The sequence below is a fragment of the Chiloscyllium plagiosum genome, unplaced genomic scaffold, assembly GCF_037043375.1.
Source record: "Chiloscyllium plagiosum isolate Xiang-an unplaced genomic scaffold, Cpla_swu_hap1 HiC_scaffold_38, whole genome shotgun sequence".
In the NCBI taxonomy this organism is placed as follows: domain Eukaryota; kingdom Metazoa; phylum Chordata; class Chondrichthyes; order Orectolobiformes; family Hemiscylliidae; genus Chiloscyllium; species Chiloscyllium plagiosum.
The window spans coordinates 44,604,420-44,676,508 of NW_028270176.1; the positions used below are offsets into that span (position 1 = coordinate 44,604,420).

Consider the following 72,089-nt stretch of genomic DNA (forward strand, 5'->3'; position numbering starts at 1 on the left):
AATGTCGGGGGTGGGAGAGGAAATGAGGAAGCCATTGAAATTCACATTTTACCCGGGTGGATGCAGTGTCCCAAGACAGAATATGATGTGTTCCTCTTCCAGGCGTCAGGAGGTAACGGTTCGGCGGTGGCTTATGCCTGAACCGTCGGTTGTCCTGTTCTCCAATTCACATGACAGGAGAGATTTGAAAAACCAAAGAATGAAAAAATGGACAAAAACTTCCAGATTCAGAGTTAGAATTAGACACAATGCAGACAGAAATCATTTAGCCAATTGAGTCTGCATTGTGCCACCGACGAGATTCACACTCTCCCCCCCCCCCCCCCCCCCCCCCCCATCTTTCTAAACCCGTATTATTGATGCACTGACAAAAAAACATATTCCAAGCGCTCAGCGGGTCAGGCAGCATCAGTGGAGAGAAATCAGAGTTAACATTGCGAGTCAAAACCAGTTCCGAGGAAGTGCCTGTTGCCCCGAAGTGGTCATTCTGTTTTCCCCGAGCTGCAATTCCTACTTTTGCTTTTTATTCACAGCACTTACAGCTCATTTGTGGGCGGCACGGTGGCACTGCTGCCTCACAGCGCCGGAGACCCGGGTTCAATTCCCGCCTCAGGTGACTGACTGTGTGGAGTTTGGACGTCCTCCCCGTGTCTGTGTGGGTTTCCTCCGGATGCTCAGGTTTCCTCCCACAGTCCACAATGTGCAGGTCAGGTGAATTGGCCATGCTAAATTGCCTGTAGTGTTAGGTAAGGGGTAAATGTATGGGTGGGTTGCGCTTCCGCGGGTCGGTGTGGACTTGTTGGGTCGAAGGGCCTGTTTCCACACTGTAATCTAATCTAATCTAATCTAATCTAATTCAGGTTTGTTTGTCATGAACCTGAATTGGTCTATAGCCTTGTATGCCTTGGCACCACAAATTCACATCTCAATACTTCTGAAACTTATGAGGATTTATGCCTCTCCAAACCTTGCATGCGCTGAGTTCCAGATTTCAACTACCCACTCTTTCAAAACATTTGTCTGCGCATTCACTCAAATCTTTCCTCCTCTGTCCTTAAATCTATACTCACCCCTCCCCCGTGATTGATCTCACCATCAAAGAGAAATATTTATTTCAGTTTACGCCATCCATATCCCTGATTATTTTGCACATCTCAATACTGTATCCTCTCAATCTCTTCTGCTCTGAGAAAAACGATTCCAATCTATCCAATCTCTCTTCATAACTTAAGTTCTTCTTCCCAGACAGCATCCTGTGAAATCTCCGCTGCAGCATTTCCAGTGATATCACATCCCTGTTATAATGTGAGTTGCAGAACTGCACACAATAGCTTAGATAGAGCCGAATAAGCAAGTGAAGCAAATGATGTAGAAATGGGTATTTTAGAATAAAGTTTCTTTTCCTCAGTGCTGCCCTGTTTCCTTTTCCTGAGCCTGATGTTCCAATAATCTCTGACCATATCAGTAAAAGCTGCTACATGAGAATTGATGTCATGACCGTGGTATTGAAATGGATTGACTGGTTTGAAGGTGAGCCCGTGGTTCTTCTGTGACGGCACAGAGGCGCATGAAATGCCAAAGCTGGGAGTGCTCCTGGTCAAAGGCGGGGAGGAAGGACATATTTGTCACCGTTTAGTAGATTATTAAGATACACTAGCAGCATTAACCCGCACTGCAGATTGACTCAGCAGAAGCATGCTGGAGGTCACGAGAGGTCGATGAATTGGAAGCATTCTCTGAAAGTTTCCTTAACAATGCACCCTAAAATAACTTATCATGCCTACCTCTACTACCTCTGCTGGCAACGCATTCCAGCACCTACTACCCTCTGTGTAAAACACTTTCCATGTCTATCTCCCTTAAACGTTTCACGTCTCCCATTGAACGTGTGACCACCTCACCTTGGGAAAAAGCTTATCTCTATCAACCCTGTCTGTACCCTTCATGATTTTGTAGACCTCAATCAGGACCCCTCAATCTCGTGTTTTCTAAAGAAAACAAAAGTAAACTACTCAACCTCTCTTCAGAGCTACCATCTTCCATACCAGGCAATATCCTCGTAAACCATTTCTGCATTCTCTCCTAAACGTCCACTTCCTTTTGGTAATTTGGCGACCAGAAATGAACAGATATTCGAAACGCGGCCGAACCAAAATCTTGCACAATTTTAGCATGACCTGCCAGCTTTTATACTCAATGCTCCTTCCGGTGAAGGCAAGCATGCCATATGCCTTCTTGAGCAATCTATCCACCTGTGCAGTCACCTTCAGGGTACAAAGGACCTTAACTCCCAGATCACTCTGTTCGTCAACTTTACCCAAGGCTCTTCCGTTTACAGTATAGTTGGCTCTAGAATTAGATTTCCTAAAATGCATCGCTGCATATTTGCTTGGATTGAACTCCATCTGCTACTTCTCTGAACAAATCTTCTGTCTATCTATATTCCCCTTCATTCTTTGACAGTCCCTATGATTTCTGGCTACTCCACCAATCTTCATGTCATCTGCAAATGTAGTGACGATATACAGGGCGAGTAATCCTTAAACTCTGCAACATGTCAGCTGCTGCTATTTAAATTCGATGAATAAAGTCTGAAATATCAACCCGATCAGAGGAAAAGAGACAAAATGTTTTAATTTGCTAAAATCCCAATCATTCATGTCCCTTCGAAAGGGAAATCTGCCGTTCTTAATGAGACTTGACAACATATGATGCCAGACCCACAACAGTGGAGTTCACCCATAAATCCCCCCTGACGTAGTTCAAGGTGAATTAAGATTGAACAATAAATTCTGTTCAGACTATGGTGGCTAAACTCTGTGGGGGAATAAGGAAGGATAAAAAAAAAACCTGGATGACGGGGAAAATTGGGAGTTGTCTCTGTGTGGACTCAAATTCAACTGATTATCCAATCTAAACAGCGAAAATGATACCAACATCGCCAAGAAGTCAGGTCCATTGGTTGGGGGGGGGGGGGGTGGAGGGGAGGCGGTGTGGGTGGGGTGGGTGGGGTGGGTGGGGTGGAATGCAGGAAGGTTTTCAATTACCAGCGGAGGTGAAAACTCATTTTCTCAGTCACAATGTGGACAGGTCATTCACCACTCCCATATGTGAGAAGGAATCAGTCACGAGACCAACCTGCAGAGTCGCCATCAGCTTCACAAATGACAGCAAGGGTCCGATTTTGCTGTTATTGCGGGTGTGCATCCCATCCAGCAATGTACCATGTTTGGATGCCTGATTCCAGTGGAGTGTCACTGTTTCCTGATGTAAATCAATAATTCAAACTTCGTTGTCAGAGTCATGATTTAGAAGTTTACTGACGATGCATAGTCGTGTAGTTGATTATGTTGAATAACGTCAGGGACCACAGGGATGTATCCATCAGGTGGAAAGGAAAAACGGCGAATGTAATTGAATCCAGACCAATACGTGGTTATGAATTTGGGGAGTTGTAACAATAACAGTGAGGATTCTGAGTGGTGCACAGAAACAAAGAGATCTTGGAGTGGACATTCACAGATCTCTGAAGATTGTTGGACAGGGACATCAGTTGTTCGAGAGGGTTTTCGGATATTTTCGATTGTTGACCACAGGCTGAGGATGATATTCGATCTTCAGCAACCGCCAGTTTAGGAAACAACGAAAGGAATGAGCACAAGTCTGGTCCATGCAATAGTCAACATATTTGAAAATTGTAAGATAAAAGATAGAAGGCTGAAGTTTAAATCTTTGACCAACAAGACCGCTTCACCACTCAATAAACTTAGCACTGATTCCTCTCCAAGTCATGCTGGCAGGTGCATTGCAGGGTAATTCGCAAATGGTGAATTTTCAGTGCATCTTCAACCTTGTCCTTGTAGTCGGTCCAGTTTTTGAGCTTTGAAGCTTTGTCAACAAAGCCTGGATTACTACCCTAATTATTCTTCTCAGTGGTACCCTCTGCTGCAATTGTGCTTTAGCAGTTAAGGGAATAAATATTCAGGTATTGAACAATGTACAATTAAGTGACCGTATTGTCGTGGAAGGTGTCCAGTTCCTTCAGTGGTATTGAAGCTGCACCCACCTAGGCAAATGGAGAAAGTTCTTTTAAATATCTAATTTGTGCGTTGCGGACAATGTGGCCATCATGGATGCAAGCGTTGAGTTAATAATCAAACAATGTCGACAGATGGACATGTCTTTTGTCGTCAACTTCTTTAAATCTGGAAAGGGTGAAAATAGATAAGTCCCCTGGGCCTGATGGCATTTATCCTAGGATTCTCTGGGAAGCAAGGGGGGAGATTGCGGAGACATTGGCCTTGATCTTTATGCCCTCGTTGTCTACAGGAGCAGTGCCAGTGTGGTTCTCTTGAAGGAGAGTAGGGATAACCCTAGTAACTATAGGCCGGTGAGTCTCACTTCTGTTGTGGGCAAAGTCTTAGAGAGAATTGTAAGGGATAGGATTTAAGAACATCTGGATAGGAATAATGTGATCAAGGATAGTCAGCATGGTTTTGGGAAGGGCAGGTCGTGCCTCACAAACCTTATTGAATTCTTTGAGAAGGTGACTAAGGATTTGGACGAGGGGAAAGCGGTAGATGTGGTATATATGGATTTTAGTAAGGAGTTTGCTAAGGTTCCCCATGGTAGGCTACTTCAAAAAATACGGAGGTATGGCATTGAGGGTGAGTTGGAGGTTTGGATGAGGAATTGGCTGGCTGGAAGAAGACAGAGGTTAGTAGTTGATGGTAAAGGTTCATCATGGAGTTCCGTTACTAGCGGTGTTCTGCAAGGATCAGTTTTGGGACCATTGCTGTTTGCCATTTTTATAAATGACCTGGAGGAGGGGCTAGAAGGTTGGGTGAGCAAGTTTGCGGATGATACGAAAGTCGGAGGAGTTGTTGACAGTGAGGAAGGATGTGGAAGGTTACAGCGGGATATAGATAAGCTGCAGAACTGGGCAGAAAAGTGGCAAATGGAGTTCAATGTAGCTAAGTGTGAGGTGATTCACTTTGGTAAGAGTAACGAAAAGATGGGGTACTGGGCTAATGGTCGGATACTTGGTAGTGTGGATGAGCAGAGGGATCTTGGTGTCCATGTACACAAATCTTTGAAAGTTGGCACCCGGGTAAATAGTGTGGTGAAGAAGGCATATGGCGTACTGGCTTTTATTGGTCGAGGAATTGAGTTCCGGAGTCCTGAGATCATGTTGCAGTTGTATAAGACTCTGGTGTGGCCGCGTCTGGAGTATTGTGTGCAGTTTTGGTCGCCATATTATAGGAAGGATGTGGAGGCACTGGAAGGGGTACAGGGGAGGTTTACCAGGATGTTGCCTGGTATGGTAGGAAGATCGTATGAGGAACGGCTGAGGCACTTGGGGTTGTTTTCATTGGAGAAAAGAAGGTTTAGGGGTGACTTGATAGAGGTGTACAAGATTATTAGGGGTTTAGATAGGGTTGACCGTGAGAACCTTTTTCCACCTATGGAGTCAGCTATTACGAGGGGGCATAGCTTTAAATTAAGGGGAGGTAGGTATAGGACAGATGTTAGGGGTAGGTTCTTTACTCAGCGAGTCGTGAGTTCATGGAATGCCCTGCCAGTAGCAGTGGCGGACTCTCCCTCTTTATGGGCATTTAAGCGGGCATTGGATAGGCATATGGAGGGTAGTGGGCTAGTGTAGGTTCGGTGGGCTTGGATCGGCGCAACATCGAGGGCCAAAGGGCCTGTACTGCGTTGTATTCTCCTATGTTCTATGTTCTATATTCTATGTACACTGGATCTCTCTCTCACTTACACACTCTCTCTGATGTACACTGAGTCTCTCTCCCTCGCGCACTATCTATGATGTACACACTCTCTCTCTCGCGCTCTCTTTCTCACTCACACACTCTATCTGATGTACACTGTCTCTCTGTCTCTCTCTCTCTCACTCTCTCTGACGTACGAAGTCCCGCTCTCTCTCTCACTCACATTCTCTCTGATGTACACTGTCTCTCTCTCTCTCTCTCTCTCTGTCACATACTCTCTCTCATGTGCACTCTCCCTTTCTCTATCTCTTACTCACACACTCTCCGATGTACACTCTCTCTCTCTTTCTCTCTCTCTCTCTCTCTCGCACACTCTCTCGGATGTGCGAGTCGTGAGTTCATGAAATGCCCTGCCAATAGCAGTGGTGGACTCTCCCTCTTTATGGGCATTTAAACGGGCATTGGATAGGCATATGGAGGATAGTGGGCTAGTGTAGGTTAGGTGGGCTTGGATCGGCGCAACATCGAGGGCCAAAGGGCCTGTACTGCGTTGTATTGTTCCATTTCCATGATCTATGCACTTGGTCTCTCTCTCAATCACTCACTGTCTCTGTATACTGCCTCCTTCTCTCTCTATATATATCTCACACACACACAGTCTATCTGACATGCTCTGTCTATCTGGATCTCTCATGCACGCACTCTCTCTGATGTATACTGTCTCTCACTTTCTCACTCACACACACGCTCTGATTTACACTGTCCTCTCTCTCTCACTCACACACTCTCATTTAACTGTCTCTCACTCTCTGTCACTTTACACACTCTCTCTGATGTTGACTGTCTCTCTCTCACTCACTCACATACTCTCTCTGATGTACATTGTCTATCTCTCTCTCTGTCTTACTCACACACTCTCTCTGACCTACGCTGTCTCTCTGTCTCTGTCACTCTCTCTCTCTCTCGCTCTCTCACTCTCTCTGATGTACAAAGTACCCCTCTCTCTCACTCACACACTCTCTCTGATATGCACTGTCACTCTCTCTCTCTTACACACACTGTCTAATGTACACTGTCACTCTCTCTCTCCCTCACGCACTCCCTCTGATGTACACTGTCCCTCTCCCTCCCATTCTCTCTCTCTCTCTCTGATGTACACTCTCTGTCTCTCTCTCTCTCTCTCTTTCTCTCTCTCTGTCACACACACTGTCTGATGTACATTGGATCTCTCTCTCACACAGTCACAAACTCTCTCCGATGTTTACAGTCTCTCTTTCTCTCTCACTCTCGCTCTCTCTCAGTCACACACTCTCTCTGATGTACACTGTCCCTCTCTCCCTCGCGCACTATTTCTGATGAACACTGTCTCTCTCTCTCTCACTCACAGAGTCTATCTGATATGCTCTGTCTATCTGTATCTCTCACTCACACACTCTCTTTGATGTGCACTGTCACTCTCTCTCACACTATATCTAATGTACACTGTCTCTCTCTCACACTCTCTTACTCTCTCAGATGTGCACTGTCTCTCCCCCTCTCATTCACACACTCTCTCTGATGTATGCTCTCTCACACACACACTCTCTCACTCACATACTGTCTCTGATGTACATTCTCTCTCTCACTCTCTTGCTCACTCACTCACTCTCAATGATGTACACAGTCTCTCTGTCTCCCTCACTCTCACACTCTCTCTGATGTGCACTATCACTCTCTCTCATTTACACCGTCTCTCTCTCTGTCTCTCTCTGTCTGTCTCTCACACACTGTGATATGCACTGTTTATCTGACTCTGTCACTCACACTCTCTCTCTGACGTACACTGTCTTTCACTCTCCCACACTCAACCACTCTCTTTCTGAAGTGCTGTCTGTCTGTCTGTCTTTCTCTCTCCCTCATACTCTCACTCTGATGTACATTGTCTGTCTGTCTCTCTCTCTCTTTTTCACACTCTCTCTGATGTACACTGTCTCTCTCTCTTACTCACACTCTCTCTGTGATGTACATTGTCTCTCTCCCTCTCACTCTCTCTCTAATGTACACTGTAGCTCTAACACCCACTCACACACTCTCTGATGTAAATTCTCTCTCTCTCTCTGTCTCCCTTTGTCTGTCTCTCTCTCTGACACACTCTCTCTGTTGTACACTGTCCCTCTCTCTCTCTCACTCTCTCTGACACACGCTCTCTGTTGTACACTATCCTCCTCTCTCTCTCTCCCTCACACTCTCTCTGATGTATACCGTCAGTCTCCCTCTCTCTATCTTACTCACACTCTCACACATTCTCTGATGTGCACTGTCATTCTTTCTCTCACTGACATACTCTCTCTAGCGTAAACTGTCTCTCTCTCTCTTTCACTCACTCACTCTCTCTGATGTACACTGGCTCTCTCTGTCACTCAGACACACTCTTTCATGTACTCCCTCTCTCTCACTAACTCACACACTCTCTCTGATATACACTCTCTCTCGCTCACTCACACACTCTCTCTGATGTGCCCTGTCACTCTCTCACACTCTCTCTGCTGTACACTGTCTCTCTCTCAGTCTCTCACTCTCTCTGATGTACTCTGTCTCTCTGTCTCCGTCTCTCTGTCGCTCACACACTCTCTGTGATGTACACTGTCTGTCTCTCTCTTTCTCTCTCTCTCTCTCTCTCTCACCCACTCACTCACACACACTCACAAAGTCTGTTTGGTTTGCACTGTCTATCTGTCTCTGTCACAGACACACACTCACTCATGTACTCTGTCTCTCACTCAGACACTCTCTCTGATGTACACTGGCTCTCTCTCACTCACTCTCTCTGATGTACTCTGGGTCTCTGTCTCTCTCTCTCTCTCTCTCTTTCACACACACACTCTCTCTGATGTACACTTTCTCTCTCTCTCTTGGTCACTCACACACTCTCTAATGTGCACTGTCTCTCTCTCTCTCTATCGTTCACACACTCTCTGTGATGTACACTCACTCTCTCTCTCTCTCTTGCTCACTCACGCACTCTTTCTGATGTACACTGTGTGTCTCTATCTCTCTTACTCACACACTCTCTCTGATGTGCACTGTCTTCCCTCTCTCTCACTCACACACTCTCTCTGAAGTACACGGTCTCACTCTCTCACTCACTCACTCTGATGTACTCTGTCTCCGTCTCTCTATCGCTCACACACTCTTTGTGATGTACACTGTTTGTCTCTCTTTCTTTCTCTCTCTCTCTCATTCACACACACTCACAACGTGTGTCTGGTTTTCACTGTCTATCTGTCTCTGTCACTCACACACACTCACTCATGTTCTCTGTCTCTCACTCAGGCACTCTCTCTGATGTACACTGGCTCTCTCTCACCTACACACTCTCTCTTGTGTACACTGTGTCTCTCCCTCTCTCTCTCACTAACTCACATACTCTCCCTAATATACACCGTCTCTCTCCCTCTCACTCAGACACTCTATCTGATGTACACTGGCTCTCTCTGACACACTCTCTCTGATGTGGACTGTCTCTCTCCCTCTCACTCTCTCACTCTCTCAGATGTGCACACTATCTCTCCCTCTCATTCACACACTCTCTCTGATGAATACTATCTCTCTATCTCTCTCTCACTCACACATTGTCTCTGATGTACATTGTCTCTCTCTCTCGCTCACTCACACACTCTCTCTGATGCACACAGTTTCTCAGCCTCTCTCACTCTCACACTCTCTCTGATGTGCACTGTCACTCTCTCTGTCACTCACATTCTCTCTCTGACTGTCTCTCTCACACACAGTCTATCAGATATGCACTGTCTATCTGACTCTGTCACTCACACAGTCTCACTGATGTACACTGTCTCTCACTCTCCCACACCCAACCACTCTCTCTCTGATGTGCTGTCTGTCTGTCTGTCTCTCACTCCCTCACACCCTCACTCTGATATAAACTGTCTGTCTCTCTCACTCTTTCTCACACTCTCTCTGATGTACACTGTCTCTCTCTTACATACTATCTGCGATGTACATTGTTTCTCTCCCTCTCACTCTCTTTCTAATGTACACTGTAGCTCTAACACTCACTCACACACTATCTCTGATGTAAATTCTCTCTCTCTCTCTGTCTGTCTCTCTCTCTGACAGAGACAGACAGAGACTGACGCACTCTCTCTGATGTAGATTGTCTCTCTCCCTCTCACTCACTCACACTGTCTGATGTACACTGTCTCTCGCTCACTCACTCTGACTGATGTACACTGTCTCGCTCTCTCTCTCTCTCACTCACGAACACTCATTACGTCTGTCTGATATGCACTGTCTATCTGCCACCGTCACTCACACACTCTCTCTGATGTACACTGTTTCTCTCTCACTCACTCTCTCTGATGTACTCTGTCTCTCTCTCTCTCTTTCACTCACAAACTCTCTGTGATGTACATTTTTTCTCTCTCTCTTGCCCACACTCACTCACACTCTGATGTGCACTGTCTCTGTCGTTCACACACTTTCTGTGATGTACACTCACTCTCTCCCTCTTGCTCACTCGCACACTCTTTCTGATGTACACTGTCTCTCTCTCACTCTCTCTGACATACTCTGTCTCTCGGTCCCTGTCTCTCTCTCACTCACACACTGTCTGATGTGCACTCTCTCTCACACACACTCACACAATCTCTCTCACACTGTCTCTCACTCTCTCTTGCTCACTCACAGATCACTTTGATGTGCACTGTCTCTTTCTCTATCGCTCAAACACTCTCTGTGATGTACATTGTCTGTCTCTCTCTGTCACTCACACACACTCACAAAGTCTGTCTGATATGCAATGTCTATCTGCCACCGTCACTCACACACTCTCTCTGATGTACTCTGTCTCTCTCTCTCTCTTTCACTCACACACTCTCTCTGATGTACATTTTTTCTCACTCTCTTGCTCACACTCACTCACACTCTGATGTGCACTGTCTCTATCGTTCACACACTCTCTGTGATGTACACTCACTCTCTCTCTCTTGCTCACTCACACTCTTTCTGATGTACACTGTGTGTCTCTATCTCTCTTACTCACAAACTCTCTCTGATGTACACTGTCTCTCTCTCACTCTCTCTGACATACTCTGTCTCTCAGTCTCTGTCTCTCTCTCACACACACACTCACACACTCTCTCTGATATACACTGTCTTTCTCTCTCTCTTGCTCACTCACACACTCACTTTGATGTGCACTCTCTCTCTTTCTATCGTTCAAACACTCTCTGTGATGTACATTGTCTGTCTCTCTCTCTCTCACTCACACACACTCACAAAGTCTGTCTGATATGCACTGTTTATCTGCCACTGTCACTCACACACTCTGATGTACACTGTCTCTCTCTCTCTCTCACTCACTCTCTCAGATGTACTCTGCCTCTCTCTCTCTCTCTCTTTCACTCACACACTCTCTCTGATGTATATTTTCTCTCTCTGTCTTGCTCACTCACACACTCTGATGTGCACTGTCTCTATCGTTCACACACTCTCTGTGATGTACGCTCACTCTCTCTCTCTTGCTCACTCACACACTCTTTATGATGTACACTGTGTGTCTCTATCTCTCTTACACACTCTCTCTGATGTGCACTGTCTTCCCTCTCTCTCACTCACACACTCTGATGTACTCTGACTCTCTGTCTCTGTCTCCGTCTCTCAATCGCTCACACACCCTCTGTGATGTACACTGTCTGTCTCTCTCTTTCTGTCTCTCTCTCTTCTCTCACTCTCACACTCACAAAGTCTGTCTGGTTTGCACTGTCTATCTGTCTCTGTCACTCACACACACTCACTCATGTACTCTGTCTGTCACTCAGACACTCTCTCTGATGTACGCTGGCTCTGTCTCACGCACACACTCGCTTTCATGTACACTGTGTCTCTCCCTCTCTCTCACTAACTCACACACTCTTCCTGATATACACTGTCTCTCTCCCTCTCACTCAAACACTCTATCTAATGTACACTGGCTCTCTCTCACACTATCTCTGATGGACACTGTCTCTCTCACTCTCACTCTCTCAGATGTGCACTCTCTCTCTCTCATTCACACACTCTCTCTGATGTGTGCTATCTCTCTATCTCTCTCACTCACACACTGTCTCTGTTGTACATTGTCTCTCTCTCTCTCACTCACACTCTCTCTGCTGTGCACTGTCACTCTCTCCCTCACTCACACTCTCTCTCTATGTCTGCCTCTCTGTCTGTCTCTCTCTCACACACAGTCCGTCAGATATGCACTGTCTATCTGACTCTCTCACTCACACAACCTCTCTGATGTACACTGTCTCTCACTCTCCCACACTCAACCACACTCTCTCATGTGCTGTCTGACTGTCTGTCTCTCTCTCCCTCACACTCTCACTCTGATGTACTCTGTCTGTCTCTCTCTCTCTCTTTCTCACACTCTCTCTGATGACACTGTCTCTCTCTCTCTTACACAGTCTCTGTGATGTACATTGTCTCTCTCCCTCTCACTCTCTCTAATGTACACTGTAGCTCTAACACTCACTCACACACTCTTTCTGATGTAAATTCTCTCTCCCTCTCTCTCTCTGTCTCTCTCTCTGACAACTCTCTCTGATGTAGACTGTCTCTCTCCCTCTCACTCACTCACTCACTCTGTCTGATGTACACTGTCTCTCCCGTTCTCTGTCTCTCTCTCTCTCTCACTCACACTCTCTCTCATATACTCTGTCTCTCTCTCTCCCTCTCTCATTCACAAACAGTCACAACGTCTGTCTGATATGCACTGTCTATTTGCCTCTGTCACTCACACACTCTCTCTGATGTACACTGTCTCACACTCACTCTCTCTGACGTACTCTGTCTCTCTGTCGCTGTCTCTCTCTCTCACTCACACACTGTCTGATGTGCACTCTCCCACACACACACACTCACACACTCTCTCTGATATACGCTGTCTCTCTCTCGCTTGCTCACTCACACACGCACTTTGATGTGCACTGTCGCTCTCTCTATCGCTCAAATACTCTCTGTGATGTACATTGTCTGTCTCTCTCTGTCACTCACAAAGTCTGTCTGATATGCACTGTTTATCTGCCACTGTCACTCACACACTCTCTCTGATGTACACTGTCTCTCTCTCACTCACTCTCTCTGATGTAATCTGTCTCTCTCTTTCACTCACACTCTCTCTGATGTACACTTTCTCTCTCTCTCTTGCTCACTCACACACTCTGATGTGCATTGTCTCTATCGTTCACACACTCTCTGTGATGTACGCTTACTCTCTCTCTCTTGCTCACTCACACACTCTTTCTGATGTACACTATGTGTCTCTATCTCTCTTACTCACACACTCTTTCTGATGTACAATGTGTGTCTCTATCTCTCTTACTCACACACTCTCTCTGATGTTCCATCACGCTCAACCCCACACACTCCACCACCATCAGACAGACCGCCCCACGCCACCCCCACCGTCACACTCACACCAACACACTCCACCACATTCACACACATTGCCCCACACCACCCCCACCGTCACGCGCACCCCCACACACTCCACCACCCTCACACACACTGCCCCACACCACCCCCACCGTCACGCTGACTGCCACACATTCCACGACCGTCTCACACACCTGGCCCAAAACCCCCACCATCACGCTCACCCCTACACACTCCACCATCACACACTCCACCCCACACGACCCCCACATTCACGCTCACCCCTATACACTCCGCCACCCTCACACAAACTGCCCCGCACCATGCCCACCATCACGCTCACCATCACGCACTCCACAACCATCACACAACCTAACACGCACAACCCTCGCAGTCACGCTCATCCCCACAAACTGCCCTACAACACCCTCACTGACACGTTCACCCCCACACACACCAGCACCAACACACACACTGCCCCACACCACCACCATCATCACCCTCACCACCACACACTCCACTAACAATCGACACACTGCCCCCCACCACCCCCGCCGTCAAGCTCACACTCACACACTCCACCACCATCTCACAAACTGCCCCACACCACCCCCATCATCACCACACACTCCACCATACTCACACACATTGCCCCACACCAAGCCCAAGGTCCTGCTCATCCCCACACACGCCACCACCCTCACACACACTACTCCACACCAGCCTCACTGTGACGCACAGCCCCACTCCACCACCGTCACACACACTACCCCACAACTCCCTTGTCATTACGCTTACCTCCACGCACTCCACCACCATCACACACACAGCGCCACACCACCCCACCACCACGCTCACCCCCACACACTCCAACATCATCACATATTCCAACCCACACCTCCCCACCATCACGCTCACCCCCACACATTCCTCCACCATCACACACACTGTCCTGCACCACCTTCAACGTCACGCTCACCACCACACACTCCACCAACCTCACGCACCCTGCCCCACAAAACCCCCTCCATCACGCACACACCCACACACTCCAATACCCTCACACACACTGCCGCATACCACCCTCACCGTCACGCTTACATCCACACCCTCCACCATTATCTCCTACACTGCCCCACACCACCCTCACCGTCACGCACAACACCACACACTCCACCATCATCACACACACTGTCCTACACCACACTCACCGTCACCCTCACCCGCACACACTCCACCACCCTCGCACACACTGCCCCACAACTCCCTCACAATAACGCTTACCTCCACGCATTCCAGCATCATCACACACACTGCGCCACACCACCCCACCATCACACTCACCCCACACACTCCACCACCATCACACACACTGCCCTACACCAGCCTCACCATCATCACAAACAGCGCCCCACAGCACCCTCACCGTCACGCTCACACCCACACACTCCACCACACTCACATCCACTGCCCCACACCACGCCCACCGTCACGCTCAACCCACACACCCCACCAACCTCACACACTGCCCCTCACCAGCCTCACTATTACGCTCAACCCCATACACTCCACCATCATCACACACACCGCTCCACACCACCCTCACCGTCACGCGCACCACCACACACTGCACCACCCTCACACACACTGCCCCACACCACCCCCACTGTCACGATAACACCCACACACTCCACCCCCTCACACACACTGCCCCACACCACCCCCACCGTCACGCTGACCACCACACATTACACCACCGTCTCACACACTGCTCCAAAATCCCCATTATCATGGTCACCACCACACACTCCACCACCCTCACGTACACCACCCCACACTAGCCCACTGTCATGCTGACCGCCACACATTCCACGACCGTCTCACATTCTGGCCAAAAATCCCCACCATCACTCTAACCCCGACATACTCCACCACAACCACACACTCCACCCCACACCACCCCACATTCACGCTCACCCCCACACACTCCACCACCATCACACAACATGCACACCTGCCTCACCATCACGCTTACCTCTACACACTCCACCTCCATCGCATACACTGCCCCACACCACCCCCACATTTACGCTCACCCCACACACTCTGCCATCCTCACACAACCTGCCCCGCACCATGCCCACCATCACGCTCACCCTCACGCACTCCACCACCATCACACAACCTAACCCGCACAACTCTCGCAGTCACACTCATCCCCACAAACTTCCCTACACCACCCTCACCATCACACTCAACGCCACACACTCCACCACCATCAGACACACTGCCTCCCCCCACCCCCCGCCGTCATGGTCACCACCACACACTCCACAAACATCACTCACAATGCCCCACACCACCCCCAGCATCACCCTCACCACCACACACTCTACCACATTCCCTCCACCTGCTCCACACCACCTCACCATCACGCTCACACCCACACACTCCACCACCACACACACAGTCCCACACCACCCTCAGTGTCAGGCTCACAACAATACTCTCGACCACACTCACACACATTGCCCAACACGACACCCACCGTCACGCTCACACCCAACAAACTGCACCACCCTCGCAAACAGTGCCCCACACCACCCTCAGCGTCATGCTCACCTCTACACACTCCACCACCATCACTCACACTTCCTCACACCACACAACCCCAAACATCATGCTCACCCCCCAAACCCCACCACCTCCACGCACACTGCCCCACACTATCCTCAGCGTCACGCTAACAATCACAATCTCCACCACCATCATACACAACCCCACACAACCCTCACCGTCACGTTCACCCCCTCACACTCCACCACCATCACACACTGCTCCACACCACCCTCACCGTCACGCTCATCCCCACACACTCCACCACATCACAAACACTGCCCCACACTTCCCCCACCATCACCCTCACTACTACACATGCCAACACCCTCTCACTCACTGCCACACACCACCCTCACCGTCACACTCACCCCCACACGCTCCACCACCATCACATGCACTGTCCCGCACCACCTCCACCGTCACGCTCACCCACACAAACTCCACCACCATCACACAACATACCCCGCACCACCCTCATCGTCACGCCCATCCTCCATCGTGCACCACACTCACACACACTGCACCACCCCTGCCCCACCATTACGCTCACCCCAACACACTCCACCATCACACACACACTGCCCCACACCACCCTCACCGTCACGCTCACCCCATACATTCCACCACCATCACACACTCCACCCCACACCACCACCACCTTCACGCTCACCCACACTCACACCATCACCGTCACACATACTACCCAACACCACCCTCACCGTCTCTCTCACCCCCACTCACTCCACCACCATCACACGTACTGCTCCACACCATCCCACCGTCACGCACACTGGCCCAAACTCCCCACCATCGCACTCAATCCCACACCTCCTTTGCCAGCATGCTTTCCCCCACGCAGTTTACCACCTTCACACACACTGCCCCATACTATCTCCACCGTTACGCTCACACCAACACACACCACCATCACACACACACTGCCCAAACCACCCCCACCGTCACGCTCACCCCCGCACACACCAACACCCTCACACACATTGCCCCACAACACCCCCACCGGCACGCTCACCCCACACACTCCACCACCATCACACACTCTGTCCCACACCACCCCCACCATCAGGCTCACCCCCACACACTCCACCACCATTACATACTCCACCCCACATTTCCCTCACCATCATGCTCATCCCCACACACTGCTCCACCATCACACACACTGCCCCACACCACCCCCACTGCCACGCTCATCGCCACACACACCACCACCCTCACGCAACCTACCCCGCACCATGCCCACCGTCACTCTCACCCCCACACACTCCAACACCCTCACACACACTGAACAACACCATCACACTCACGCCCACACATTCCACCACTATCACACAGCCTACCACGCACCACACTCGCTGTCACACTCACCACCACACACTCCACTATCATCACATACACAGCCCCACACCACCCCCACCTTCACGCTCACCACCACACACTCCCCCACCCACACAGACACCACCCCGCACCACCCTCCCCCTCACGCTCACCCTCACACACTCCAGCGCTATCACACACACTGCCCCACACCACCCTCACCGTCATGCCCACACCCACACACTCCACCACCATCACACTCTCTGCTCCACACCACCCCCACCATCACATACACCCCCACACACTCCACCACCATCACACACACACTGCCCCACACAACCCTAACCGTCACGCTCATCCCACAAACTCCACCACCCTCACACACACTGCCCCACACCACACCCACCGTCACGCTCACCCCCACACTTCCCCCAGATCAGGCTCACTCCCTCGCACACTCTCCCAGCATTACACTCACACACCCACGCAATCTCCCACCATCACACTCCTCACACACCTTAAACTGAGCTTCTGCCTGTGAACACCGACCCAGATGATCCCCTCTAAATGGCCTTTAACCCCATTCCCATTCTATTCCCTGAGTAACAGACTGTATGTCCCACACAATGTTTGTGATATCCTGTTGTACCAGTCTCAGACACAGTCTATGGTGCCACTCCACCTGTTACCCCCGAGTAACGGCTCCTGTTCTTACACCCACTGTGTCCCCAAGCAATGGCGTTTGGCCCGAGCTCCATACTGTTGCCCTGGCGATGGCCTGACATGTCGTCCGAATCTCTTGTTCCCTACCATCGGCCTGAAGTTAGACAACCCTCTTCTGTTTCCTCAGCACCGAAGGATTCCAGGAAGACAGTAACAGTGAGAGGTTATGATCGCAAGATAGAGAGAGTGAATGAGATTGGGGAAGGCAATGACAGTGGAATTGAGTGTGTAAATGGGATAAGGAGAGAGAAATAGCAGTGCATTGTGAGAGTGGGAGGGATATATGGAGGGAGAGGGAAAAAGGGAGCAAGGTGAATTCTGCTGAGAGCCAATTTGGAGTGGGAGACCCAGAAGGGTAAGTAAGGACAGAGGGAGTTAAACCCAGCTCCTGAGCTCAGGGCGCGGTGCCCTCCCCTCCCCAGAGGACCAGAACTTGGGGCTGAGTCTGTCTGTCTCCAGCTCAGTTTCTCCAATGCAAAGACACACAACAACATCGGTCACTCTGCTGCTCGGCACGCTTTAATGAACATTTTTATTGTTTACAAATGCAAGTGATTGGTACAGTCAGTGGGATGGTGCCTTTTCTCACTGGCCCCTGTGTTGTGAGAAACATTGAAATGTTTCCCTGTAACCCCCCTGTGGGATAAGGATGGACAAACCAGCGCTACCCTCAGTCTGTTACCATAGCGACAGGCTGCTCCATCGCTAAAACACTGAACTGAAATGAGAAAGTCCCGGATGGATTGATTAATGAGGGAATTTGATGGATGGATGGATTTGGGTGAAGGGATATTTCAGCACATTCTTCAGCTGCTGCCTGAACTTAGTCTGGGTCACGGCATAAATTGCGGTGTTTGTGCAGCAACTGAGGAGCTGCAGCATGAAGCCCAATTCCTGCACAAAGGAATGGAAATATACAGAGTAATAACCAATATCATCCATCCGGTACCATATAGAATACAGCATTAACGTTGACCATAACAGGATGAAATTGGCCGAGATCACAAACAGTAATATGATAGATTTTTTTCGGTTTCTCATTTCTGTGTCAGACTGAGCGTCCCCATTGGTGTGAGCGCAGAGTCTCCTGCGGGCTCTGCTGGTCACTAAAATGTGTCTGATGGTGAGAACATTGAGCAGCAGAATCAGGAGAAATGGGACACACGGGGTTAGAATGTGCTGGAGGAACTCGATTGTGACCCAGACACTGGAAAATCGAACAGCATCTGTTATATCACAAAACCAGGGGGTGTTCCTCAGCCAATACCGAGCCGTGAGCATAAAATACCAGGAAATGTTCTTTAAACAGCTCAGCACAGTCACTGCTCCCAGAACCACAGCCGCCGTTTTCTCACTGCAATATTTACTTTTCAGCTTCTGGCAACAAATGGCCACAAACCGATCAAAGGTGAAAGTGACGGTGAACCAGACAGAGCAGTCAGTGGCTGCATAAAGCAGGACGGCGTGGATATTACACATGGGAACGGAGTCCCGCAGGAAATAAAACTGTTCATCATAAACAATGGGAATGTGTCTCAGGATCAGGTCGAGGATAATGACCAGGAGATCCGCCGCTGCCATGGCCCCCAGGTAACGTCTGACACATGGAGACAATCCACAATCTTTATAAAGCAGGACGTAGATGGTCACTACGTTAACTGTGAGGAAGAAAAACAAGCCATTATCCATCAGCCTGGAGGTAAAGGGACCCCCGTTTGATCGGGGACCCAGTGAGATTTTTAAATGTGTCCCCGTATTCAGGGACTTATCAAAATAATTGGAGCTGGAATAACCAATGGTAACATCTGAATTACTGACAAAAATGTGACATAAACCACAAGAAACCCTCCCTCCCCAAACACACAGAGACGCATCCATAAGGACAGATGGTTCCTAGAACATTCCCACACACTTGATTACTCGAGAGCAGACACAGGTCAGTCCTTCCCAGTTTCTAATACGGAGGGTGGAAACGTTGCTGTCCTGAAGGATTCTCTCCCATGTTAGAAACAAAACTCACTTAAAAATCAGCCGGAGACAAAGCCATGGAAACAAGGACACTCCGCTTGCCCGGCAAAGAGTGTTAAGATATCAGTTATACAATCATTTTTCTACAGTCTATGTGCCGCAGGCTCACATTCCCCCACCCCCCCCCCCCACGCTTTCTCTATTCTTACACTATCATAATCATTTATTTCATTTCAGTCCCTTATTTGACATAACCTTAAGATGATTACATCACTTGTTTTTCTCTTTCCTTCTGTCTGTACCAGGTTGACCTCGGATATCTGCGTTCTTTGTCCTGTTACTATAAGCTTTATTGTGAAAAGACCCTTATTTCTTCTTTTGTGGTCAGCTACAACACTCCATAGTTATTTCCGAGCTTAAAACTATTTTCTTTGAAACTACTTCTATAAAAGACCCCCTATATTCATTAAAGTCTTAGCCTTAAGTATACTACACGCTAGAAGAATTCCGTGACCGTTTGTACAATGTCTCACCCCTTAACCATCTCCAGAAATTGCACTCCACTAGCACTTACAACAATTACATTTCTATATCGCCTGCAGAAAACTACATTTCTTATTTCCCACAATTCCCCCCTTTTTAAAAATATCTGTAGTTTCTGCACTTACTAAGTCTCCTTTAATTCATTTTTGTATTTCCTGCCCTCTTATGCTTTTTTGGCTATGAGGTTCACAATCTTAAATCTTGCAAGGAATAGCTTCAGGTGCATTAGGAAGGTGAGCAATGAGCATTGGAACATGTACATAGTAATACCTTTGCGCTGCATGAGGTCACCTCGCCCCGCTACGTAACTTCCCTTTATGTAAATTAAACTCCACTTATATTTTCTTTACCATACACTAGGGTTCCTGGTTTTCACACAGGCAGCCCGGGTTCGACACCCAGTATGGGGACCATCTGCCCTTTTCACACCTTAAAGTGATGAGGTTCACAATCTTATTTGTTTCTCAAATTCATGAAGTAACCTTTGGCTCTTCCTTCGCTGTTCGTTCTCTGCACTCTCATTTATTATGCCCAATTCCAAAAGAGGGCCCATTCCCTTGTTGTTCAGTAGATGGAGTCCCTCAGCTTGATTACCCTGCAGGGTCATTTGTTTCACTAAGGCTGTTTCAATTAATCGTTGGACTAATCCTCGTACACAAGGTATAATGCAACAACCGACTGTAGTTAGTACCCCTATCACTATTATCAAGGATGTGAGAACGGAGACCACCATCCCATTCCACTTCCCAAACCATGATTCCAGCCAACCTGTGAGTGACGTGTCCACTCCTGAATTCTTAGCCAATTCCTCCGAGAGGGTGGTCAATCCTTGCAATGCGCGAGTGATTGACCCATCAGTGCTGTGTTATTCGGAATAATGGTACAGCAACTTCCCTCTAACATTTCACATACACTACCTTTTTCGGCTAGAATCATGTCCAGTGCTCGTCTGTTTGCCCAAACAATCCTGCTCGTAGCATCAAGCTGTTCGGCAACTCCCTTGACTGCATCTCTAGTATAGTTTATAAATCTTTGTTGGTTATAAAAAGTGCAGTTTATCCAATCTTCATTTTTATTAATTTTTACCCACCAAAATAGGAATGATTCTAAACCTGCTGCAATCTGGTTGCGGGCCTTAAACTCGTCAAGCGCCCCTCTAGGAACCCCTATGGAGTCAAGATAAATCCTGTCATCAAAGGAAGTCCCCAATATCGATTTCTTGCTTCGCACATCCTCCTCCACTGCCTTCCCCTCTATCTCAAATGCCAAGGTAAATGGAATTGCCAATTGTACAATTGCACAAGTGCCTCGCCAGCTAGAGGGCATAGTGGGTCTTAAAATCTTCCCACCACAGTACCACCACAAATCCGCTCGGGGTACTTTTAAGGCTGAATAGTTCCTTCCCCACTCTGTCTCAGAAACTGATTCAATTTCCGAGCATAGCGTTCGGTCTCCTACAAATCTGGAATGGTCTGTTCCATTCCTATGTACACAGGAGGTATGATTCCCAATCACATTCACAAACATAGGGGGAGTTTTTAACTCTCTCCCCTTTAGGGAAGGAAACATAGACAGCAATTACTGGCAACCGGGGTTTCCCCACGCCGTCTCATCCTGATACAGGGCTATCATGCATAGTATATCGGCACTGTCTTGCTTCCACCCGAGCGGAAAGGGAACCACCCGAGTCACCGGTCTACCTGAGGCACAAGAATGGCAATTGCTTTTGTTGATGCTTTTTACCGTATATTTCACCCATTCCACCCAGGCATCTGTATCTCTGAATCCAGTTTCTATTTCAAGGGTCTGTTTTAAGTCTTTGACCTCTATAACTTTTACCAGATTCGGGTCACTGTCAGGGATATAAGGTTCTTGTTCTTTTCGCTTTCCATTTTCTCCAATTATTTGAAAGCAGCAGCCCACAAAACATTTCCCAGGGTACCTCCCAGTCACTGCACCCCGACATATTTTTAAGGGAACCTCAGGGGCTTCCATTAAGATGATAAAGTTGTTGCTGAGGGGCCGACTCCCATTTTCACGGGGAGGAAGAAAGCGTGCAGGAAAGGATTCTTCAGAGGAGGTATTTTTAATAGTGAGGTATATCGGGTTGCATTTCTCATCAGTACATTCTGGGGACGGGCGGAAGGGATGAATAGCGATGCCAGGTGGCGATCCTTGTACCCCAAATGTTTCCTGCATCTGCGTCTGGAGACTGATTGTAAATGAACTATATTCTCTCTGATCCTTTACATCTCCACAATCTACTAGACTGCAAACATCACTCTTTATTACCTGCGGGTATTCAGATTCAGGGAGTTTTAATAGTTTCGAACATGCCACCCCTACTTCGTAAAGCGTTAACACCAAGAGGATGAAGTTGGTCACTCTATTCATGGTACCTATTTGATAATAATATCCCCGTACTCACCCACCCCTTTCTCTCGCGTCTGGGAAAGGTGAACCCACACAGCACTTACAATTAATGGCAGCAGTGTTAAAGGTCTCTTATTTCAGTTCAGTCTTTCTGCTCAGCTTACTTTTCAGAGGGTCCTCTGTAGGATGAACTTGCCACTCTGCCGTGGAAGAAGGAGCGTCTACTGGACCCTTAGCGCGAGTGTGATGGCTCCACCCTTTTTCAGCAGTTCGAATGGCTGTTTCAGTAGTCAGGAGGGTTAGGGACGGTCCCTCCCACCTTGGGTGCAGTTTGGTATCTTTCCAGGTTTTGATCAGGACCCATTCACCCGGCTGTATTCGATGTACGGAAAACTCAAGTGGAGGTGTCTGGGTCAACAGACCCTTCTTCCTGAGGACAGACAAAACAAACCCGCGCGCCACAATATAATTCTTTTAAAAAACTTATCATTGAACTCTACAGTTGGTAATTCCCTAATTCCCCTCTTGCTTCTCGATTGTTCCCCTTCTGATGCCCAGGTACATGGACAATAGCTATTTCCCGGAGTAATTCCAAACTTTTCAACATTTGTCCTATCAACTCTTCGTTTAATTCCTTTCCCCAGCTATTGATTAGACCACGCTCTTGCCATATTTTACCGAAGGTATGGACCACTCCATAGGCATACTTAGAGTCAGTGTAAATTGTCCCATCCCGATTTTCTAATCGCTTTAAGATCTGGTTTAAGTCATATAATTGCAAGTTTGGGCTGACCACGTATTTGATCACCGGTCAGCCTCAACTGTGCGGTTTTCACTACCGTCTACTACTGCATATCCATTATGTCTTCTTCCTTGTACTACGCTTGATGACCTGTCTATAAACAGCCTACCTCCTTCATGTAGAAGAATATCCTTTAAGTCTGCTCTTGTTCTGGTCGAATACTCGATAATATCTAAACAGTCATGTTCTACTTCTCGCGTATTTAGGGGTTCTCCCTTCCACATGAAGTTGGCTGAGTTCAAACAAGCGTCTGTTGTTAACACCAGGTCGTCTCTCTCCATAAGGATAGCTTCATATTTTAGAATTCTTGAGTCCGTCAACCATCTTCCTGCCTTTTGATTTAACACTGTTCTGACTTGATGGGGAGTGCTAGCAACTAGCGCTCCTCCGAAGGTGAGTTTGCGGCTCTCCTCTAATAGAATGGCAGTGTCCGCGACCGCCTGTATGCACTCAAGCCAACCTCTCGAAACAGGGTCTAGAATTGTGGACAGGAAGGCTATGGGCTGTTTCTTTCTTCCTGTTTTCTGGGTTAGCACTCCTACTGCTGCTCCATTATTTACTGTCACAAAAAGGTGGAAGGGTTTCTCAAGGAAAGGGAGGGCCAACACGGGAGCTTGCATCAAGCTTCCTTTTAATTCCTGTCGTCCCTCCTTTTCTTTTTCTGTCCATTGTAATTTTTCGTGTTCAGGTTTTGTCAATTTGTAATATAACCCCTTCGTTTTCTGTGGCTAGAGGACAAGCCCAGAATGCATCTTTTAAATCTATCACAGTAAACCAGCGATGCTCACACTGTAGTTTGCCTAACAAAGGATATGGATTGGGTGGCACCGGGTGCCGTGTTCGAACCAATTGATTTACTGCTCTAATAATCCTGCAGCAGTCGATAGGTTCTGTCTGGTTTGCGGACAGGCAATATCGGAGTATTAAAGGGTGACATGCATGGTTCCAATAACCCAGTTTTTATCAACGAATCTATGACTGGTCGTAGACCTCTGCGGCCGTTTAGGGATATCGGGTATTATTTTACATGAACTACCTTATTTTCTTGTTTCAGCGTAATCCTTATCAGATCAATATTTAACCGACCTGGATGACCATCTTTTGCCCATACATCAGGATGGATTTGTTTTTCATCACTCGATGTTAACATGGCCATTTTTACAGTCACATTACGATTTTCTACCTCTATTGTTAGGCCTAATTTAATAATTAAATCTCTACCCAGTAAATTGCTCCCGAGGTCAGGGATATATAAGAACTGTCCTGGTATTTCTTCACTACTTCCCGTAATTAAAGTTGGCTCAAAAATGGATAATAAAAATGCTTCATCTTATTTACTCCAAAAACCCTGATTCTTTGGTTAGTTAATCTAACGCCAGTAGGTCTAAAACTTAGGGATGACCGGGCCGCTCCCGTATCGACCAAAAAATACTGTCTCCTCCCCTTTTGGTCCCACCTTTAGATTTACCAAAGGTTCCTGGTGGGTCTCAAGAGGAAGGAACACTGATTCCTCTAAACTTCATCTATGGTCATTAGGAAAATGGCTTCCCTTTCTCGTGATAATTCCAGGCATTCCCGTTTAAAATGCCATACTTTCCCGCAATGATAACACCCTGCCTGTTGCCTCCTTTCTCGGGTATCTGACCCTTGTCTTTCGGATCCTTCCCTATCCTTCCTGTTATCCCTTGATCCCATTCTTCTTTTTGTTATTTCTTCTACTGTCCCCACCATCATTTTGGCTTTCTGTTTCTGCTTCTCGCCTTCCCTTTTCACATTCACTATCTGTGCCTCACGTAACAATTCTTCCATCTGTCTTTCACTCCATCCATCTAATTTCTGTAATTTCTTTTGTACGTCCGGCCATGATATAGTTACAAACTGGAACTTTACGAGTCCCTGTGCTACCGGATTATCGGGATCCATTCCCGAATACTTTCTTGTGGCCTCTTTGAGCCTTTGAAGAAATGCAGAAGGGGTTTCATCCTTCTCTTGTCGTACCTCAAAGGCCTTAACAAGGTTTTGTGATCTGGGTACTGCCTCTTTAATTCCTAATATTACAATTACTCTGAGATCTCGCATTGACTCCCTATCGTCTCTGTCAGTATTTTTCCAATGTGTGTCAACATTTGAGAATTTATATTATACTTTTCATTTCCTTTTGAAAGACTATAACTTCACTGCTAGTTAAGAGAGTATTTACATATCCGATGGTATCTTCCCCAATCGGAACCTCTCTTAAGGGACATAATTTTACATTTTCCATTATCTTTGCCCCTCCTTTACGTGTGGAGGCTCGAGTGATTCTGAGCCTCCAAGGTTCTTCGTCTTTTAGTTCAGAGTGCGTTCCCCTTTCTATGTCTGGACTCGGTTCTACTTCAGGAGCTGTAGGTTCGTTCCGGGGAGTAGTATATGGGGGCGGCAAACACATTAAGGGATCCCATTGTGGCTTCCCTTTTTCATTTTTTGTCATTAATTCTTTCCCTAATTCCTCCGTATTCATGGGACATAATTTTACTCCTGCACTCCCTATCCAACAAGCCGCATAATCGGACTCTTTTTGACTGTAGGTTCTTTTCGATTGACATATATATTAAAATCTTGACACAGCCAATCCTCATCGAACCCAGACTTGGGCCAAAAAAAGGAATACCAGGCGCCTTAATACTTTCTCTAGTCCAAACGAAACAACAATATTTTATCATTGTAGCCTTATCTTTCTCCCGCGTCCAGCAGTGGTGTTCCCAATTACCCAACAATTTCCCCAAAGACTGTCAGGTGGAATATATTCCCCTTTAACATGATTTACAGATCGATCCTTACACAGGCAATTCCCCGTGCCTCCCATTATTGCAAATTTAATTAATCTTAACGAGGTCCGCTGTCACCTTCTTCAACACCCCCTTCAGGGTCCTGAGTCGACACCGTACTCGTCCGATTATTCTGACCAATTATATGCTTTGTTTTTAGACTTCAACTGTTAACATTCAATCACCAACAAACAAATGTGCATTCAAACCAGATCACAAAGGGTTAAAGTTTCTACTAGCGGTTCAGCTTTTCTCTCTCTCTCTCTCTCTATCTCTCTCTCTCTCTCACACACACACACACACTATTTCACAGACACGAGCGTCTCACAACGAGTCTTCTAACTTCTCACTATTTTTCTAGACGTCTGGCCATAAGTTAATTACAAAGTGCACCCTCAGCAGCCCTTCAGTTACTAGCCCTTCTGACACGGTCTATTTTACATTGACATATGCTTTAATTTAGATCTTACCAATTCCCCCGTACTTCCTGTACGTTTCCCGACCACTTAAGGTTGTCCCGAACACCAAGGCAATACTTAAAGATCACTTTTCTTACCTTGGTCTGTGCACAGAGTTACCTGGTCGCAGCCGGCTCCTAACCTGCGCAGCAATCCCCTGCAACTCTTATGGTCACTGGAAAACCACGACAGCTCTTATGGTCACTATAAAACCACTGCAGCTCTTATGGTCATTGTAAAACTACTCCTTGTTTCCAGGGTATCCCAGTCCGGATCGTACTCGCCCAAACTGCAAACGGCAAACAAAGGAGTCGGAGACCGCCGAAATCGGCGAGGTGCTCCTCCCCCGTCTTCCCAAGAGTGTCGAGCGGTCGGAGTTTTGGATCCCGGAGGAGGCCCCAAATTGTTAGAAACAAAACTCACTTAAAAATCAGCTGGAGACAAAGCCACGGAAACAAGGAAAATTTATTACAAACTTGCAAGTCCGGACACTCCGCTAGGCTAGCGAAGAGTGTGAAGATATCAGTATACAATCATTTTGAACAATCTGCGTGCCGTCGGCTCACATCCACCCCCCTCCTTTCCCTATTCTTACCCTATCATAATCATTTATTTAATTTCATTCCCTTATTTGGCCTAACCTTAAGATGATTACTTCACTTGTTTTTCTCTTTCCTTATCTCTGCACCAGGTTGACCTTGGATCTATGCGTTCTTTGTCTTGTTACTATAAGCTTTATTGTGAAAATGCCCTTACTTCTTCTTTTGTGGTAAACTACAACACTCCATAGTTATTTCCGAGCTTAAAACTATTTTCTTTAAAACTACTTCTTTAAAAGACCCCTTATATTCATTAATGTATTAGCCTTAAGTATACTACACGCTACAAGAATTCCATGACCGTTTGTATAATGTCTCACCCCTCCCCATCTACAGAAATTACACTCCACTAGCACTTACAACAATTACATTTCTATATCGCCGGCAGAAAACTACATTTCTTATTTCCCACAATGGCAATTGCAATTGTGATTGGGAGTATTTACTACAAGCAGAATTGAATATAAGAACTGACTGTACACTACTCTGGTCAGAACACATTTAGAGTATTGTGCTCATTTCTGAGCTCCATATCTCAGGAAGGATGTAGTAGTCCTGGAGCGTGTTCAGAAGATTTTGACGAGAATGGTCATAGGAATGAAAAGCTTATTGCATGAAGAATGTTTGAGTACTCTAGGTCTATACTTGATGAAGTTTGAAAGGATGAGAGGGAATGTAATTGAAATAGACAGAATACTGAATGACCTGGAGAGAGTGGATGTTGATAAGATGTTTCCATTGGACTAGGATCCGAGAGCACAGCCTTAGATGAACAGTGATAAGGAGAAAATTATTGAACGATAGAAGAGTGAATCTTTGAAATTTATTGCCACAGAAGGATGTGGAGGCAAGTCATTGAGTATATTTGAGACGGATATAGATAGTTTTTTATTATCCAGGGGATGAAGGGTTACGGGGAGAAGGTCGGAGAATGGGTTTAAGAAACCTATCAACGATGATTGAATGACGGAACAGACCCGATGGGCTAACCGTCCTAATTTATGCTCCAATGTCTTATAGTCTTCTGGTCTAAACCTTAAGGAAGTACCTTGCATCTCTGAGAAGATAGATTCATATCCTTCATGAAGGTCAGAAGGTGTTGGGATTAGTTAACTGTTTTAGAATGAAGGTATTGTGGCTGCTGTCAGGGTGGTGGATAATATGACATTCAGTGCAGGATCACACACCAACTGCACTGTATTAATATGGGGAGAGTTTATTCAAAACGTGGACCTCTCCATCTCTCTCAATTTGGAGTAGGAGTTGGGGTGGGTGGGTGTAACGTCCGCCCAGGCACTTAAACTATCCTGAATCATGCATCCTGAGTGAAATAGCAGTCATGGCGTTTATCACATTGTCTGTTTAGAATATAAGGAGTGATTGTCCATCCCTCTCAGGGTTCAATGCAATCACCTCTTATTCCCTCACAGCGCTCCAGATCAACCTTCACTCACTCCTCATGGTGCCGTCATTCCAGAGATTAATCTGGTGGAACTCCTGTTCATACTCTCTATGGTAAGGAGATCACTCCATATAAAGGAAAGAAAATCTGTCCGCAATACCCCAAATACTGCCTCAACAACAATCTCAGGTTTGATCACAATAATTCCTTTCCCTCACTTTGCTGGCTCCATTTCTTTCGTGTGACACAGGAAACCATTTACTTACAATGCACTGCCACTGATGGGGAATTTAAAAACATCCATACATCTGTAGGTCAGGATCTTTAAAGCCAGCACCAGAGGTGCCCATGGAGATAGACATCACTCTTGGGAGAGACTCAATCCCAAAGAATACATCTAAAACAGTGAATGGCTACATACCTGAATGGAAATGAGCCCTTGGACTATGGGATGCAGGCAGAGGAAGGGAGCTAGCTTTCCTGTTATTCTGCCCTCACGGGATGTGTGCAGCCATGGTCAGGCCAGCATGTTATGCCGATCTTGAACTGAGTGGCTGTTTCAGCTGTTCCACAGGGCAATAAATAGTAAAACAAATTGCCGTGGGTTTGCAGTTAAATAGAGACTGACCAGGGAAGGATGACCCACTGCCTTCTCTAATGGGCAGAAGGCCAGCTGATATCAACAGATTATCATTCTGTGGCTCTAGAATACGAGCCAATGACATGACCCACCATACACTGTCTGCCCATCTTTCAGATTTTGTGCAGAGAACAAGTTAAACATCTCAAGTGCAATTATTTTGCAATGGACACGTGGTTAGAAGGGACTTGAAACAGATGTATCTGGAATTAACAAAGGCAAAAACGATCGTTTATTCAGGAATTGAACTGAGGCTGAGGAGGAGACTGGGATGTCTTAATAGTGGTACTGGACAGGATTGGTATGTGGGGAGGATATGTAGATGTACACTTTGCAGGAGAAAATGAATCAAAGAGGTTGAGAACAGTGTGTTTTACCGCCGCGTAGTGGTGTGAAATTTGCAAATAATAGTTTGCTAGTTATAATTTCGAAGGAATGGAATCTTTGATTGGAGCTGAAAACATTGGCTTGAACCTTTCCAAAATCTGCACATCAGAAGCATCGATTCCGTTCAGACCATTTCACGAGACAGACAGAGTGACTTACCAGGGACACCAACTACAGCAAGGATAGGATAGTAACCAGCTTGAATAACCATCAGTACATCTTCAATCCGCAATGCTAATGATATCCAAGGCTGGGAAAGCCAGTAAAGACCATAGGATAAACTCCTGTCCATTGTTGGAACATTCCAGTCTAATTTTCCCAGATTCTGATCCATTGTTGGAACATTCCAGTCTAATGTTCCCAGATTTCCATCTCTCCTGCCCTTCTCTCTGAAGCTGTAATCCCTCTTACTGCTGTTGGACATGCTCCCGCTCACACTATGGGGTAAAAAACTGAAAGTATTCCCTTATTGATAGAAGAGAGAAACTCCCTAGGGATGCATACGATCCATGGAGACTGACAAAACGACAGTCGCTGAACAAATAACTCCAGTTAACCCCTTTGAATTCGATGCTACTTTATTAAAATTCAAACTAACTTTGAACATTTATGCATTCTGGGTGTGATATGCGAGTATGACTGAAGGAAGGAATGTTGAAGATGGCAGATTGATTGTGTGTAATCATTCAGTCAGCCTTGGATATGAAAGTAATGCCAGAAGTTTAACGGAACATAACCATGCTTCTCTGTTCATAAATACAGAAATAAATCCCGTAACTACTGATCAGTCATTGCAAAATCAGTAAAACATTGCATTGAGAAAACATCTATCATCCATGATCTGAAAGCAAAATGTGCCAAGAAAAACGTGGGTTACAACAAACAAACGGCATGGATACGTTAACAGAGAATTGCACATGACAAACACAGTTCAGTTTGCTATTCCAGGATCAGAGAGGGCAGCTGTGGGTCAAGCTGTTGATGTTATCGATGTTAAGGAACTGTCATGAAGTGTCATTTAATAGACTTCAATTACATTGTGATTATGATATTGGGGAAAAGACAGAAGATGGATAGGACTGGGGGACATGGCTGATTAGACACGGTGGAGGGACGGTGATGTTCCCCATTTACCAGAGTTGGAATGTTACTCTTTATAACTCATATGAAGAACAGATTCAAGAATACATCTACAATGAGGAATCAGCAGAGACAATATTAATGCAATGCGTTTATGCAATATAAAGTACAGGAACAAAATGATTTTCTGCACACACCAATATATGCAAAGTACAAAGAGATAAGGTTGTTAAAAGAGACTCCTGATATTGAGCTATATAAATTGAAATGTGAATTACAGAACTAGGAAAGTGGTATGCATAATTTATCAATCATTATTTGACCCACAGCTAAGATCGTGATTTCACCTCTGTCAGTGAATCCCCTCACTGAGATTCTATGGCCTAGTCTCTCATACAGTATCGGTGTGGGCGGGGGGCGGGGGGGTCGTGGAGGCGGGGTGGTGATTATCATTTCCTGCTGCTCTTGGCACAGACTATTTCAAACCTCTGCTTTCTCCATGGAACCAATCTATTGGCCTAATGGGTTCTGTTTAGCTGTCAATAACCCAGCTCTGTGTAATTGTTGGAAATAAATAATCTGGGATGACAGCCAGTATCAGCACAATGCTCACAGTGTATGGAGCCCAGACAAAGAGGAATTTCTAAACAAAGCTTCTAATTTCTGTCTGTTCATATTTATCTACCGTAATGCAGTCTTCTGATCTATCTGACTTCACCCTCATCTAACACCTCTTCCTCGCACTCAGTCAGTCGCTCCCCTTTCTATCCTCTCTCAGTTTATCTCCCTTCACTTGCTTTCTCTCTGTTTATTTCTCTCTCACACAATCTCTCTTCACACACTCTCTCTATCTCCAATTGTTCAGTTGGAGAGATTGTGTCTCCACGAGGGGCTGAATGGCCTTCATCCATGCCATAATAATTGATGTTCTCTGACCCACAATCAATACTTCCTGGACAGACATGCCTGTCCGGTGACAGGTACAAATCACAATCACCCATTACCTTTTCCTGCTCTTCTCTGGGGTACAGCTGCCTTGAAATGTCTGTTCAAACAAAACAGACTGAATGAAATTCGAGCAGTCGAGAGGACGTTCATGAGTGTGTATTTCAATCAGGATATAATGAAGGATGAGATTCCAGAATAACATAAGCAATGAATGAAAAACAGGGTATCACAAGAAATGGCAGCTGAGTACTACATGTGGTTCCAAGCAGGTCTCATGGTATTACCAATAGATTATCAATCCAGAAAAATCAGCTCCTGTTCTGTGGATCCAGGTTGAATCCCGCCACTGCAGACGATGGAAATTCAATTCAATAATGTAAAAAATATCCCTGGAATTAAGAATCTACTGATGAGAATGAAATCATTGTCGATTTTCAGAAAAATCCATCTGGTTCGCCAATATCCTGCAATGAAGGAATCTTCCATCCTCACCTGGTCTGGCTGACATGTAACTCCAGACCCAAAGCAATGTCATTGACTCTCAATCGCCCCCTGAAATGGTCTAATGAGTCATTCAGTTGTATCAATCGCTGCAAAGTTTCAAACAAATGAAACCAGATGGACCACCTGGCATCGAAATGGGCACCAGAAAAGTCAACATTAGAAACGTCACTGTACAACCTGCAAATCTTCCTTACTAACATCTGAGGTCCAGTGCCAACATTGGAACAACTGCCTTACAGACTAGTTAAGCAACAGACTAACATAGCCCATACTCACTGAATCATACCTTACAGAAATAAGAGAAATTAAACATGGACAACGGAGTGTCTTACTGATTACCATGTAACGTCGTTCCTCAGCTGAATCAGTCCTCCTCCATGTTGAACAACACTTGGAGAAAGTATTGCCTGTGGCAAGGGCACAAAGTGTATTCTGGCTGGGGGATTTCAAAGTCGACTGTCAAGAGTGGTTTGGCAGCAGTACTATTGATCATGCTGGTCGGTTCCTAAGGACATAGCTACTAGATTGGGTCTGCAGAAGGTGGTGACGGAATGAACTAGAGGGTAAAAAAGCATACCTGACCTCATCCGTACCAATCTACCAACTGCAGATGTATCTATCCATGACAGTATCGCTAAAAGTGATCACCACACTGTCCTTGTGGAGACAAAGTCTATTGTCTCCATAAACTCTATTGTGTTGTGTGGCACTATCACCATGCTAAATGGCACAGACTTTTAGCAGATCTAGCTACTCAAGACTGAGCGTCCATAAGACACTGTGGACCATCAATAGCAGCAGAACTGTACTCCAGCACAATCTGTAATGTCACGGCCCAGCGTGTCCCCCACTCAACCATTAACATCAAACCAGAGGATTAACCCTGGTTCAATGGAGAATGCAGGAGGGCATGCCAGGAGCAGAACCAGGAATACATAAAGATAAAATGTTCATCTGCTGAAGCTTCCAAACAGAAATACTTGCGTCCCAGATAGCATAAACAGCAAGGGACAGACAGAGCTTAGCCAACACAGAACCAATGCATCAGAATTAAGCTCTGCAGTCTTGCCAATCCAATCGTGAATGCTGGCGGACTATTAAACAATTCAACGGCACAGGAGTCTCCACAAATATCCTCAACCTCAATGATGGAAGAGCCCAGCACATCAGTGCAAAATATAAGGCTGAAGCTTTCGTTGCCATCTTCATTCAGAAGATTTGAGTGGATGATCCATTGCGGCCTCCTCCGGTGGTCACCATCATTACAGATATCAGTCATCAGCAAATTCGATTAACTGATATCAAGAAACGGTTGAAGGCACTGGATACTGCAACGGCTATGGGCCCTGATAACATGCCGACAATAGTCCTGAAGACTTGCACTCCAGAACATCCCGCTGCCCTAGCCAAGCTGTTCCAATATGTTTACAAACCGACAATGGGGAAAAACTGCTCAAGTGTGTTCTGTACATAAAATGCAGGGCAAATTCGACCGGTCCAAATATCGCCTAACCAGTCTACTCTCCACCATCAGTAAAATGACAGAAGGTGTCATCAACAGTGCTATCAAGCCGCACCAGCTCAAAACTAACCTGCTCAGTGACGCCAAGTTTGGGTTTTGCCAGGGTCACTCAGCTCCTGAACTCGTCACAGCCTTGGTTCAAACATAGAAAAAGGAACTGAATTCCAGCCCTTGACATCAAGGCTACATTCTGCCAAATGTGACATCAAGGAGCCCAAGCAAAAACGCGGGCCAACACTCCATTATTGGAGTCATACCTGACAGTTAGGAAGATGGTCATTGTTTTTGGAGGTAAGTCATCTCAGCTCCAGAACATCTCTGCAGTAGTCACTTAGGATAATGCCCTAGGTCCAAACATCTTCAGCTGCTTCAACAATAACCTTCCTTCCATCATTAGGTCAGAAGTGGGGATATTCGATAATGACTGCACAATGTTCAACACCATTCGCAAATGCTCAGATACGGAAGCGGTCCATGCCCAAAGCAACAATATCTAGGCAATATCCAGGCTTGGGCTGGCAAGTGGCAAGTAACATTTGCGCCACATAAATTCAGACAATGACTGTCCCCAATCAGAAACAATATAACCACTTTGTATTCAGCAGCATTATCATCACTAAATTCCCCCAGTATCAATATCCTGTGGGGGCTGGGGGGGGAGGGGGGGTGGGTATCATTAACTTGAAACTCAACTGGACTCGCCACATGAATTTAACAGCAGATTAGAGGCTAGGAATACTGCACTAGAAACTCACCTCTTGACTACCCAAAGCCTGTCCATCACCTACAAGGCACCAGTCAGGAATGAGATGGAATATCCTCACTTGCCTGAATGGGTGCAGCCACAGCAACACTATAGAAGCTTGACACAATCCAGGACAAAACAGCCCATTTGATTTGTACCACATCCACAAGCATTCACCCCCTTCACCATGGTCACTCAGGAGCAGCAGTGTGCACTATCTACAAGACACAATGGAGAAATTCCCCAAAGATCCTAAACAGTTCCTTCCAATCTCACGAACACTTCCATCTGGAATGACAAGGGCAGTAGACTTTTGAGAACACCACCACCTTCAAAGTCCCCTCCAAACGAGTCAACATCCTGATTTGGAAATGTATTGCCGTTCCTTCACTGTTGCTGCGTGAAAAGCCTGGAATTCCCTCTTTAATCACTAGTGGGTCACCGCACAGCAGGTAGATTGCAGCAGTTCGAGAAGGCAGCTCAGCACCACCTTCTCAAGGGCAACTGCGGACGGGCAAGAAATGCTTGGCGCATCCAACGATGCCCACATCCAAAAAATATATTTTTTAAAAATAGTTCCAAGTTGAGCATCTCGATTAGACAGGTTATCTGATTTGAACACGAACAGGAAAGCACTGTTTCTAATATTGAAATTTTAGATTATTCTGTTATTAGATGTGTGTTCAGTATTCGATGGCATATTGTTGCTGAGTGCTGTCACAAATTGTACCTGTTTTGTTTAAATCAACAATACTGGCGTAACAGGATCAATCCTTCGAAAATACCAGACAGAAAATGGCAATCATCGTAGAGAGAATGCACCCCCGCCAGATGAGACTCACTGATAGCAGCTCATATTCAAAATATTAATGGAGTCCTGGCTGACACTGAATCTTCCCACCTTCCATATCACAGGGGTTACCATTGACGAGTACGTGAAGTCAAATCAACATACAAATACAAGGATTACAAGAGCAGGTCAGATACTTACAAGTCTATACTGAATAATAGACCCTATGTCTTAAACGGCATGAAATATAGCAACAGATGTAGGCCATTCAGCCCATTTCTTCACTCTGATACTGTACAATTTTGTCATTGTCTCTACGAAAAGTGGAAATATTTTCTACACATTGACTGTATCAATCTTTGCAGTAATCCATTAGTTTCAATCAGACACCCCCATGCCCCACAATTCTTCTAAATTCCATCGAGTACACACACTGCTGCTCATATGGCAAACCATCATCTTTGGGATGGATCACCTCCAACACCAGCAGATCTTTCTCCAGAGATAGTGCCAAAACAGCTCACAATTGTCCAAATGCCGTCTGTCCATAGCCCATGACATTCTCAGCAGTATGTCTCCCGTCTTGCATTCTTGCTCTCTTGAAATGAATGCGAACATTGCTTTTGCTTTCCTAACTGCCAACTGAACATGCGCGTTAACCATAAGAGAGGACGAATGCTTCAAAATCCTTTTGGGCTTCAGATTTAATGGATCCTATTAGAACATAGTGTCTCCTCTATTCCGCCCACCAAAGTTCATATTCTCACACGTTCCCATATTGTGCTCCATCAGCCACGTGTTTTCCCACAGTCCGAAACTGTTCAAGCCTTTCTGCAGCTTCCCCACTTCCTCATCTGCAAACTTAGCAAAACTGCCCTCAAGTCCTTTGTTCAGTTTTTTTCATATATAATATAGTTCCAGGCTCCCTGAGAACCGTCCACAATGTACAAGGCACAAAAGTCAAGGTGCTTGACTCCATCCAGGTTGAAGCAGTGGCTTGACTTGAATTACACCTGAAGAGTCTTCACTCCCTGCACCACTGACTCTCAGTAGAAGCACACGCTACCCCCTTTTGTTGTGAGTTTACTTCATTATGGCGCAGAATCCCAGTCTATTGATGTCACTCCATCTCAACACTAACTGAGTGGTGCTCACACCAACCATGTCACTGTGTATTGATGACGATGGAGGGAGGTCGGCGAGGGGATGTCTATGATTAATAACTGTGTGACTGCCAGGCTGAAACCTGCCCCGACAGCCTCGGATGTACTTGTGCCTACTGTCACCGCTGCAGGCATGATCAGTCTTCCCGCAGGTCAAATCAAGGAAAGCGACGGGCCTGGATAGTGTTCCCAGCTAAGCTCTCAGATCCTATGAGGACCAACTCGCAGAGGTATTCACGTACAATTTCAGACTCTCCCTCCCAAAAGCAGAAGTCGCAACCTGCTTCAAAAAGACCAACATCAACCTTCATCATTGTGCTTCCAATTAAACCTGTTGGACTATAACCTGGTATTGTGTGATTTTTAACTTTGTACACCCCAGTCCAACACCAGCATCTCTAAATCATAACATCCACCTTGTAAGTGAGAAAGCTCATACTTTAATGAATTAATGATTACCACCCAATGGCTCTAACCTCAATAAACATGGAGTGATTTGAAAGGCTGGTTAGGGCCCACATCACCTCCAATCTCCCAGCCTGATTTGATCCCCGATACTATGCCGACTGATGTAACGGGTCCATAACAGATGCCGTATCCCTAGGACATCTGGACAACAAAGACACCTACACCAGACTCCTGCTCATTGACGACAGCTCCACCTTAAACATCATTATCCCCTCCAGATCTCAAAATTCCGTGACCTTAGTCGCGGCTCCACCCTCTTCAACTGGATTCACCGGTTTCTGACCCACATTCCACAATTAGTGAAGATAGGTATCTGCACCTCTGCCACAATAACACTCAATACTGGAGCTCCTGGAGGATGTGTCCTCAGCCCCCTACTGTACTCCCTGTACACACACACGGTTGTGTCCCTCAGCCCCCTACTGTACTCCCTGTACACACACGGCAGTATCCCTCAGCCCCCTACTGTACTCCCTGTACATACACGGCTGCGCCCTCAGCCCCCTACTGTACGCCCTGTACACACACGGCTGTGCCCTCAGCCCCCTACTGTACTCCCTGTACACGCAGGGCTGTGTCCTCAGCCCCCTACTGTTCTCCCTGTACACGCACGGCTGTGTCCTCACCCCCGACTGTACTTCATGTGCACCAAGAGATGTGCCCTCAGCCCCCAACTGTACTCCCTGTACACTCACAGCTGTACCCTCAGCCCCCGACTGTACTCCCTGTACACACACGACTGCGTCCCTCAGCGCCCTACTGTTCTCCCGGTACACCCACTTCTGTGTCTTCAGCACCCTAATGTACTCCCTGTACACACACGGCTGTGTCCTCAGCCCCCTACTGTACTCCCTGTACACACGTGGCTGTGTTGCCAAATTCCAAACAATGCCAACTGTAAGTTTGCTGATGACATCACCAAAGCAGGAGGGATATCAAACAACGATGAGTCTGAACACAGAATGGAGATAGTAGGTTTGGTGGCATGGTGGAATGATAATAACCTCCCTCTCAAATTCGGCAAAAGTAAAGAACTGATCATTGACTTTAGAACGAAAGGAGGGAAACAAGCCCCTATCTACATCAACGGTCGAGTCAGTGCAGCGCGTCAAGTCCCTCGGACTGATGATAACTGGCAACCTACCCTGTCTCATAGTTGTGACAGTCAAGATCCTTCAAAAACGTCTCTCCTTCTTCACTTGGCTCAGGATATTTAGCATGCACTACTTCTACAGATGCACTATTTTGCACGTAGTGTCCGGGTAATGGCCTGCTACGGCCACACTCTGCCCAGGACCATCAGAAACTAAAGAAGATTGTGTTCACAGCCCAGACTATGACGGACTCCAATCTCCAAACCATTGACTCTATTTACACGGCTCGTTGCCGCAGAAAGTCTACCAACACCTATCCAAGATTACTGAGAGAAGGGAGAGAGGAAATAGCTAGGACCTTAACAGATATCATTGTCACATCCTTGAACACAACTGAGGTCCCGGAGGTCTGGAAAGTTTCTAATCCCCTTGCTTAAGAAGTGTAGCATGAATAATCCAGTTAATTATAGACCGATGAGCCTGACATTTGGGGTAGGGTAGATGCGAGAGAAGATACTGAGGGATAGGATCTATTCTCACTTGGATGAAAATGGTATTATCAATGATAGGGAAGGTCATGTCTTATCAACTTAATAGAACTATTTGAGAAAGTGACAAAGTTGATTGATGAGGTAGGGGCTGTAGATGTCATGTACATGGACTTCAGGAAGACGTTTGATAAGATTTCCCATGGTCGGGTTATGGGGAAAGTGAAGTCACATGGTGTCCAGGGTGTGCTAGCTACATGGATAAAGAACTGGCTTGGCAACAGGGGACAGAGCGTAGTAAAGGAAGGGAGTTTCTCAAAATGGAGAACTCCGACCGCTGGTGTTCCATTTAAGATGTTTAGCGAAATATACATGAATGGGCAGGGAGCATAGGTATGCAAAGCTTTAGAAGATAGGAGACAGGTTGAGATACAAGATTTGGATCGGCGCAGGCTTGGACCGCCGAATGGCCTATTCCTGTACCGGAATGTTCTTTGTTCTAACATTACCAAAGTCCCATTATATGCCTGTAAAGATCTCACAACCTCTTCCATCAGGCTAAAAGATACAGACACTTGAACGCACAGAGCAGTAAGTTCAGGAACAGCTCCTTCCTAGCTGTTATTAGACTGATGAATGGACTCTCTAATCTCAGATAATGCTGATTTTGTTCATATTGATCTCGCTTAGCACACGCCCTGTGCAGCGTAACCTATAACCCTCTCAGACATGTTTTACAGCCATCGTTCAGTACATCCATTCTTACCATGATCTTCCTGGACATATTGGCATAGGACAAAATAAATCCTCCCCTCCCTACCCCCAGCTCCCTCCAGTGCTCACGCCCAGGTCTCTCTGGTCCTCACCCCAGCTCCTCCCATTCCCCCAAGCTCCCCTTGACCCAATCCCCAGCTCCCTGTGAACTTTGCCTCTCACTGTTTCTCTCACACGGCCTATTTCTCTGTGTTTTCCTTTTCCCTGTCTTCTGGTTCTTTCCCTGAACCTATTACCTTCCATTCTCCCTGCACATGCGACTGTTTGTTTCCTTGTTTTGTTTATTTTCTCTCTTTGACTGACTGTCCATCTGTTTCCCTCGCTGTGTTCTCTCTCTCCTTCTCTTTGTTTCTGTCGCTTTCTCCTTCTTGTGATGGTGATGGCTTCTCTATTCGTTTGAAGCAGGTGATGGCTCATTGGTTCGATGTTGGCAATACAATACACTCCACAAGGTTTTGGTATAGGGGACATAATTTAAAATTATCAGTTAAATTTCAGTTGTTGTCAAAACAGCAACCAGAACGTGGGTATCCATTTAACAGCCAATTGTTACATCTAACTACTTTGAAACCGCCCGTCTCCCAGTGCTCTGCATACTGGCAACTCAAATCATTGTATTCGGGTGCATAATGACCTGACATGGTAACTGCTCTGCCTAGGTCCATAAAAAAACTACAGACGGTTGTCTGCACAGTCCAGACCATCACGGAAGACAACCTTTCGTCTATTTGTACTTGTCACAGGCTGGCAACATCAAAGATCTCTCCCAAAACAGTAGTGATCTCCTACAACCTCTTCCAACAGGGAGGAGGCACAGAGGCTAGAAAACATGGACCAGCATGCTCAGGAACACTTCCTTCCCTACCATTATTAGACTGACAAATTGACATCTCTCACTTTTCAAATAATATTAATCTTGCTCATGTCGATCTTACTTTGCACACCTCCTGTGAAGCTGTAACCTTGTATGCCTCACTCTGTCCAAGGACCCTGTGATCTCTGTTTTCTTGTTTAGGGTCTTGTGCCTGCACTACAATAAAAACAAACCTTTCCATTGTACATTTCACGAAAGTAAACGAAACCAAATCAGATCAAAAACGTGGACTGCAGTGGCTCAAGGTTTTCTCAAGGGCTACTGGAAAATTGAACTCATGCTGCCCCAGTCAGAGATACCCATATCTAATTTATGAATATAAAAAAGATGACCACACTTAGGAAGGACAGACAGAGGGAATCAAATCGCTTTAAACATTATCTTAGATATATACAGTTTTCCCTCACTATTTGTAAGTAGAGTGTTCCTACAAAACCGTTCACAAGCGATGCAGTAGCACTGATTTATATGGGAAAATTTTCAGCTTTCTTAGTAAAAGTGAAAATCCTGTTCAGATTTCTTTTGGTTAGTGAAACAATGTCCTAATGTAAGTCTTTAGGAAAGGGAAGTGGCGAAAAGCGAACTTTTGAAAAGCGGGGGATACCTGTATTTACAAGGCCATGTTATTCAGGAAGATGGGAAAGGCGAAAAATAAATGAGGTGAATCTCACATTTTATTTCCAGCCCAGCTGATCATCATTCTCTTTGTTTGCTCTTTTTCTTCTTTATCTTTCTTTCTCTATTGATTCCTTCTCCCCTTCAAAATAGACTTCCCTGTCAACGGTAATAATGACACTCCTTTCCAGCTGCTTTCAGTTCAGGAAAGTTCCCCAGCACTTTCTGTTCGGTTCTTTGCATTTCTTTCTATAATTTCAGATTTTCAGTTACTTCCTTTATTTGATTTCACCTTCAATTTTGTAAATTCGTGGGATGTTGGCATTCGTGGGAAGGGCAACATTTGGTGACCATCACTAATTGCTCTGATTATGACGCCATTCCACAAGCCAATATTAAGTTAAGCACATTGTCATGGGTCTCAAGTCACAATTAACCCAGACCGGGTAATACCATTAGATTTCTTTACCGAAGGTCATCAGTGAAAGATGAAGGTTTTCAGACAAAATGTTGCTTTCATATTTGTTTTTTCGTGAAATTCACTTTTATTCATTTTTATTTAAGTTCTGTCATCAGCTGTGGTGGACTTGAAACAAATCACTTGAAACAATATCTTTCGTTTAATAAGCTTAGCTTCTGAATTACATCCAGCGACATTCCTACGTCCATACATTGTCCTAATCATGAAGTAACTTCCGAGACAGGAACAAATTTATGATTGAAATATTTGTAATTGGAAAAGTGGCCAGAAGAGAGCTTGAAACATTAAGTCTGAATTTTACCAACATGCAGCCAATCGTTTGTTCAGCAACAACACTGACACAGAGATGGAGATTGGGGATATGAGGAGCTGGGAGTGGACAGGTTTGGTGACAGAGAGAACAGGAGACATAAATCAGATCAGGGCAAAAAAGGGATCTCTTGGTTGTGCACAGTTTTGTTCGCAGATGTTTGTGAGGGAGTGGTCTGCAATTCATGGGTAATGAATGGAGACTGCAACTGAAACTGAAGACAATAGTTTATTTCTCTGACAAATATAGATCACAGAAATTGCAACGAAGTTCAAACTTGTTTATACGATTAATGAATGGACAGAGGTAGAGAACACCAACAATAGCGAGAATAGGTTAGTAGCACACACTTCACCCCGCCCAGAATTATCATCAGCACTGCTGATATCCGATATGGTAGAAATATCCAAGAGGGAGAAATCTTGAAAAGACTCAAGGAAAACCTCCTCTCCATTGTTGTAATGTTCCAGTCTGCGATTCTCAGATTCAGATCTATGCAGCTGTTGATCAATGTTACTGTTGGAGCTGATGTATCTGTTACTACAGTGGGTAACGCACTGAATGAAGCCTCTTACTAATAGGAGCGGGAAACCCTCCAGTGCCACAGTTGCATTGCATGGAGACTGACATCAATCACAGTCAGAGAAATACAGCTTTCAATACAGCACATTCAGTCCACAATATATCTCGACTGGCCTACATGTTGACATTGCTGGCTATTGGTCACATCTCCCATCACCAATCACTCTAGTGAAGTCAGTTGTGAGGGAGAATAAGAATATTTGCTTCTCGTAGGCTACATGATTCGACTCTGTTGTCAGTTTACTCTGCTGTAACCATCTCTCCAAAAATCCCTCCACCCCCCAAAAGAATCACAATCAGGATGTTGTTACTGTGCTGATCTCTCCTCCACGGGAACAAACGCCACCGAACAGACTGTCATTGGGCACAGTCGCCCTGAACATAGACAGGAAGTGTGGAATTCTCTGAATGTTCCTCTCACTGCTCTAATAAGGCAACTTTGGAACTTCCATAGGGAATATGCTTCAGCATTTATTTATATAAATTGACAGACTTCTAAATGCAGTTTCATTTGCTGTAAACCGTATTTGTTTACGCATTTTGGCCTCAGTCCAACACTAAAAGTGATAATTACAATGAACGTATTCATTATGAATTAATGAGTCAGGTTCGAATGAACATGATATTGGCAGGGAGATAGGGCGGATTGGGAGCAGTGGCTGTGGAGACTGCATGGGAAGTACAATGATATTCCCCAGTCATCATCCCTCTTTCTGACATAAATAATTAAATCTAATGCATAACAAGGAAACGGCCAACATTTGGGAGATGCAATGCTGAATGACAATGTGAACTAAAAGGATAATATTAAATGTGAGAAAGTCAACTATATTTTATATACATACCATTTAATCATTGGGAATACAGATTGAGTAGGGTCAACGTACCTGAAACATTCACTTTGATTTCTCTTCACAGATACTGCCAGACCTGTTGAGCTTGCCTTCTAAGTTCTGTTTTTCTTTTTGATTGAGATTTATCATATTGTTCATATCTGGCAGGATATTACAATTAAAAGCAGACACTAGTAACAAAATGTGAAGGGCAATGGGGACAATACAGGAGACTAACAGTTGAGATATAGTCATTCCAATCTGGAAGAGACAATGGGCTGAGTTCCCCCCACTTTTTCTGTAAATAATTCTGTGATATGTAATCAAAGCCTTTGGAGATGGAGTAGACAAGGTAGTTCAACGAAGGTCACAGAGTGCTCCACCATCAATAATCTATTCCTATTATCTCATGATATTTCAGCTGCCTCTAAAATGTCTTTTTAAACAAAGTGGAGTTCCTGAGATTTACAAGGTAATCAGAAAAATATTCTTTTTTCCTTTGCTTCTTAAAGAAGAAACAGATATCGGCCGCAACACAGGTTGTCACAGACGCACCAACGATAATAGGAACAGAAAAGGACGACATTGTCCGTATGTAACCAAATTCAGCATGTAGCGCTGTCAAGAAACATGAAATATAGTGATACGGAAACATGAAATACAAACAGAAAATGATGGTAGAAGCGCAACAGGTGAGGAAGTATCTGCTGAGAGAAACAGAGTTAACATATCGAACATGATGTGACGCTGTTCTGAAAAAGTCATGTTGAAATCAAAGGATAATTCTGTGTATCCCTGCTCAGAGGGTGCCAGACCTGCTGAGTTTCCCTCTATCGATTTATTTTTCTTTCTGAACTGTGACAAATTGACTGATCTGAACGATATAAGCAAAGCTGCTGTCTCAGTTGAATCTCGAATATTTGTTTATGGACATTAATTGAGAAATTACAAAGTTCCTATGTTTGACAGAGCTCCAAATATCCATGACGTATTGCATTGTGATACAAAAACATTGTGAGATATTGTTGAAACAAAACCCGAAGTTGCTGCAAAAGATCTGCAGCATCTGTGCAGAGAAATCAGAATTAACGTTTCTAATTCAGTGGCCCTTCCTCAGAACGGATGGTAGACCTGAAAATGTTATTTAATATACAGCAGAGGCTGAATAGCTGTTAATGGAGACTGTTAGTAGCTAACAATAGGGGGTGACTAATGGAACGCTACGTGAGAACTAGGCCTGGTGTATGAGTATGGGGCATTGAGGAGTTCCGTCCCTAAAAGTTTTGAACATTGTTTTGAGTCTGAAGGGCTGCAGGGTCTTCCCGCGGTAACTGAGGTGTTTTTCTTCCAACTTGCGTTGAAATGTTCTGGAACACTGCAGCAAGCCTGACGTAGAGATATTGGCCAGGGAATAGGATGGCGTATGAAACTGGCAGGCAACTGGAAACTCAGGGTCTTTTGCATAGTTACAGCTTCGATATTCTGTGAAGTAGTCACCCAGTCCACCTTTAGTTTCCCCAATGTCGAGCAGACCACAATGTGAGCAACGAATGTAGTAGACCGGATTGTGGGAAATGTTGGTAGGATGCTACTTCACCTGGGAGGTATGTTTGGCCTTTGGTTAGTGACGAGGGAGGAGGTAAATGGGAACGTGTGACACCTCTTGAAGGAGAAAGTGAAGTGGACATGTGGTGGGGGCTGGAGGAGATGACGTGGGGGAGGCGGAGGAGGCGTGGGCAGTGAATAACGAGCGGAACAGCGTGTCCTGGAGGAAATGGTCACTTCAGAAGGCAGAAAAGCGAGAGGAGGCAAATATGTGTCTGGTGGTGGCATCTCGCTGGAGTTGGGGGAATGCAGAATGATGAACTTCTGCACGTGAATGCTGGTGGGATGGTAGGTAAGGACGAGGGGAGCTCTAATGCTGTTGCAGCAGGGAAGAAAGAGGCTGAGGGTAGAAGTGCAGGAGGTGGGTCGGAACTGGTTGAGGGCCATGTCAATAACAGTGCTGAGGAGTTCTTGGTTGAGAAAGAAGGTGGACATTTCAGAGGCCACATTTTTGAAGTTGACATCATCAGAAGCAATGCGGTGGAGGCGGAGGAACAGGGAGAATGGAATACAGTCTTTGCAGGAAACAGGGTGTGAGGATGTATACTCCAGGTAGCTGTGGGAGTCGGTGGGTTAATACTGGATATCAGTGACAGGTCTATCCCCAGAAATAGAAGCAGAAATGTCGAGAAAAGGAAGGGAGGAGTCAGAGGTAGACCAGGTGAAAGTGAGGGAGAAGTGCAAATTGGAAACGACGAACCTTTCCAATTTTGGACAAGAGAGAGGAGCAGCAGCGATGATATCATCTACGTATCGGGGAAATAGTTGTGGATGGGGGCTGGAATCGAACTGGAACAAGGAATGGTTTACGTACCCCATGAAGGAACAGGTATAACTTGGGCCCACGTGTGTATCCATGCACTCCCTCTGTATGGGAGGAGCAGGCTGAAGCAATGGGTCTGCCCAGGCAGTTCTGTTTGTGGATTTTCAGGAGGAGATAAAAACGAACTCTGCTATCAGAGGACTATCAGCTTCGGGACTGTTAGGTGGGGCTGAGTGGTTGGGGGGGAGGTGTGGGCGAATGAGTGGGAATCTCCAGATGAAATGTGGTCAGATTTAGTAAACAAAATAGCCTGATGTGCCATGGTAGGGTTATGGACAAGTAGGTGATGTGTGGAGGTATCTGAGAGCTGGCACTCAGCCTCTGAAATGTAGAGGTGAGTCCACCAGACTACAGCAGCACCACCCTTATCGGGACAGGCTGAATAACATAGTCAGTGTTGGATCGATGCGTACAGCGCACAGTCTGTTCAGAGGGTGATCGGTTGGATAGGGTGAGGAGGGAGACAGAGAATCTAAGACAACAAACTCCCATGGAGCGTTCTCAACGAACATATTGAGTTCAAGAAAACGCCAGAGGAATGGGTCCAGGTGGAGGGAGAGTGTTGGAGCTGGGCAATAAGTCTATGGGATGGGGAGTGGACTCTTGCCCAAAGAAATGGACACCGAGGAGAAGATGGTGGAAGACGAGTTCAACATGATGTCGTTGCTGAAATTCATTAAAGTGGGGCACAGAGGGATAAAGCTGAGACCTTTGCTGAGTACAGAACATTCAGCATTAGCGCTTGGAAGGTTAGGAGGGATGGTGAATACATGAAAGGAGGTGGGCTTGGGGGAGGGGATGGATGGCATGGCATGGATGGGGTGGCAAGTTCCAGAGGCTGATAGGCATCTCTAAGTTATTCCACCTTGTGGGCCTCGGAAATCTGGCGAGAATGGCGAATGAGCTGGAGAATGAAGTAGAATTGGGGAATGGTGCAGCCTTGAGCCAATGTGATGTGATGCTGTTGAACAGAGAAAATATTGATCCCAGTGGCACTGACATCGCACGATCAGTCCTCAGAAAGTAACTGATTGAAAATAATCGGAATCGTTATCTTATTGTAATGCTTTGATTTCATTGGGGTGACACTCAACCAGCAAGGTCTTACTTTTCTGAGACTTTCGACCAAACTGTGAAAACTGAATGTATCTTGATGTTATTAATAAGACAAATCCATCCATGGTTTTGGAAGGCACTAGCAAGGGCAGAGTTTATTTGTCATTCCGAATAGCTCTGGGGAAGGTGTCATTGTTCATTGAGGAAATTACCAGCACAGAAATTCCTCTGATTCCCGTTAACCACAGATTGCTGAGGGTGAATGATGCTACATGAGTCAAATGCTACTTTGATGGTAAGGGAAGTTACTCTGATCTCACCTCAACTGACATTGGAAAATCAGTTAAATTACTAAAGAGAAAAAGGATAGAACACGGCTTATTGAACCAATGTGGTCACTGTCCTCGCAAAGTTTCAGGACAAACAGATACATGGACTTCTGATTCTGAGGAGAGGTGTTTCCTATTTGGGATGAGGCTGTTTGCTTAAGCGCTGTGACAGATAGACAGAAAATAACTTTCCACCCTGTATGGGGAAAAACCCCACCCTATTCAAGGTGCATTGGACAATGACAGACATATATTATAAGACATTGGGCATTGATCATCTCAATCTCATCATTCACTGATGACCAATAGCAGCACAGAAGCCAGGAGCTCCCATCACCCCAGTTGGAAAGCAAAAAGGGGTAAGGGATTGCCAGTGGAAGTGGGACTAACTAGGGAACTGGTGTAACTTACAGTGGGAGTGGCAGAAGAAGGGTCTGAAGAGCTATCATCAGTGGATGAGTATGTGGCAGCAGAAGGGGTAGTTCAACGGACGTAGCAGTGTAAAGAAAGAGTAGGAAGGGGAGGAAGAATGGCGAGTGAAGTTTTAGTGACTGGGTAAAGCTTGTTTTTGTAAAAGTGAGGTTGAGTGAAAACCACCACTGTTCCGGAAAATTGGGGTCTGCTTCCATTGAAAATTAAGATTTGATGTACTTCTTTTTCTATCACTTGATTCTTTATCATATTGTACATTCACTCTGCCGTTTTGTATCTCCATCAAATGCAGGTGACGTGGTTTTTTTTTCTCCCCTGGTGTTGTGTCTCAACATTTTTGAATTTTTTAACAGTATGTATATGCTTCCAATTCAAGGTAGACATGAGAATATGATTTGATCTCCTGCAGTTTTTCCATAACATAGAATTTAATTGAATATTTATCCTCATCACATTAACTGATTCAAGCAATGAATCTGTGTCCATCCTGCAGATGAAAAATTTCTTCAGTTCTGACTATTGTTACAAAGGACAGTGCCACACAAAAGGCTAATGTTCCAGTGCAAGGTGCCAAAACCGTAGTTCATGCTAAATTAGTTACAAGCTTTATGAATAAGACATGCTGAGGGACAGAGTGTAAAACGTAAATTTATCTTTGTGTCGAAAATGGTATTTGCAGCACACTCATAATAGGTGTTAACTACATCACTCTGTAAATTCCCCAAAATAAGAACAACAACTGTGAATAATATCTGTAAAATAGGAAGGAAATCAAGGTTTGTTTGTGATATTCATAAATAATAATGGTGATAACGTGGAAGATAGATGGCAGTGGAATGATAACTAAAGTTGGGGATGACACAAAGATTAATAGAGATCTTCACAGTGAGGAGGGAAGAGTTAGGCTACAGGACGATACAAACAGGTGATTTCTATGTCCAGATTAATGGCAGATGAGGTTTAACACTGATAAATGTGAGATGATGCACATCTGAATTAACAAGACAAGTGAGTACTCAAATTTTGAAGGGCGAGGGCTAAACTTGCTCCTTTTTTCTTTGCAGCAGGGAAGGTTGAGGAGCGAACCTGGTACAGGTATACAACGCATAAGGGGTATGGAAAGGATGAACAGACAGCAGCTGTTTCCCTTACTCGAAGGGTCAAAAACAAAGGGATAAATACTTAGAGTGAAAGGCAGGGGATTGAGAGAGGATTTGTGGAGTCTGTACTGAACTGAGAGGGAGGCACAGACATAGAATATAAAGTTTCGATGTGTGGAAACTGGCCCTTCAGCCCAACAAATCCACACTGACCCTCCAAAACGTAACCCACCCAAACATGTTCCTCCTATATTTACCCCTGACTAATGCACCTAACCTACACATCCCTGAACACTTTCGGCAATTTACCATGGCCAATTCACTTAACCTTCACATCTTTGGATTGTGGGAGGAAACCGGAGTTCCTCGACGAAACCCACGCAGACAATGTGCAAAATCCATCCAGGCAGTCACCCAAGGCTGAAATCAAACCTGGGTCCCCAGTGCTCTAAGGCAGGAGTGCTCGCCACTGAGGCGCCGTTCTGTCCAGGGTGACATGTGTCTGGAATGCATTGCCTTGGCGGGGGATTGATCAGGTAATCTCTCAAACTTTTCAAAAAGCCTTTGGATATGCACTTGGTGGTGCAGGCTCGCATTTTCCAATTTTTCTATGTGGTGTCAGCCACGAACACTCAGATATGTTCTGAAGAAATAGCTAATGACAGTTCCTGGTTTGTTCCATTGACTGTACTCAGTAAGTGAGCCTCCAGTGAAGTGCTAGTGTTATCTCCCACTTTCTATTTAAGTGTTTCGGTTTCCTTGAGTTGGTAATGTAATTTCCTGTGTCGACGATGTAATTTCCAGCCCTTTTTCTCAGAGGGTGGTAGATGGAGTCAAAATTGATGTATTCGTTGTTGGAATTCCGGTTGGAATGCCATATTTCTAGGAATTCTTGTGCTTGTCTCTGTTTGGCCTGTCCTAAAATGGATATACAGACCGAGTCAAATTGGCGTACTTCCTCATCAGTACATAAGAAATTAGTGTTGGGGTCATGTCTTTTGTGGCTAGTTGATGTTCATATATCCTGGTGACTAGTTTTCTGTTTGTTTTCCGTTGTAGTGTTTGTTACAGTTCTTGCAAGGCTTATTGTTCCAGGAGCAGAACAGACAAAGATGTGAATTTATTGCGGTGCTCAAAAGTATGAAAAAGTTGCAGAGTAGAAAAAGAATACTCTATTAGTTGGCATTACAGCAACAAGGAATTCTAATTTCAAGGTTGTCAGCAAAAGAGCTAGGAGTGAAATAAGGAAAAACGTCTTTATTTAGAAAGTTGTTACAAATTGGAATTGACTGGCTGGGTAAGTTGTGGATGAAGATTCAAAGGAGAACTGGATATATATTTGGAAATTATGAATTTAACGGGCAACAGAGAGAGGGCTGGCGAATGGGATGTGCTTGGGAGACATTTTTGGAACTGATGCATACATAATGGTCAATGCATTCCTTCTGTACTTTAAAGGTGTGTACTCTATCATGTGCCAGCTGTGAATAAAAGTCAGTATCCAATTATTTCACTGTGTAAATGCTCGCAAATTTGTGATTATTTGGTGCAGCAGAAGCATTTGAAATGCAAGTATTGCAAGGTCAGCTTTATTATGAAGTCTAATTATTACTCAGAATATAAATATTTTACATGTTGTATTCCAATTACTAAAACAAATATATAATTGCTTTGGCACAAAACTCTTTGGAAAGCTCTGACTTTTCACTGACACGATATTATGTTCGTTGCTTTTTTCACAGTCCAAATTTCATATTAAACACCATTCATTCTAAAAAAATGCAAGTTTTCAAATTATTGTTCCCGAAAATTTGATAACACAAATAATTTATTTAGTTTAATATTCACAGTCCATGTTGAATCATTACCATTTTTAAATTGCTGGCAAATAGCTGAAGATCGTACATTTCAGTGAGAAATTAAACTGATTGTTTATATATAAATGTATAAGAACGCTAATTCTATTTGTATGTTCAATCGTTTGCTCACTCTGAACATGTAATCATTCAGAAGCCAACCACTTTAAAAATATTGGAGTGGCAAAACATAGCTTTGAATTCTGACATTGAATATCTAATTCTAATCACCACAAGAGTTGTGTTCTTTCTTCGATAAAATAAAATGTACATGCTTTATTTCTATGTTAGAAAATCTTGACAGGAGTTTATATTTTAGTTCCATAAATATAGAATCAACATAATTGATTTAAGAGATTATAGTTCAGTTGAATGATTATCATTCACATCTTATTTTTGCCCAATTCATGAAATATAGCAAACATCCGATTATTGTTCGGGTCAGTAAATTCAACACCTTGCAATGAGCTACGCTGAAACTTGCTTCCAATTTATCTGAAATCATTTACAGTGTTATTGGACCTCAAAGATGCCTGTGATACAGAGAGACTCAGTGGCCTGTTCCAAAATCTGTGCATAGAGCTTCTAATCTGGTTCAGGGCAGTCAGCCAAACATTACATCAAAACAAATAATTTGGAATCCACCTTGGGCAGGGGGAGAACCTGCCAACAGACTATCACTGGTCTTAGCGTAAGTTCAAATGTTGTCCAGGTTAAATACTAATGGATGACCAGCAACCAATCTTTAAAATTCATCTTCAGTCAGAGCCTGGCCCAGAGAACAGACGTTTTGACATGGAGAGCCAGAATCACACAATACAAGTTGCCTATGATGATGCAACCTGAACGGCCTCCCAGACTCCATACATCTGCACCCCGGATCAGACATGGGTGAAGACGTTAACAAGTTGACAATCTATTGCAGTGCCTTGTGTCTCACAAAGAAACCTCTAAATCCATATCTAATAAATGTCAACTTCACATTCTCCAGTATCAAAATAAAATTGTACATCTCTGTGAATGGTCAGAGATTACTACATGGGTCACACAGTAGAATGTATGTGAAGTAACCAGCAGCAAACGGCAATCCAAAAATCTCAATAATAACTGAATTTGGCGGATTCCGTCTGCTCTAAGTAAACACACATATTATACTGGCTTTCAGGTGACTGTAACAATGCACCCCATAACTGGCGTTTTGGCCTTACACCCCTCCAAAGCTTCCTGATCTCACACACATCACTCCCTCACACATTCAACAATTGATGAGAATCCACAAGGTTGGTGAAACTGGAAAGATAGAACAGTGCAGCACAGTGCAGGCCCTTCGGCCCTTGCCGTTCTGTCGACCTTTTATCCTACTCTAAGATCAGACTAACCTACATACCTTTCGTTATCTATCATTCATGTGCCTATCCAATTAAATAGCCCTAATATAGCTGACTTTACTACAACTGCTGGCTGTTAATTGCACACACACGCCACTCTCTGTAGAAAGAAACTACCTCTGACATCTCCCCTAAACCTTTTTCCAATTACCTTAAAATCATAACCCCTCGAGATAGTCATTTCCACCCTGGGAGAAAGTCTCTGGCTATCCACTCGATCTATACCTCTCATCATCTTGAACACCCCTGTCAAGTCACTTTCCATTCTTCTTCGTTCCAAAGAGGAAAACACCCTAGCTCCCTCAAAATTTCTTTGTAAGACATGCCCTTCAGTGCAGGCAGCATCTTGATAAATCTCCTCAGCACCCTCACCAAAGTTTCCACATCTTTCCTATAACGAGGCAACCAGAACTGATCACAATATTCTAAGTGTGGTCTCACCAGGGCTCCATAGAGTTGCAGCATAACCTCGCAGCTCTTAAAATCAATCCCTCAGCTAATGAACACATCACACACCTTCTTAACAACCTTATAAACCTGGTTAGCAACTTTGTGGGAGCGATGCCATGGACCATTAGATCCCCCTGTTCCTCCACAATGTAAGAATCCTGCCTTTAACCCTGTATTCTGCATTCGACCTTCCAAAATGAATCGTATCCCAGTTTTCCATATTGAACACGATCTGTCACTTAGCAACCGAGTCCTGCATCCTGTCAATGTCCTGTTGCAAACCAGAACATACCTCCATATTATCCACAATTCCAGCAACTTGTGTTACATCATCAAACGTACGAACTTACCCTTCCACTTCGTCATCCAAGTCATTTATCAAAATCACAAACAGCAGAGGTCCCAGAACCGATCCTCACGGAACACCACTGCTCACCTAGTTCCACACTGAATACTTCCCATTTACCACCACCCTCTGTATTCTATGGGCTAGCCAATTCTATATCCAGACAGAGAGGTCTCCCTGTATACCATGCCTCCTTACTTTCTGAATGAACCTACCACGGGGAAGTTTATCATACACCTTGTTAAAATCCATCCACTCCGCATTCACTGCTCTACCTTCTTCAGTGTGCTTAATCCTACCCTCAAAGAATCCAATAAGAGATGTGAGGTATGATCTGCCCCTCACAAAGCCATGCTGACAATTTCTTATCAAACTTTGATTTTTCAGAATCCTTTCCAATATTTTGCCTAATACTGATGTAAAACTGACTGGTCTGTCATTCTAAGGACAATCCTTGTTTCCTTGCCTGAACAAGGGAGTAACATTTGCCACCCCCCAATCATGCGACGCTACTCCATTGGAGAGTGAAGAGGCAAAGACCATCGCTAAACGCACAGAAATCTCTTCCCTCTCTTCCTGTAGTCCCTTCTGGCCTAGGGATTTAGCTATCCTTGTGTTTGTACTTCAATCAGTCTGTATTTCACCTCAAATTGTTTACTCCCTGTCCAGCCAACTGATTGACTGCTTTCCATTTCAGGGCTCTGTTCAGTGCTGCCTTCCTGAACAAGTATGGTTCCCAATATCCTGTGTATTATGGAATGGAAAACATGGGAAGGGCAGATGCCCAAAGCTTTGACTCTACTGCTCCTCAGATGCTGCCTGACTGGCTGTGCTTTTCCAGTGCCACAATTTTCGACCCTGATCACCAGGATCTGCAGTCCTCACTTTCTCCACTACTGAGGGCTGTCCCCTCTGCACACTGAGCAGGGAACTAATCAGCAGAAATTTATTCCAGAGAGCTTCTTATATCAACATAGAGCAGATACAACAATGGGCAGTGCAGTGCTGGCCTCACTGTGGGGACGAAGCCAGTCAGCTGTTCCAGGCAGAAGTGGGAGGGCATTATAGGACCAGTGACCGTGATATCACACATTTTGACTTTGCTGAGGAAAAGACCCCAAAAATGTTTGAAACATAAAAGCTTTTTTGATTGGGTAGACAGATTTTATGGAAAAAAATGACAGGATCTGGCCAAAATGCAGTTGTTTCTGGGTGTAACTGCAGCAGAACAAGGTGGGGCAGGGGTTGGGGGATCATTGAATTGATGACAGTGTCGGCCCAGCATGTTACACCGAAGATAAAATTTAGGAAGACAAGCCCAGAGAACCTCAAATGTCGACACAAATTCCGAACAGGATGAAAAAGGAAAGAGAAGCTCAAAGCAGGTATCAAGGGATCAGGTCAATGAAAGTCCAAAAAGAATATGGAAAGTGTAGGGATAAACTTAAAAAGTCAGTGGAAGAGGGAGGGGTGATAAAACATTAGCGGGTAAGATTAGCAAGAATCCAAAGTCACTTTTTTTGGTTTATTAAGGGGAAGAGGATAACACGGGGAAAAAATGGGAGTATTAGCGACTAAGGGGACAGCCTGTTCACAGAGCGAGAGAATATGTTAAACACATCCTACGAATTGGTCTTCAGTTTGGAGGAACTAAGGAAGAATTGGAAGTTTATGCAAGATAGAGTGGACAAATCACCAGATTAAAGACCACCAAGTCTCACATCAGTGAGAGGGAAACAATTGTAGAAAATTCGAAGGACTGTTGAGGCTGGATCATCAAATATCTTCAAGGCTGAGACAGACAGATTTTTATACAAGTGTTACTGGGAAATCGCAGGAAAGTGGAATAGGGGATTAACAAACTAAATATAATCTAATCGAAGGAAAAGCAGACTCAGTGAGTGGACAGACATATTGTTGCCCCTACGTCTAATGGTGTTCTTTTCCAATAGCCCTGTATTCGCAAGAACATCAACCTCTCTCGCTATGGAGTGAGACACAGTTTGGAATGCAAGCGAGGGATTCAAGGAATTCATAAACGCGATACTAATAGACAGAAAGTACGAGAGGATTGCGATAACACGGATTGCCTGTCGGGGTGAGGATTTGCATCGACACAGTCACCACTACCAGAAGGAAGACCTCAGCAAGACACCCTCCAAGGCCAAGCAGCGACCTGCATTGGGGAACAGCTAGTCAGGGGCCAGGTGTCAAGGAGTGCTGAAGGCCTAAACACTACATCACTGTCGTGTCTCCTTCCTTCCCTGACCAAACTTAAATGTTGATGGGTAGAGAGACATGCCGTTGTTAGCAGAGTAAGCAGGAAGGCTTTTACACGAGAGGCTTCGGACAGCTCCAGTTCAGAAAAGTGTACAGGTAAACTCAAATAAAGTTCTTTTAACTTTATTGTTACAGCAGTCGAGATGGCATTTAGGGCAGTCGCACGCTCCTGTTGTGGGATGTGGGAGCTCAGGGAGATTTCCACCGGCCCTGATGGCTACACGTGTGGGCACTGCACCCAGCTTCAGATCCTGGGAGGCCGTGTTAGGGAGCTGAAGCTGGGCAGCACGGTGGTTCAGTGGTTAGCACTGCTGCCTCAGCACCAGGGACCAGGGTTCTGCGTGGAGTTTGCACATTCTCGCTGTGTCTGCATGGGTTTCCTCTGGGTGCTGCGGTTTCCGCCCACAGTCCAAAGATGTGCAGGTTAGGTGAATTGGTCATGCTAAATTACCTGCAGTTTTGCGTGTAGAGGAGTGGGTCTGGGTGGGCTGCTCTTCAGTGGGTCGGTTCGGAATTGTTGGGCCAAAGGGCCTGTTTGCACACTGTAGGTAATCTAATCTAGAGTGCACTCAGGGTAATCCGAGATACTGACCTAGATAATGACTGTAATATTCCAGTCCAACGTTCATCGCCCTGAGTTTACCTGTCAGTCCAGTTGTATTTAAATAAATATAATTTAATCCAACAGGCGTTCTTTGCTTCCTGTCATGTTCCAGACAGAGAGTAGATGGGCGACCACCAGGAATGGCAAAGGGAGTAGGCAGGGAGTGCAGGAATCCCCTGTGGCCATTCCCCTCGAAAACATGTAGACCATTTTGGATTGTTGGGGGCGATGACCGTTCAGGGGGAAGCAGCAGGAGCCAGTTTGGTGGTACTACCACTGGCTCTGGGGCACAGCGGGAAAGGGTAAAGGTAAACAGGACATTAAAGATAGGTGGTCGATTGTTAGTGGGACAGATCAGAGATTCTGTGGTTACAAAGGGGAATCCAGGATGGTCCGTTACTTCCCGGGTGCTAGGGTCCAGGATGTCTCCAAGTGGCTGCAGAACATTTTCAAGGGGGAGGGGGAGCAGCCGGAAATCATTATGCACGTTGGCACAAATGGTACCCGTAGAAATAGGGACGAGGTCCTGCAGCGTGATTACAGAGAGCTAGGAGAAACTTAAAAAAAAACCTTGACAGTGGTATTCTCCTGAAAGGGAGATTACCGTCCGAGACATGCACTGGAGGGGACACCAATATCTTGCCGGCCAGTTTTGCTCGGGTTACAAGGGAGGGTTTAAACTAGATTGGCAGGTGGTGGTATCCTCAAGAGCAGGGAGGAAAGTGGAAGGCGATACAGTAATCAGAAATAGTAAGGTTAGGCTGGAAAACGACAGAGAAAGTAATGCGTTTTGGATTAAATTGCATCTGTTTCAATGCAAGAGTGCTGACAGGTAAGGCCGATGAACTCAGGGCGTGGATAGGTAGGGGGGTCTGGGATATTATAGCCATTACAGAAACATGGCTAAGTGATGGATAGGACTGACAGCTTAATGTACTAAGGAACAGGTGCTTTAGGCGAGACAGAGATGGTGGAAGGAGAGGAGGGAGAGTTGCATTTCTGATTAAGGGGAGAACCACAGCATTAATCAGAGATAAAATAACTGATGGATCACCCAGTGAGGCTTTGTGGGTGGAGTTTATAAATAGGAAGGGAATGGTGAGGTGATTGGGGTTGTAATATAGGCCCCCAAATAGTCAACAGGAATGAGAGTAACAAATATGTAGGGAGAGAAGGGAGACCTGCAGGAGCAATAGGGTTATCATAATAGGTTTTTTTTTCTAATACTGACTGGAACAGCCAGAGTGTTAAGTGATTTGATGAGGTAGAATCTGTTAAATGCATCAGGAAAGTTTCCTCAAGCAGTATATAGAGTGTCCTCATCGGGAAGGGGCAAAATTCGAAATTTTCTTAGTAAATAGGGCATGACAGGTGACTGAGTTAATAGTGGGGGAGCACTTAGGGAACAGTAACAATAGTTCTATTAATTTTCAAATAGTTATGGAGAAGGACAAAACTGGTCCTCAGGTTCATGTTCGAACTTGGGGCGTGACTCAGGTACAGGCAGCTGGGATCAAGGGAATCCCTGGAGATTATAAGAGATACAGGAGTCTATGGAAGAAGGAAAGCAGTAGGGTGAAAAGAGGGCAAGAAAGAGCCTTGGCTGTGAAAATTAGGATGAATCCAAAAAGGTACTTTAAATATATTAATAGAAAAAAAAACACTAACTGGGGAGAAAATAGGACGCCTCAAAGACCAATGTCGACAGGTATGTGTGGAACTATCAGAGATGATTGAAGTCCTTAACGAATATTTCTACTCTATGTTTACCATGGAGAAAGACATGATGACTTGAAAACTTGAGGAAGTTAGTAGTGATATTTTAGGGACAATCCATATCATAGTAGAGGAGATTTTGGACGTACTAGAATGTTTGAAAGTGGTTGAATCTCACGGTTCTTACCCGATATATCCAAGAACACGTCAAGGGGCTCCAGAAGAATTTGCGGGAACCCTGGCTTATAATGTTGATCATCAGTAAAGTAATGTCCCTGAAGACTGGAGGATAGAAAATATTGTGCCCTTATTCAAGAAGAACTGAACAAAAAAAGCCTTGGAACTACAGATCAGTAGGTAAGTTACTTGAGAAGGTTCTGAGGGATAAAGTTTACATGCATTTAGAAAGATAGGCTTTGATTAGGAATAGTAAGTGCGGCTTTATGCGAGGAAGTTTATGCCTGACAATTTTCTTAAAGTAATTGGATGATGTGACCAGGAAGATTGACTTGGGTGGGGCAGTAGATGTCGAACCATGTGGTGTTGGAAAAGCGCAGCAGGTCAGGCAGCATTCGAGGGCCAGGAGAATCTATGTTTTGGACATAAGCCCTTCATCAGGAACGTCCAAAACATCGATTCTCCTGTTCTTCTGATGCTGCCTTACCTGCCGTGTTTTTCCAGTGCTACACTGTTCGACACTGATCTCCAGCATCTGCCGTGCTCACCTTCTCCAAGGGCGGTAGATTTATTCAATATGGATTTTAGTTAGAGCAGAACAGAATGAGGCTTTCTAGACCCTGGAGCCTGATATACAATTACAGGAGGAGACCAATAAGCCCCTAGGGCCTATAAAACTGTAACAGATCATGCAGCACCAGTATACAGTTGCACAGCAACAGGATCAGTCTATTCAGCTACTTGAAGTCAGTAACATGGGAAAAGGAAGAGGCCACAAAGTGTCTGGACTATGGGGTATACTGGAATAAAACCAGGCTACATAGCCCCGCAGACCTGCCTTTCCATTCAGTAAGTCAGGGCTGATTTGCACTCGGCCGCAATTTCTCTTTCATGCCCAATTCTTTGTCGCCCTCGACTCTCTGTCGTGTCAAAATCCATTGGACACCCACTCGCACTCCCCAAACATTTCAGTGACGTAGCCTCCCCTAACTGTCTGGTTCCAACTGTCACTACCCTTTGAGAGAAGTAAACACTCCCCACACATATACCTTGGCCTATTGACATGGATAGAAGATATGAACACAGCGTAAAGTGACTGGCCCTGATATCAAGACAGGATTTGATAAAGCAAGACGTCAAGGAGACTGAACAAAATTGAACTTGATTGGAATCAGTTGTAAACTCCCCACTAGTAATCATTCAGAACACAATGGGGCTGGTGGATATCAATCCTCCCAGTCCCTGGATATCTCTGTGGGCAATCCTCAGGGTAGCTTCTTCGGCACAAACATCTTCAGCTGCTTCATCAATGTCTTTCCCTCTGTCATACGATCAGAGATGGAGATGTTCTGTGAAGATTATACAATGTTCAGAACACTGAGTCACCTCCTAAGGTACTAAAGTATCAAATCTGGACAACATTCAAGCTTGTGCTGTTAATGTAAAGGTAACATGAATCAAAAGCACTGCTGGGCACTAAACATTTCCACGGTTAAAAGAAAGAGAAACCCCTTCAGCATCTCTAGCTGGTTTCACAGTAATGTAAGAAAGCCATTCAGCCCATAAGATCTATTGGATAACAAGAGACGCAATGCGTTCACTCACTCCTGCCTGTTACACAAGAAGACAATTAAAAAAAAAAGACAGCAGGTGTTGGAATCCAAAATACACACGCAGGAAGCTGGAAGAACAGAATAAGCATGGCAGCATTAAGACTTTGAGATGTGAATGCCTTGGATAGAACCCTTCGTCAGGACTGTGAATGGGAGTAAGGAGGTCTATAGATAAGGGGGTGGGTGAGGAAGGAGAAGGCAGAGTGCAGAGGTGGGGATAAGTGAGGACAGATGAAGGGTATGAGCGGGTTGGTGATGGGAGTGCTGAATCCAGTTGGTAGCAGACAAAAGGTTCCTCACAGGAATGGAAGGCAGTGGAGGTCTTGGGAAGGGAGTCGGGGGGATTGGAAGGGAGGTAATTTGAAATTGAAGAATTCAATGTTGAGTCCCTGGGGTGTCGGTTGCACAGGTGATAGATGAGATCTTGTTCCTCCAAATTATGGTTTGGTTCATTGTGACAATGGAGGAGGCCAACGATGGCCATGTTGTAAAGGGATTGGGAAAGAGAATTGAAATAGGAATTGACTGGGACCATTCCAACTCACGACCCTACATTTCAGCTTTCAACCGAATTCATCCCTCCCATCGCCCAACCATGTTGCACCCACCACTTGTGTCCACATATCCATAACTCGCCATCTCCCTGATCTCCCCATACCAACCACTCCCTTCCCTCTTTAACTGCAGCTCCCCCTACATCCCCACCCACCCCAGTTCTGAAGAACGGTTATAACTGAAATGTTGACTTTCCCAGCTCATGATGCTGCCTGGCTTGCTGTTTTTTACAGCCTTCTGTTTGTCTCTTATAACTCAGGAAGATAGAGTCTAGTCAGCACAACGTGCTGGTAGGCAGGAACCACGGGTTGCCCACTGACGTCCTTGAAACTCTGCCCTCGAGCCAGGAGGAAGACATTCAGTCCCTCGAGACACTGACACATGAGCAGAAGAGGCCATTCAGCCCCTCCAAACTGTTAGACTGAAATAGGTGGATGTCATTGCTGCTGCAACACGACAAACCTGTGAGGCATAGACTGCAAAGACAGACTGCTCCATGTTGTTCCTCCTGGTTCCATTGCTTATGGTACACACGTGTTATGTTAACGTGGTTTGCTGACCATGAGGAGGGAAAGTGATTGATTTGTGCCAAGTCCCAAGGATGCATCTTCCATCTCCGAGATGTTGTGAACTAGGCTAGACTACTCAAAACACTTTTAAGCAGGCAGCCCAGAGCATACCTTTGCAACTTGTTTCGTTAAGTGTACAATGAAAATTAGCCGAAGTAATTTAGCGAGGTTGACTACTAGATTTTAAAACAGGCAAAAACTTTATTCATAAAATTAAACAATGCAACACAAATAACAGAATAAAGGATCACGACAGAATTAAACCGATTCAGCTAGAATTAATTATGCTGTTCCGAATGTACACAACTTACCCAATAAGCAAACTCCCAATATAAACCAGTACAAACGGAACACAAACTTCCAGGTTGAAGTTGAAGGTCAGAAAAGAGAGAGAGTTTCCACACAGCTCCCAGTTGAACTTCCCAGTTCAATAATCCACTGCAAACTGCTCAGCTCATCTCAGCTAGTTCAGCTAAAATAGCTCACCACTCTCCATTCATTATACTGGTCACTTATAAAGCATGACCACTTTGGCCTGAAGTCTCATTTATTTCCATATAAGCAAAAGGCCTCTGAAAATCCTTTTCATCTCTGTACCAAACCAGACTGATCTGAGCTTGGCACGTTTTATTGTCCCTCTGAAAAAAAAACAGGGCAGATTCTCCTTGAGCCAAGGAACAACTTTTCGACAAAAAAGGGACTAGCTTTGTGACATGTCTCCCCCCCTTAAAAAAAGAACCATCAATGCTAAAAGATGGCTGCATTTTAACCCTTCAAACCCAGTTAGTAGTCTCAAAACTGACAGATGCACTATACTAACTGTAAACATTCAAACATGCACAAACTCATCCAAATTCAGGCCGCGGTACACCCACCACCGAACACCTCCGTATCTCATTCGAGTCTCAATAACTCATCAGATTTCACGTTTTCGCGATCTGCCACATGCACAATGGTCAGATTGAATGGCTGCAGCAACAAGCTCCATCTAAACAGTCTGGCATTTTTGTCCTTAATATTTTCCACAAATGTCAATGTGTTGTGATCAGAGTATGCGATTGTCTCAGATGCATTGCTGGTAATATAAATACAGTTATGGTGTAATGCCAACACCAACTTTAAAGTCTCTTTCTCCACCGTTGAACATTTCTGTGGATGAACATTCGACTTCCCAAAAAAATACCCGATAGGTCTTTCTATTCCCTCATCATCCTCCTGCAGGTACACCGGACCAATACCCACATCACTGGCATCGATAGCCACCTTGAAATGATTCGTATAATCCAGTGTAGCTAATACTGGGGCTAGTGTTAACACAGTCTTTAGGCTGTAAAACGCCTTTTGACAGTCCTCTGTCCACTGAGAGTTCTTGCCCTTGACAATTTGGTGAGTGGAGCAGCCGCACTGTTTAAAGTTTGGCACAAACTTTCGGTAAAATCCATTCAATCCCAGGAACTGTAGTACTGCATATATCTTTTTGTCGACGTTGTGAAACATTCCCCAACTACTTTCGTTTTCGTAACTCATGGGGCAATTTGTCCATGTCCAATAACGTGACCCAGGAACGTGACTTGGGCTTTCTCAAATTCACTTTTAGTTAGGTTTACCACCAAGCCTGCCTTCTGAAGTTGATCGCACAATTTCGATAAATGCTCTAAATGTTCCTTCCATGAGTGACTAAAAACCACCAGATCATTAACGTATATCACATAGTTGGGTAATCCAGCAATTACCTTATTATCAGCCTCTGAAATGTGACTGGATCGTTTTTCATACCAAATGTCCATTTGGCGTTATGAAAGCCCCGAAATTGCCTTTGCTCTCTCTGACAGAGGACCTTGTCAGTAGCCTCTGAGCAAGTCCAACTTAGAAATGTAAGTAGCTTCTCCCACCTTTTCGACACAGTTCCTCAAACATGGAATTGGATATGAATCAGGCTTTGTAACGGCTTTGATTTTGTGATAGTCCATACATGACCGTTGGGGACCATCTGACTTTGGCACCATGACTATACGTGAGCTCCAGTCACTGTAACTCACTTCGATTATGCCATCTTGGACCATTCACTCTATCTCCTTCTGAACCTGTGCCAATTGTGGAGGGTCGTACCTGTAAAGATGTTGCTTAATCAGAACAGCATCTCCTGTATCTTTATCATGCACAATTATGTTTGTACTTCACAGTTTATTTCCGCATATCTCTCCATGATATTGTAAAAACTCTTTCAGGTCACTTTGCTTTTCTTGTTGAAGGTAATTCAATAATTTATCCCAATTTTTTACAACTTTCTCGTTCAAATTGATTTGAGGAATGTCCAATTCAGAATCCTCTGAACTTGGTTCTTCCTTCTGTGCTGTAATCATTAACAGCTTCTCCTCTTGCTTTCCTTCCGATCAAAATATCTTTTGAGCATATTCATATGATATACTATGTGAGATTTCTTTCTGTCTGGAGTCCGTACCAAGTAGTTCACCTCATTCAATTTGTTCCCCATTTGATATGGTGCACTAAAATTTGGTTTTAAAGTCTCACCTGTCACCGGAAGTAGCACCAAGACCTTATTCCCAATTGCAAAATTGCGAATTTGTGATTTCTGATCCACTTCCTGTTTCATTGTATGCTGCGATACTTTTAAATACTGTCTACCCAACTCCCCAGCTCTATTTAATCATTCCCTAAAATTTGACACATCGTCCAAATGGGTGGTCTCTGAATTCTGACTTATTCATATCTCCTTAACCAATGTTAATGGTCCTTTTACTTCATGCCTGCAAATTAATTCAAATAGACTGAATTTGTTCGATTCATTCTGTGCGTCTCTGATCACAAATAGTTCAAAAAGGATTTCCTTTTTGCAATCATCTGGATAATCCTGACCTTAAACCTTCAACGTGGTCTTCAGTTTGTGATGCCGTCTCTCTCATGCTCCCTGTGGTTCCGAATAGTACGCAGTAGATTTGAATTGCTTTATTCCGAAGTTATTCATCACCTCCTTGAATAGTTCAGATGTGAGGTTTGATCTGTCTGGATCTCTATTGGTAGTCCGTATCTAGTAAAAACATTAAGATTTTTTTTTTCTACAACTCTTTTTGCTGTGATGGTGCATAATTGGATTGCCTCTGGAAATCTAGTCGACGCATCCATTACTGTTAATAATTACTTATTCCCACTTTGTGTTTGAGGTAGGGGCCGACGCAATCTATCAAGACTCTTCTGAATGGTTCCTCAAATGCTGGAATATGTATTGAAGTTGCAGGTCTTATTAATGCCTGTGTGACATGTTTGAGACGTCTGGCAAAATTCAACTACATCTTTGTGTAGTACAGGCCAGTGAAAATATCTTTGTACTTCAGCCTGTATTGTCCTCTCCCGAAATGATCTCCACGTGGTAGCTCATAAGCCACTCGCAGCATCCTCCTTTCTATATCCAACAGGGAAAACAATTTGATGAATTTCTGCCCACGTCTGATCTGCTTCGATGTGTGCTAATCTCCGCATTAAGACATCATTTGTTAATTAATAACACACAGGAATGCAGTCATTCTTTTTCTTGCTAAATGCCTTTTGATATAACTGATGTAACTCCTCATCTTTCTGCTGCAAATCAATGCGCTTAGCAGAGCTAAAAATGCTTGCATGTTTTCCTACTTGCTCCTTCTCTGTTCCACTTAACTGATCAAAAACAACTTTTGGATAACTCTACGTCAGCTTCCTTATCTGCGCCTATATCCTACTTCAACCAGTGCATCTTCGATCTTGTAATCATTCAATCAGGGAAAATTTCTGGATAAACATTCTCCAGGTCTTCAGTTGCTTGCAGTTCCACTGACTTTTCAACTAGAGTAGGTAGCACGCCTACTGGTGAATCAGCTATATTATTTGCAAAGACAAATTTTATTCCTGGAGCTGATAATTTGTCCAGTACTCCTACCACACATTATCTACACTTCTCGGGACTCTTTAGCCTCACTTTACATAAATGAGCACTTTTCGTCTCATTATGAATTCCTGTTACAAGCACATTTTCTGGCAATAGTCTCTCAAGAGTACATATATCCTCACCCCTCAGCATTACAGACTGAAAAGATCCTATGTCAATTAGTATTGGAACCTCCTTACAAAATTACTTCTGGCCTATGTAAATAAAATTTACCCTTTCATGTAGACTTTTTAAGCAGATCTGGCAGGTCCTCTGATCACCTTGTACACTATGAGGCAGTTATCTATCTTCCCTTGTGCGTTTTGTTACTAGTCCAACAAAACGTCCAGGCTGGTGTGGTTATCTGGTTTTCCTACATCTGGTTTTCTCCCAGCCCACCAACACTGTGATTTTGTGTAGCCCACTTTATTACAATGGAAACACCAGAGTTTTTTAAACTACTTTGTCCCCCTCAAGGTTTTCTTTTTTTGGCGTGGTAAATTATCCTTATGATCTTGACTGAGATCTACCTTTCCTTTTGCACGTAAGGATATCTCTTTGCTACAATTTTTATCTCTTGTAGACTGGAACTGTATCTGAAAGCTCAACCAAGTCTATGGACCAGTTCATACTCATCAGCCACTTCAGCTGCTAACCTTACTGTTTACACTCTCTGCTCTTCCACATGAGTTTGCACTACTGCAGACAGTGAATTTTTGAATTCTTCCAAATACTTATCTCTTTCAGGTCATCATAGTTTTGTTTGATTTTTAAAGCTCGTATCCAACTATCGAAGTTAGTCTGTTTGATCCTTTCAAACTCAATGTAGGTGTGACCACGATCCTTCCTTAGATTCCTGAAACGTTGTCCATAGCCTTCTGGAACAAGCTCAAAGGCAGATAAAATGTTTTTTTTTTCTAACCTCCTCATACTCCCCAGATACCTCCTCCGATACGGATGTGAATACCTCACCAGTCCCACCTACACGTTTCGTTTGGATCAACAAAGTCCACATTGTCTCTGGCCACTGCATTTGTTTAGTCACCTTTTCAAATGAGTGAAAAATGCATCACGTTCTTCTTATCAAATTTAGGCAATGCTTGAACATGCTCAAACAGTTTCTCACTATACCTCTGACAAGCGGGGCTTGCTCATCCTCACTGTCTTCCTTACTAAACCTACCCTCAGCCGTTATATCCAGCCTTTTACACTGACTTTCCTTTTCAAATGTTAGTTTTGCTATTCAAAAGCTTTCTATTTCTCTCTCTCTCTCCTGCTTCTCTCTCTTTTGCCTTTCTTTCTTTTTTTTCTCTCACTGTTTGGCTGCTCCCTCTTTTTCCCTCTCTTCTGCTATTAATAGTAACTCAAATGTTTCATTTATGCTGCCCTTTCCTTATCTCTTGCAGCTAACTCAAGCTGCTTCATTTGCAACTGAATTCTTGTCATCTCTATAGACTCTGATTGTTTCTACAGAAAGTTTGATTGACGACCCACTGCCGTAATTATCTCTCCTTCCCTCACAGAAGCAGTCAGTTTCAATTCCAGCTTTTCTGCTCATTCTTGCAACTTGGTCTTATTCACTTTTTGTAAAATTTTCAAAGTCACTGCATACACACCCAGGAAATGTTTGGCGACTGAACGAGCCATTACTATTCTAACCTGTTGAACTTCCAGTTCAAGACTCAACTGAAAACTGCTCTGCTCAGCTCAACTCAGCTAGCTCAGCTAAAAGAGCTGACCACTCCCCAATCATTATACAGGTCACTTCTAAAGCATAACAACTTTGGCCTGAAGTTTCATCTGTTTACATATAAATAAAAGGCCTGTGAAAATCCTTTTCGTGTCTGTACAAAACCAGACTGATCGGAGCCCGTCCCGTTTATTGCCCCTCCGAAAACATCAAGGACAGAGTCTCCTTCAGCCAATGAACAGCTTTTAGCAAAAATAAAAGGATTGGTTTGTGACAAAGAAGACAGGATAGTGTCATGTATGGAGGTCAGAAGGTGGTGGGAATGCCGAACTCTGTCAGAGTGTGGCTGCTGATAGGTTGTGAACAACATTACGTTCAGTGCAGAGTCACACACCAACCGCACATCGAGACAGTGAGAGTTCATTCAGAACCTGCAGCTCTCTCAACCAACATGGGGGATCGATAGAACTCTGTAAATGATCATAGAGTCACAGAATCCTATAGCAAGGAGACAGGCCCTTTAGCCCAAACTGGTTCATTCTGACCAAAATGTCCATCCATGCTAACCCCACTTCTCTGTGTTTGGTCCATATCCTTCTAAATCTTTCCGATCTTCGTATTTGTCTAAATGTGAAGACACGTATCACGGAAAGCATGTTATATTTAATGCTATCAATGTTTTGTTTTGGAAATAATGAGTGGTGATTCATAATATTCAAGTGTTAATGCAATCACTTTTTATTCTTTTTTATCGTGTTAAAGATTAAACATTAATTTCCTTCACACTCTCCCCATGGTACCATCACCGCAGGGAGTAGTCTGAGGAAACGCCATTACACTGTCTCTCTGTAGCAAGGAGACCATTCATTATAAAGGAGAGAAAATACTGTCTCAAGAACACTCTACAACTGCAGGACGGCGTCTTCACACTTATACTTTAATCATTTTGCAATGAAGGACACTACTCATTTCTTGTGCTGATTACTTGCTGAGTCATAGAGTCATCGAGGTGTCCAGCATGGAAACAGACCTCCGGTACAACCCGTCCACGCTGATCTGCTATCCCAAACTAATCTAGTCCCACCTGCTAGCACCCGGCTGTTCCGTATGAATTCTGTTAGTGACTAATACTCATGGACATCCAGCTCCATTTCACAAAGAGCACTTCCCATCACCTCGCCTTCTTGTAAATACAAAATGAGAAGGATGGTATGTTTTGCAAAATCATTTATTTGCCTTATGAAACAAAGTCACACCAACAACAACACCACTATTGCCATTCGAGTTGATTGGTGATGTTGAGGAGGCGATGCCTTAGCTGTTTTATCTCTGGAATATTAATCCAAGGAATCAGACTCCGGATCCGAATCCCACCACGTCAAATGTTGGAATTTGAATTCAATAAAATATCAGGAGTTAAGAATCAAATGAAACAATGAAACCATTTTCGATTGTCCGCGCCTATTAGGGACGGAAATCTACCATCTTCACCTCGTCGGGCTTACATGTGACTCCATACCCACAGCAATGTGGTCAACTTTCAGTTGCAGTTTGAAGTGGCCAAGCCAGCCACGCAGTTACATCACTCACTTCGAAGCCTCAAATAAATGATACGCATGGACCTCAGCACTAACTACTTACAGCCCTCGGACTGCAGTGGTTCAGGAAGGCAGCTCACCAACTCCTTCTCAAGAACAATGGGGAAAGGGAATTAAATCCAGGGCTAGCATCCCACTATTGAATAAAGGAAGACGATCACACTCAGGGAAGAGAGAAAAATCGACATAAATCACTTCACACAGGAACTTTGATGTATACCTTACATGGTCATGATTTTCAGATATATGGGAACAGGAGAAAAATAAATAAGATTAATCTCATTTTTAATTTCCATCCCAGCTAATCATCAACAATCCCTTTGTTTGCTTCTTTCTCTCTCTCTCTTTTTCCATCTATTCAACGCAGTTCTTCTCCCCTTCATAACAGATGTCACAGTCACCAACATCAATCACACTATTTCCCAACTGTGTTCAGTTCTGAACTATGGTCACTAGAATCGAATTGCCAATTCTGTTTTCCTCTCGACCCGAGGCTGCCAAATCTGCTCAGTTACTCTGGCGTTTTTCGTTCTTTATTGTTTCTGAACTATTGCATCACTCTTTGTTGTATTTAATCTTTAATTTTGTTATTAATTGGAATGTCTGCATCGCTGACAGGGGCAGCATTGTTCACCTTACCAAATGCCCTTTACTGTGAGGTCATTCTTTCAGGCAGTACAGAACCAAGCACATTGCTGTGGGTCTGATATCAGTCTTACGCCAGACCAGGTAATAACGCTAGTTTTCTTTACCAAAGGGCATCAGTGAAATAGATGAACGCATTGACAAAGTGCTGGAGATGTTATGGTTGTTATTCGTAAAACTTGCTTTTATTTCCAATTCCTGTCATTTGAATTTACTTTCTGACATCATCTGTGGTAGGGTGTGGAAGAGTGTCTTTCTGTGCAATAACCTGTGCCTCTGAATTGCATTTCTTCTGACATTACTGCTCTGACACAGTGTTCCTGTCATTAAGTTACTTTAGAGACAAGAACAAGGTTGTGATCAAAATATTTGCAACTGAAAGTGTGCTTAGAGGAGAGGTGGAACCATAACGTCTGAACTTTACCAAGGCATAGATAATGGTTTATTAAGCGTCAGCATTAATGCCATGATGGTGCCTGGGGATATAATCGAGCTGGTAGTGGATAGGTTTGGTGATGGACAGAATACCGAGACGTAAATGAATTCAGGGAAAAAAGGTACTTCGGTATTCTGAACAGTCTCGTTCTCAGATGCTGGTGAGGGCGGGGGTGTGGGCGGTTCTGAAATTTGTGGGGAAAGAATGGAATTTGCATTTTAAACTGAAGACAATAGTTTCCGTCTTTGTCAAATATAGATAACAGAAATAGCAAAGAAGTTTGCCATGGTTAAAGAGATTAATAAATGGATAGAGATGAAGAAATTTACCAGGAACACCAACAATAGCGAGGATAGGATAGTAACCCACCTGGATAATCATCAGTGCACCTAATACCCGATATGGTCATGTTGACCAAGGCCAGGAAAACAAGAAAAACCCAAGGATAAACTCCTGTCCATTGTTGCAGCTTTGCAGTCTAATGTTCTCAGATTCTGATCAATTAATGGATCATTCCAGTCTATTCTCAGATGTTTATCTCTCCTTTTCGTGTCTCTCCAGCTGCTGATCCCTGTGAGCGTTGGAGGTGATGCATCTGCTATTTAATGACATAAAGCATTGCAAGAAGCCCCTTACTAACACGCGAGGGATACCATCCAGTGGCATCATTAGAATCCATGGAGTCCGGCATCAATTACAGTCACTGACAAAACAGATCCAGTTAACAACTTTCAGTATGGTTCCTTCAGTTCACAAAAATAACTGGACTGGATTGATTGTTGGCATCGCTGAGTATTGGTCAAATCATCAATTGCTTCCGTGAAGTTAGTTGTGAGAGAGAATAGTGGATGTTTTCTTATCCCAGGCTAGATGATTCTGCTCCGTTGCCCGTTTGCAATACTGTAACCGCCTGAACCTCCCACTATCACCACCCTCAAAAACCACAATCTGGATGTTGTTACCGTGCCGATCTCTCCTCGACTAGAACAGGCACCAGCCAATATATTTACAGTGGATATATTTGCACTCCAATACACAGGAAATGTGGATTTGTCTGGGCATTCCTTTAATTGATCTAATGAGGCACTTTCGAATCTCCAACACTCAATATGCTTCAGCACTTTTTTTATATAAACTCACAAGCACTTTAACACACTTTATTGACTTCATTGTTTGAATTCAGTCCAATGCCAAATGTGGTGTGTTGTCACAAAGCCTGCCCTTTTACAAAGATATGTTATCCTTGATTTTTCTTCTTCAGAGAAGTTCTAAACGACCTAAGACTCCTGTATGTCGGAATTTTGAAAGGTTCATTTGGGGTCCTTTTGTTTATATCTAATCAGGCAGAACGCTTTCAAGTCTGTAAATAAAAACTTGTATAATCAAGAAGACGTGGCCAACTCTCTAGCTGGGTAGATTGGTTCAGTTTGGGGTTTAGTTGAGTCAGGGTGACTGTTGAAATTGGACGCTCTCCCCTTCCTTCTGTCCTTCCGACCTCATAACCTGTAAGCTTTTTGTATCAGATTTACTGTTTGTGATAAAGCGTTTGTTTATTGGGATTGTTGCAAGTATTTTGGAACAATATCCTAAACTCGGGATAGTCTCTCGGTTGGATATGATACGTTAGTTGGGTATTCTAGTTTCAGTTCATGTGCTTCATTCCGTAATTTGGTGAATAAAGTCTGTTCGTTTAAAACTCAGCAGTCTGACCAGCTAATTCACTCTGTTAATAACCACTATACACCAACCTTCAACAAATACCAACGTTACGTCTCGTCTATCTGTTTAAAAATGTTTTGAGGGGTCGGGCCTGGTCCATAACAGTTTGGGGGGACTTTGCGGAATTAAGGCAGCGAGTGGAAGGTTTTAGTATCTCTTTGTTCTTGTGTGGACTTGGTGTGTAAACAGAACTTCAGATAGCAATAACTCCTACAGTTACAAAGGATGTTTTGGAGATGGGAGAATCGACCTTGGGAGTTTCGCAAATGCACATAAGTCCAAGCTATGGGAATGAGTAGACAAGGTAGAGTTGAAGCTCCCTCCTAATGTGAGGAAAGATGAGATGATTGCCGCAATAGTTCAGCATTCCAATTTGCTGGAAACTCCATTGGGGTCTGTAGAGATGACTAAACTTCAATCGCAAATAAAACAGCTTGAGTCAGAAGCTGAAATGAAACAGTTTGCGTTACGACTAAAATTAAAAGAAAAACAAAGAGAACGAATTGGTTTTATCCAGGAAAGAGAAAAAAAAACGAATGGCTTTAGCAGGAGAGAAACAAAAAGAGAGAGCGTTTGAGCTTCAGAGATGGACACTGAGAGTGGAAAGTCAGCTGAAAACGATGGAGATGAAGGCTGAAGGTAAGCTTAGTGAGGAGCAGCATGAGGATCAGCAAACCCATGATAGTCAAAAGCCTGATGAGATACTTTTTAAGTATATTCACGCCTTGTCTAAATTGGATGAGTAGGATATAGAAATCTTTTGCATCTCATTTGAAGAAGTGCCTAAACAATTGTAGTGAATGCCCCATTGCAACCAACAACTGCCCTCCACACTATGTACCACTCCACAAACATTCACGTCATCGGCAAACTTACTAACCCACCCTTCTGCTTCTTCATCCAAATCATTTATAAAAATCACAACAAGCAGCGGTCCCACAACCGATCTCTGCATGACACCACTGTTCCCTTTCAGTTATCTAGCTCCCTTAACTCGCTGTGTAAGAAAATTTCTGACAATCACGTTATTCTGTTTGAAGAAACCAGTCTCTACTTCTACACCATGACCTATTGATATGAACAATAGAGGGAACACAGGGGCTCAGGAAAGAGAGACTGGCCCTGTACTCAAGGCAGTATTAGACTGAGGATGGCATCAAGGAGCCTGAGCAAAATCGCATAAATGAGAATCGATTGTGACCTCTCCACTGCACGGAGTTATTCACAGCACAAGGGAAGGTATTTGCTATCGGTGGGCATCAATCATCTCAGCCGTGGCGTATCTCTGCAGGAGATTCTCAGGGTATCTCCCTCAGCCCAGGCATCTGCAGTTGACCAGCGGGGAACTCCTGCAGTATGGAAGCAGTCCATTGAGTTCACAACGATCCGAAGTGGGGATATTCACTGAAGACTACACAATGTTCAGAAAAAAAGTCATCACTCTGATTCTGAAGCCATCTGTGTCCATGTGCGACAAGACGCAGACAATATTCAAACTTGTGCTGTTAAAGTCTAGGGAACATTCACGTAACAGACAAAACACATTTCCCAAGAAAAAAGAAAAAAAGGTCATTCAGTACCTCAATCTGGTTTCACAAGAATATGGGCAAGTCATTCAACCCATTAAAACTACTCGGCAAGAAAAGGGATAGCCCAATCAGTCCCTGCTGCCTATTCCATAGGAGGACAAGGAGACCGCTCACTTCCATGCATCATTTACATGGGATCAGAAACAGGACATTTCAAATATGGAGCCATTTACAAAGTTATAGGAAATGGTCATTCAGCTTCTTCGGTCACTGACACAGGAAGAGGAAGGTGTCAGAGATGCTCCAATATCACAAACAAATGGTGCATTGGCTGCACAGATAGACTGCTCTAACTTGTTCCACATTGCTACATTACTCATAGTACATATGTGTTATTATAAAATGGTTTTCTGGCAGTGGGAATGAAGACAACATTTTTACCCATTCACCAACGTGTTGTCTATTCCAAGAAGTTAGACACATGGTCTCTATGGAGGTCAGAAGCTGGTTTGGAATGGCCAACTGTTTCAGAATGAAGGTATTGCAGATGCTGACAATGTAACATTCAGTGCAAGGTCACAC

At 44.6% G+C, this 72,089-nt stretch overlaps 1 pseudogene; it reads right to left on the reverse strand.

Annotated features, from left to right (window-relative positions):
- Positions 1-20,778: 20,778 nt before the first annotated feature.
- On the reverse strand, positions 20,779-22,727 carry LOC122545423 (uncharacterized; annotated as a pseudogene).
- Between the last annotated feature and the right edge of the window lie 49,362 nt (positions 22,728-72,089).